The 62,873-nt window shown below is 31.6% G+C and overlaps 6 protein-coding genes across 7 annotated transcripts; 3 read left to right on the top strand and 3 right to left on the bottom strand.

Annotated features, from left to right (window-relative positions):
• Positions 1 to 4,187: 4,187 nt before the first annotated feature.
• Positions 4,188 to 7,581, bottom strand: LOC131853228 (probable dolichyl pyrophosphate Glc1Man9GlcNAc2 alpha-1,3-glucosyltransferase). The gene is made up of 8 exons (XM_059204067.1): positions 7,374 to 7,581; positions 7,011 to 7,283; positions 6,788 to 6,935; positions 6,466 to 6,708; positions 6,176 to 6,281; positions 5,893 to 6,091; positions 5,411 to 5,497; positions 4,188 to 4,683 (listed from the first exon to the last, which is right to left on the bottom strand). The coding sequence occupies exons 1-8, from the start codon at positions 7,430 to 7,432 to the stop codon at positions 4,206 to 4,208; spliced, it is 1,593 nt and encodes a 530-aa protein (XP_059060050.1). The 5' UTR covers positions 7,433 to 7,581; the 3' UTR covers positions 4,188 to 4,205.
• Positions 7,582 to 8,239: 658 nt separating this feature from the next.
• Positions 8,240 to 8,785, top strand: LOC131853318 (transmembrane protein 60). The gene has a single exon (XM_059204178.1). The coding sequence runs from the start codon at positions 8,378 to 8,380 to the stop codon at positions 8,783 to 8,785; it is 408 nt and encodes a 135-aa protein (XP_059060161.1). The 5' UTR covers positions 8,240 to 8,377.
• A 6-nt stretch (positions 8,786 to 8,791) lies between these two features.
• Positions 8,792 to 10,801, top strand: LOC131853317 (uncharacterized). Its single transcript, XM_059204177.1, has 3 exons — positions 8,792 to 9,237; positions 9,835 to 10,072; positions 10,524 to 10,801. Exons 1-3 carry the CDS (start codon positions 9,022 to 9,024, stop codon positions 10,715 to 10,717), a joined length of 648 nt encoding a protein of 215 aa, XP_059060160.1. The 5' UTR covers positions 8,792 to 9,021; the 3' UTR covers positions 10,718 to 10,801.
• Positions 10,802 to 10,984: 183 nt separating this feature from the next.
• On the bottom strand, positions 10,985 to 15,659 carry LOC131853315 (anaphase-promoting complex subunit 4). 2 transcript variants are annotated; one of them, XM_059204175.1, is made up of 6 exons: positions 15,200 to 15,659; positions 14,585 to 14,688; positions 14,081 to 14,272; positions 13,300 to 13,843; positions 12,385 to 12,584; positions 10,985 to 12,308 (listed from the first exon to the last, which is right to left on the bottom strand). In XM_059204175.1, exons 1-6 carry the CDS (start codon positions 15,306 to 15,308, stop codon positions 11,088 to 11,090), a joined length of 2,370 nt encoding a protein of 789 aa, XP_059060158.1. In that variant the 5' UTR covers positions 15,309 to 15,659; the 3' UTR covers positions 10,985 to 11,087. The 2 variants fall into 2 exon arrangements, with proteins under 2 accessions (XP_059060158.1, XP_059060159.1); XM_059204176.1 differs by having other exon boundaries at positions 15,466 to 15,659.
• Positions 15,660 to 17,525: 1,866 nt separating this feature from the next.
• LOC131853154 (COP9 signalosome complex subunit 3) lies at positions 17,526 to 33,013 on the top strand. The gene is made up of 11 exons (XM_059203976.1): positions 17,526 to 17,903; positions 28,459 to 28,892; positions 28,960 to 29,114; positions 29,559 to 29,655; positions 29,732 to 29,949; positions 30,113 to 30,310; positions 30,540 to 30,692; positions 31,337 to 31,468; positions 31,795 to 31,977; positions 32,157 to 32,233; positions 32,601 to 33,013. Exons 2-11 carry the CDS (start codon positions 28,838 to 28,840, stop codon positions 32,662 to 32,664), a joined length of 1,332 nt encoding a protein of 443 aa, XP_059059959.1. The 5' UTR covers positions 17,526 to 17,903; positions 28,459 to 28,837; the 3' UTR covers positions 32,665 to 33,013.
• LOC131853155 (uroporphyrinogen decarboxylase) lies at positions 32,255 to 36,168 on the bottom strand. The gene is made up of 7 exons (XM_059203977.1): positions 35,985 to 36,168; positions 35,214 to 35,501; positions 34,426 to 34,584; positions 34,025 to 34,168; positions 33,751 to 33,906; positions 33,069 to 33,236; positions 32,255 to 32,563 (listed from the first exon to the last, which is right to left on the bottom strand). Exons 1-7 carry the CDS (start codon positions 36,000 to 36,002, stop codon positions 32,420 to 32,422), a joined length of 1,077 nt encoding a protein of 358 aa, XP_059059960.1. The 5' UTR covers positions 36,003 to 36,168; the 3' UTR covers positions 32,255 to 32,419.
• Positions 36,169 to 62,873: the final 26,705 nt, after the last annotated feature.

Raw genomic sequence — 62,873 nt, 5'->3', positions numbered from 1 at the left:
AAGTTTACCCTTTTCTATGGTTATATAAACCATAGGCTATAAGGCTATATGATAAAAATAATGTTACCATATAATAAAACATTCCTGTCAGCTTGCAGACAGTTAAATCAAACAAGTGATTTTATTCCCGATTAATATCTAAAATACGTTTTATCAAAATCTGCAGAAAACTGATAGAAGTAAAATAATTATAAATATTTGTAGTATTTTGTATATTAATATTGTTAAAAATATATTCTGTATGTGTCGGTACATTTTACGGCCTATGGGCTAGCTACGAGTTATTGAGTAATAAAGGTCAACGCAGGGCTATATAGGCCAAGCAAGAAACCCCAGAAGGTCGCCAAACTTCATAATAACTCAAAGTAAACTCATCGCAACACATTTAGGATTAAAAGGAGGAGACCCTCGTGATGTCCCTTGGCATAACAATCAGTTTAAGTAAGAACATTACATAATTAATAGCATCATAGAAAACATACTTACCTTTTAATGTTTGAAACCGACCACATAGAAATAGGTAGTTATTCGTACATATAAGTATATTTACGTCTACTCTCGCTTTATCTGTTACTTTTCTCGGATTCCGAAAAACTGACAGAAATGCAGTAAATACAAATACCTACTCAAAATAGGGTGTGAACTACATATATAAAATGGTGTCGTCTATATACATGAACAGCATGCACCACATGTGACGCCCGTGATACCGCGTTGGCAATCCCAAGGACGAAGATGTGATGTCTTTGCCTTTTCACTACCTTTTCTCACCTTACAACCGAAACAACTTACAAAGCAAGATGCTTGGCGGCTAAACTGAATGAGATTGAGATACCCCCGCAGACGACTTTGTACAAAGTCTACCTACAATACAAAAGTTTAGATCTACATCTAAAGTTTTGAATTGCAAATGTAGACAAGGTCTTAACTTCAATTAACCGGTTAAAGCAAATACCAACATGAGAGTAGCAATTTGGTGCCAACACGTTCTGATAATCTAAAAGGCAATAGGTATCATCAAATAGTGACGCATCCGGTGGGAATTTCTAATTAACACATTGATAGCAGCACTGTTTATATTACTAGATAATATTATATTCTACTTGCTGCACGCAACTTTTAATGTACCAATATCTATAAGAATTATAAGAACGAACATATATATAATATTGTTATCTATAAAAATAAGACGAAGTCGTGGAGAACGTCTGTCTTACATCTTTCATTAAATACAAGTATTTCAGAATGCAATTCTATTTATCAAACCTTTAGCAACTTTTTTGCTCTACAACTAATGAACATCAAACCAACAAAATCTCCAAACGTTATAGTGTTCTCGAGTTTAAACACAGCAGAAAAAGTCAGCATCAGAGGTTTCAGGCATTCGAGTCATTTTAATACCAGGCAAGTACCATTCGTGGCACGTGGTATTAAAAAGAAAGAAGCATTGTTACAAATGGCATTCAATGAAATCAGAAGGCCCTGAACGTCAAATGAAGAAATGAAGTATAGCAATTGGCCGGGGGGCACGTACAGAGCGGGTATAATCCTTCGCCGGCGGTGTTCAATCTACTCCAGTCATAAACCGGTGTTCCGCGGACGTAAACTGTACTACGTGCCGTGGCGAAGTGAATTGAATAATACACGCTGCGTGATCAACGACCGCTGTGTACAACTGAACCTATTTTAGAATTTCAGTCTATATAGTTCAAAAAGAGATGGTCTAGCTTCGTTTACTTTAAGATAAAAGATAGCCCGTTTTTTATGAAGGGTAAACAAGCTAATGGTCCATCTGATGATAAGTAGAATCTTCTTCTATACACATAAATATTATAGTACTATGATATCACGTTTTTACTTAGAATAAATATACAGCATATTTACACTAACATATCCATCTACAAGCTAATGTTATTTCTGTTCAAATAAGTCTTATTTCACTAGACACAAATTAACATACCTACTAGAATATATACATATAGGTACGTACGTACGTGTTTTAATAAAGCAGTTAATAAAATGCTAAATCACAAATTTGAATGAACAACTCTTTCTACTCCATTTCACTCTTATTTTCAAACTTCCAATTCGCTGATTCCGGGGATTGAACTTTTACGAATAACTTTAGATGCTTGCCCATGTGTAAACGAGACATATATGTAGATATTTGAATACTTAACGTTTTGCTATAATTAAATACGTGTAAATAGAAACACATAACATTGGACGAGACATGTTTAATTTACCCTAGTTTGTGCCTACGCAAAGATGTGATGAATTTCAGCAAGACTTAATGGTAGGTATTTTTAATTTCATACATTTTCAGTCTAATAATCTTCATACCTTTGTTTTTAAGAAAAAGCCTACTGGAGGTTTTAGAAAGTTATGATGTTAGTATTGTGTCAATTAAGTAAATTCATATAAATTATACATTACTGGCATATATGTGGGTAGGTACATTGTTATTAACATTTTATGCTCCCAGTCAATATAATAAAGAATCAGTCTCGTAAAGAGTCTTGTCATTATGACATCGAAGTTAACAGTTGTGCACTATAATTTAATAGATACTATGTAGATATATATATATATATATATATATATAAATTCACCTACTACAATACAGGCAATACGCGATCTATTATGAAGGCGTCACGTCAATAAGGACAATTTGAAATTGGAGAATCAAGATGATTACCGCATCGTTATTACGTTAGTGACAATTTGAGGGAAGTTAGTGTTAATGTGACACTTCAAACCGCTTCCCTTGGCAAATCTGCGTGTAATAACCCGCGCCGCCCGCGTCCTTACTCTCAATGAATATTCATAGCGCGATCGACGTGCCTTCTCTTTATTCACTGTAAACACGTGTACGTGTCATTCCAAGCCTATCTTGTATTACGTATTCTATTTCTGTAGAAATTTAAGCTACATCTTAGATGTCTACCTGAAATCTAGAACCATCTAGAATGTTCTGCATTTAGAGATTGATCTATAATTGCGAAAGTGTAAATAAATCGCAAAAGGAATTGTAAGTCTAAGAGATTTATGGTTTACAGAATATGTTACGGTGTACTCTAGGGATCCGTGACGAGGGTGCATCGATTGGGTCAGTTCCATTTGGTTGTATATGCCCATGACACAACACATAAATTTTACGATTGCTACCTATTTATTCCAAATATTTAATGGCACCTAGTTATACACAACACTATATGACTAAGGTGTAATTCTTATTTAGCAGTATAGTGTAGGTTATAACTAAATACACTTTTTTTTATATAGGTATACTTAAAAAACTGCCAGTATGATGAAAAGAATATTACATTTGGTCGAAATTGTATCTCTATTGTGAACGTGAAGTAACTATGACATATATTATAAATCACATGAATGTGAATTTAGGAAAAGTTAATCGGAAATTAAGAGTTAATTAAGTGCTAGTAAAATTGAAGCGAAACAGCAGGACAAATTACTCCAACTACTGTACTTTTTTTTAAGGTTAATAATGAAGTGGTGACGCCTCCGAAGAAGGTATACGCTAGCGAGGCATCAGTGGAGAAGGATAAGATGACTATGAGGCCATATGGAGGTCAACCTCACATTAATCCACATTACTAACAATCCCCTTCACTTCCGATGGCAAAACAAGTTCGAAATGGGTGCAGGATTCGCGGTTTAAAGCAAGCACGTTCATAACAGATACAGAGTTCGGAAATCGTTCTGAAATAAAATATTTGTGCAAAAATGAGACAATGCTACGTTGGTTCTGTCATGCGAAAAGAATGTCTGATGAAGGAACGACGAAACTGATAATAAATTCAAACAAGCAAGGTTGCAGAAAAAATCTAACAATAAGAGTGGCACTAGACTCCTGCATCTACCGGCGGTTTCACTCGCATTTTAGCCTCTGTGTTGTTCTGATTTATAAGCTACATTTTGGTAAACCTTTATAGTAGTAAAGGTTCATCAAAATTCGTTCAGTAGTTTTTGCGTGAAAGAATAACAATCATCCAGCCGTCTATCCATCACTACTTACATACTTTGTCACTTCATATTTATAGATTATTTATTTCATTAGCGTAATATAGAATTGGTTCTTACTAACACCAATTTAGTAGACAACTATAATCGGTATAATATAATTTACCAAAAGCTACAACCGGTATTGAGGGAAAATAAATACAGTTTAAAATTGTAGTCATTTAATTTACTTTTTTTGCATATCCACTTAAATTTACTGAACCTACCATAGGAAGTCTACTAAGGTTGAATGTCAAGAAGTAGTAGTAATACGAAATAAAGAAATACAATACTCCTATACTACAATAGACAGATGTCAGCATTAGGGGCAAGAATGGTAAGGTTTTATCCAACCCCCAAGTTGTATGAAGAATATTTTCATAAAAACATAATATCAACAGACCATATATGTATAATGACTCTAAATGATTAAGCAAAGGCAGTCGCATAAATGCGCGACGCTTCCTACTTTTCGGCTTTTGAGGTATCTCATACAACAATGGAATGTTACCAAAGGCAATCGCAGTATGTGTCAATAACATAAATATTTTGATGGCCAATAAGTTCTTTGGATATAACAAAGGAAAAAGGGAGTAGTGCCCAACTGTAGATATAATGAGGAATAATTTTCCATCTACGGCGCCCAGTACTGACATAAAGCTGCAACAAATCACACGGAATTATAAATACATCGATATAAAAACAATGATAAATATGTTGCATTTAAACTAATAATTATGTTTATTGAATCAATTAAAACACATAACTACCTCAAAAAAAATGTATCTCTTATAAAATTAGCATTCAAAAACAATAATATGCAGTATTAGTGATTGATTGTGATGCCGATGATCGCGGATTCGAATCCTCGCGCACGGTTTAAATATTTGTATTTATGAGTATAATTGTCTGTATCGGTCTGGTTATTTTCTATGTATATTATATATGTATTTACAAAAAAATTGTACCTAAGTATTCATATCAGTTATCTAGCACCCATAACTTTTATAACCCATATTTTACAACTCATAACTCTTTATGTTATATTATTGGCTCACTACACGCTTTGGATTAAGTAAGTGTAAGTAAGTGTGGTGAGCACCTTATCTTAAATAAATAAATACCACAAGCTTTTCTTACATTGCGACTAAATCGCGCTATGTGAACTGTTCAAGGATATTATTATATTAGTCACTGTGATAATGAAAAAAAAACTTAGCTTAGTTTTGCATTTAAAGTATAGTTGGTTACATTCATAACATATTCTACCTAAGACCTACATAGAGCTCTAATAATTAATTAGTACCTCAATTAGTTTCTTAAATTGTACTAACTATAGTAAGTAGTAATAAAGAGGAATAGAAGTAGAAATAGAAGTATTACATACCTTAATGGTATTAAGATCATAAGTATTGCCTTTTCATGGACATGCCACCCAAACATAAAAGAACAAGTAGCACATACAATAAGACATCTGAAAATATAATATTTCATAAAGATTTAAATTGCAACATTGGTGATTATAGTTTATAGACTAACAATAAAATTAAAGAGATATAACAAAAATATATAAATTATATAGTCCAAACAATATTAATATAACTAGTAAATCTGGTTGAGAATTACAGTATACAACAAAATGTCTCAACTTCTTTAAAAGTCACCTGCCTTCTGTTTGATTATATCTTAAATTATGCAGCAGATTTTAATGCAGTTTTCAGAAATAGACAAAGTGATTCAAAAGGAAGATTTATATGTATAATATATATGCCAGGAGGGATTGCTAGTTTCATATAAACTATAAATCATTTAATCTAGTAACTATAAGAACTTCTACTTCTATATTCATATTTTATATTATAAACTAACCTTATAAAGCTCAGTGCTCTGTACCTCCTATCTGCACAAAGATACCATAGTTTAATTAGAGCAGGAAGTATTGAACCTCCAGCTAATATGAATGTCATCCATGGCTTTATACTGGGCAACACAATATGATCAAATTCTTGAACCAGTCCACCAGTCATAGAAGCTTGCACTTTTGGCACAGTTATTCCCAGTTTTGGTACTAAAAAAGGGGAGATAATGAACAATAAACATCTCATTACCAAATTTTAGTCTTTAGTTATACCTTAATTTACAATCTACTCACATATATGTTCTAGAACTTTATCACCAAAATTATACAGTGCCCAGAAATTTGGAGCCCAATATGCGTGACATAAACCTCTTTTGAATGGAAACAATCTTGATAGTAACTGTAAAATTAAACAAGAGTATACTTAAAATATATAGAAACTTTGTTTATATTTAAAAAAGATACAGGTGATATTAAATAATGTTTTTAACAAAAACGTATATTACTAATTATATTTTATTAGTAATTAGCAATAATAAGGACTTCTTTTATTTTAATTAAATTTCAGTGTGAATATTTCTTACCTGTGGCAAGTGTTCTATAAATGGTCCAAATGACAAAATAAAGACTGTAGTGACTGTAATAGCCAGTTTAAACAAATTTAAGACTGAAAATGAATACCATGGTGTATGAATGCCATCATCAGATGGAATTGTAAAACAATATGCCCTTAACAAATATACAGTATATACAGGGGCCATATAAATATATATGTGTTTCAAATTCAATAATACTGCAAACCAAATTGCAGATTGAATATAATTGCTCTGAAAAATAATTCATATTAAGTACATTATTATCCATTAAAATATATGTAATTATAACAATTAATAAATAACTGCTTACTGTTATAATGTTTGATATTGATAATAGCAGAAAACCATACAAAAACCCATTGTATTGAAAATGTATATGATCAACCATTAACAATCCTGGATTGGATATCAATAATATAAATACGAGAAGCTTCCCATTTCCTATTAGATTAGAGCAACTGAAATATACAAAATACTCTGTAATTTTTAATTGTAAGCATTTATACTAACTATTAAAATAAACAGCTACAAACCTTTTGACACCACATATATAAATTAAATCTAATACAATAACTGATAATCTTTGAAACCAAATTGTCATATCAGAAGCATAATTTAAACTGGTCACATTGAGCATTTTTGGGTCAAAATATTTAGCTACATGTGATAGCATATATTCCAACCAAGCAAAGAATGGGGGGTAATCTAAAGTCCATTCTGAAGTAGAATCATAATACCACTGATCTATAGATAAGTTGTGAGTAACCGCTAACCAATTTCTATGAACTTCAAAGTCAGTAGAACGGCTGCAACAGTAAAAGAAAATATGTTAAAAATATGTTATTCACTTAAAGAAAAGATAAGATAGTAAATTGGAATACAAAATGAACACTTACTACAATGGTACGAAGAATATTTTTATAGTTGTAACAAGTATAGCTATCTGCCATATCATGATGAATTAAATATATAAAACCTACAGTCTAATAGTGATCTAATATCAACTACCTAAATTCATTAGCCGGTACAATATATAAAACATAACCACAATCATAATAAAAATAAGGAAACATTTTCTAGGTTGCGAAGTCAAAAATGACATTCAGATTGAAGTAAAGTAATCAACCATAGAGTTCTATATTTTTACATATTTACTACCAAAATGTGAAAAATATAGATGAAGAAAAAAATATCATTGAGAAACGTTATCAACGTAATAGAACCCAAAACAATAACTGTCGGAATTTATGTCTTAACATCAATGCGTACTAATTTAAATAAATTACTTTACTTTATTTTACTTTACTTTTTTTTTTTTTTACTTTACTTTACTTTACTGTATTTTACGGTGTGCTTATGCTAAGCTTAATTTAAAATTTATTAAGGATAAAATGGGAGGCATGTTGTATCAACTATTAAAGAGCACGATGGAAGATCGCAGAAAGTGGAAGGAGCTCCACAAGAGCGTAGCTCTTAAATTATGAATGAATGATAGCAATATATATCATCTGGAAGGCTACTATGACCGAATAAGAAACAATCCTTACGCAGGGCAGTTCAATAGCAGTAAATTTTTGTAGTTTCGAATACTGAGTATGAAGTCCTAGATTCAATTAGTTTTCTTCATAAATATGTAATTATTAATTTGCAATAGTAATTTGTTTTAATTTCGGTTTTTCTTCAGCGCCTTTTTAATCAGAGACAACACTGCTGATCGCAAACTCCAGTCGAGTTTGTCCTCTCACTGTCAAGCAACAAACTGTCAATCAATTGTGCTTTTGAAGTTGTATAAATAATGTATCGTTAGATAAACATTTTTATTAATTTATAATTTACTCTTATTGTTATGAAAATAATACTAACAGTTTAATAGTAAGCTAAGTAGTCGCGGTTAATTAATATGGCTATATTACACAGGGCGCTATTTACCTGGTTCATTTTTCTAGTATTTTTGATATTATTATGCCTAAGGTTAGAATCAAGAACACATTGGAATTGGTTTATTGTTTTTATTCCAATGTGGGTTTATGATAGCATATTATTGATATATGTTCTATTTCATATGATTTCTCACTGTCGAAATGGCATTGAAATATTCCGAGGCACAATCAACAAGAGCGTGTGGTACATTGCAGCTATTGGATTAAAAATGGCTGCACAAATCATAATTTGTATAAAATTGGAATACACAAAAGTGAATCTACCCATCTATGTTGTTATGACGCCTATTTGGATGTTATTACCGGTTCTATGTGTAGAAGTTTTTATGCATCTATTAAAACACTCCAGTACTAGCAGTAGATATTAAATTCTATGTTATACAAACCTCAGCATAACAAAAAATAACGAAACTTCAATATCTCAACTACTATAGTAAACATGGTCAGGAAAGAACATGTGACTCCAATATTATAGATAATTTTAAACTTGGCACACACTCATTGACATATATTTATGTTTGCTCATGTCAAAATGTTCAGTGTCATGGTTGGGAAGTTATGATATAACTCCATCACAGTTACTGTGGATATTTAACCATCAAGAATGCCCATTTTGTCTGATAAAGTTGCTCAGATTAAAAACTCCGGGGTAACAAAGGTGTCTGCAGGAGACACAGCTGTTTTAACCTGTACCAGTAATGACTACAATCACAATTTTATGTTTTGGCTTTTTGATCAGACTAAAGTGATTGGACCTGGAAATGATTATGACAAAAGTAAATATACATATGAGGTATTGTCTGGGAACCTTAAAATTCATGTAAGTACTTTATTGACTATGCTTACTGCCACATCTTTGTCATGTTATTAATATTACTATAAATTTCATAATGACAAGGTGACATGATTGTAAATTAGTACATAATTATCATCATGGCTATCTAATCATTCATCATCCTATCATTACTCATCTAATCTATTCTGAAAAACTTACTTTGTATGACCATAAATTTGCAAGGATTACTCTCCTGTACTTGTGTAAATGTGTATTAAAGTAGTGTAAAATTAATATTACTGTATTGGTAAAAACTATATTGTTTGCAAATAAATGTTAACATATATAGTTATATCTTATTGTATTTATTAATGGTGTCCATAAAAAGCAATATACATGATATCACAGATCTGCTTAGCAATTTGTCTGCAGAAAATAAAAATGTCAATATATCCTTATTAATATCATGAAATTTAGTGTATGTTATTTTTTAAACTTGACCTTTATTCATTCAATATTGTTCTAGTAATTTAACATCGATTTTGCATTTGCATATTTGATGAGGATATTTTAAACTAGTTGATGCATCCTGGTATTGAGAAATGAAGTGAAGTAATATAATATTATATAATTTATTTCCAGAGTGTGACCCCAGATGAAGCTGGATATTATAAATGTGTCTCAAAAGATATCAGTGGATCAGGAGGGATTTCTGTGGGGGAAGTGGATTTGATAGTTGATGGTACAACATATTCTGCTTCCGAAGCTGTAAAATTAGTGGCTATGGTGGTTTCCATTATAGTAATCCTCGCTTGTGCCATCATTTATTTTCGGTTAAAAAAGGAATGGGGCAAATATGATGGTCGAACTGTTGTACCAGGTATTGACTTTATGTAATTTATGTAGCAGTTTTAAGTTACTACAATGCAAATGTAAATGTTAATACAAGTTATATACATGAATATTATTATGACCACCATATTGATATGTAATGCTCATAGATCCTCTAAATAAATATGTTAAATATTAATAATATGTATAAAGAACTGAGGTAAATTATATAACATAATTGATAATTGTTGTGTGGATGTTGGTTGTAACATAATGAAAATGGGAAACATGCTACCTGAAAACCTGAATAAAATAATATAAAACATTTGAGTGGTGGTAATAATGAATGCTACTGTTTATTGTTGCTTCACACATCAAATGAATTATGGCAACTTAAAAACTCCCAAAAAAGGCAAAAATTTTTATTTTTTTAAAAAAAATTCTAAAGCATTTAAATTATTTTTTAAAATCAATAATAAAACTGAAAATTTATTTTCCAGTGGATGATACAGATGATGGAGATGAAATATACAACAGAACAACCACTGCTATTAATCAACCCGTTGCTGGGCCCAGTAGGAACCCTTCATCAGAGCAACTCCTTTATGGTATAGATAACCAAGGTTTGGATACAGATTTCAATTCTGTATTTGAAAATATACAAATAAAATCTCCACAAAGAAGTTTGATATAGTTTAATGAATTTAACTCATACCAAATAACTAAATGCTATATTATATAGTGAAAATTTATAAATTCTTATAATTCTTCTTATAGTAAGAAGTAAATTTTCTGTGTTATATTAAAATATTTTAGTTTAAAATCTGTGATTAGTGTGATTATTTTCCAGATACAATTCTTTCCTTCCTTTGTATATTTACCAATAAGAATAAAACTGTGATTATTGTAGATAATTATGTAATATAGTTAGAATATGAATGTAATTTAGGTAGGTATTTAATAATTCAGCAATTTTGTACATTTTTGTTGTCAATATTGTTATGAAAACAAAAATAATGAAACAAAATTTATAATTGTATTTTATTCCACATGTTCACAATACATTAAAATGTAATATCATTCGTAGGGCGCCTATCGCTTGTATCTGGGCTAGTTACACTTGTATGTGCTGCATTTGGCTGTGGAGTTGTTTCTAATGTATCATCTTCCTCATCATCACCATCAACTTCCATCTCAAACACTTTAACTTTCCTAAAACTCTTAGATAAAACAACAGCAACTTTACGACCACCAGAAACTGCTATGCGACATCCATCCATTTTATCTAGCACTTTGTAAACATTTGGATCTAATAATGGTGAAATATTTTTAACAGACACTGTATCACTAAATATACATGACTTTGATTTAATGTTAAATTCACTAGAATTTTCCAATGTAATTTTAGAAGGTACTTGAATAAATATACTATTTTCTTCACTATTTGGATGTTGAACAAGAACTGATAAAAACTCAGGGGAATAATATTGTAAATCTAACACTATCATGCATTCTCCGTCTGTTGAGTCTCTGTTTCCAACCAACAAATTGGATGTAAAATGATATTTTGTTGCAATACCACTACACATTTTATCTTTTACATTAGTAGATATAAAATAGAGTCCATTATTTCTAGCCATACTGACTAATGCAACCATAAATCTTTCTTGTGTTTCATCATAAATTTGTGTAACCCTCAAGTTGTTACTAAGGTTCATATTTTCTTGTTCTTCATAACATTTAAGATTATATAAGAGAGTAAAATGTTTTCCCACATCTTTAGTAGTTACATCAAATACTTTATGAACAGCACTTTTTAAAAATATCTGTTGCTGTACGAGAGAAAACTTTCTAAACTCAGACATTGAAAAAATTATATCATTATCTTTTAGCAAACATGAATTATCCTTTAAAAATTTGTGCCAAGGATTATCTTCGTCATCTGGCAATATACTCAAATCTTGATCCTGCAAATACTGACCCAATCTCTCTAAATTAAATTTAACTGGTTTTTCAGATGCATTATCCTTATTTTCCATTTGTACATTATCAAAGTTGTACAAAAATTCTGCAATGTGACTGAGTTCCTGTTGTGTCATTTTGACTATTTCACTTGGAGTTTGTTCATTTAACAATCTTATTATCATAACATACAGCCACCTGAAGAATGATTTATAATTGCGCATTGAAATATCAATTACTTGTTGTAATTCTAAACATTTATTCAAAAAAGCACAACATGCTTTAATTGCTTCAGTCACAGCACTTTCTTCTAAACCCAATATCTAAAAACAATAAGATTTATTAAGTGTAGGTAAATAAAACAATTAGGAACAAAAGCAATATGAGAGTAAATATTACCTTATATCTATCTGGTATTCTTGTAAGCCCTCTGATTTCTGAGAGATAATAAGTTAAACTTTGTCCAACCACATTCAATTGTCTCAACACTAATTTCTGTATTGTTGAATAACTCAATTCCACAGAATTACCAGACTTCTTTAAAACCTTGGCTGTTAGTTCTCGGAGTAAAAACAGTTCTAGTTCATCTGATGGTACACCTAAAATAAAGAGAATAATTTAATTAAATTAAATATAGACAATTACTTAATATCATACAGAAGTCTGCACTGCAGCAAAATATATGGAATGCTCTGTGTCAACATATTGACTGTATTTTAATTATATATTAAGTTAAGGCTGAATTATTTATAATAATTCAGCCTTAACAAATTGAAAACATTTTAATAATCTTATTATTAATATTATAAATGGGAATGTTTATTAGTATGCATGGGGTTTGTTACACTTTCACGCAAAAACTACTAAACAGATTTTGATAAAACTTTACAGCAATATAGCTTATACATCAGAATAACATATAGGCTATAAATTTCACACGGGTGAAACCGCGGGCACAGGTCGTATACATAGAAATGAGGTAATGAAAAGTTAACAATAAGTAAACTATTATTTTATTAATAATTTAATTCAATTGGCATATTAAAAATATTCACATAATTATTTCCTTTTCATCCTTCCTCCCATTCTCTATGAAATATTTATCTTAGCTTTCTTTAGCTTATATATAGAGCTATATTTAACATGTTAGGAGAAAATGTCATCCTAAATCTTCCAGCGATTTTTATATTTATACTGATAAAGAAACTGTTAGCACATGTACTCAGGGCAGGGTTGAAAGACCCTGTTTATGTTGTTCAAGTTTTATTATATGTAAAGATTATTATTATAATATTGATTATTGTAAATACTAACCTAACATCAGCAATTCCAGCATGTCAGCTGAAACTCCACCTTCGGGGACTTTTGCTGCATAATAGGCCATTTTTGTATCCATTTCCAGCAATATATGCTCCCAAGCCTCAGTTATGGAAATCATAGTTTGATCAAGATATGATATCAACTCAACAACATGCCCATGTTTGTTAGCAACATGACAAATTTCTTCAGCATATGCTGATAACACACTTGTGTTGATAATGGAAAGATGTACAGTGTTTGTAATTCTGTCTAAGTAAACAACTTGCATTATACTGAAGTCATCTGATATACAAATATCTAAAATTTTGTATTCACCACAATCATCTTTAGTTAACTGTGACAAATTTATAATTCCATATGGGTATTTTCCAAATATACTCATGTAAATTAAACCTGAACTATAACCTACCATTAACATATTCAGTTGAGTTTGATCTTTAACCATTTCTTTAAAATCACTGATATTATCATCAGATCCAGGGCTTTTATATGCATTGCTAAGGGAGGGTAACCTTTGCAAATATATAGATGCATCATCCTAAAAAAAAATTGTGTTATTATTATTATTTTATACTCCTCAATGTTACTTATTGTATTAAGGTAATGTTACAGTATATTCCATTAGCTTATTAGTTATTTCTTGAGCTGAGATATTTACTCAATAATTATGTATATGGGTAAAATCCTTAAAATTTTTATTGTAGGTCTCTGTCATTGTCTAACATAAAACAAAAATTTTAGAATATTTAGTAAATGTAAAATTTTAACAACTTACATAAATATTGTAGGCAGATGAACTTTCTAAAGTGCCAGCCCGAGCAGCCCATGTTATACATGTAATTCCACTGTATTTGGAATCATCAAATTCTTCTGAACCCACATGGTCTAATTCATATTTATCGAGTATTTCCTTGTCTTCAATATCTACAATGTGGACACTACCTGAACTATAACCAATGGCTAAAACCTGCAAATTTTAAGAGAAATTCATTACAATGTATCTAACATACATAGTTGACACTTGGAATCTGTTTTTACATTTAAAAAGCAGTCAATTCTGACAGAGGTATTGAGAATTTGATACTTTATTAACTACTTGTTTATTTTATATTCAGCATATGAATTTATCAACATTCAACTTTTGAGCAGATTTGATGATGATGATGATACATACTTTCTGTTTCTTATTTACAATCCATAGAATATGATCTTAGTTTAGTACTATGTTGCAATTGTGGCATGTCCAGAGTTATTAATATTTGTTTATGTGATAAATTACCTTTCCGTCAGGTCTCCATGTCATTGCTTGAACAGTGATATTTTCTTTCGGTGGGGACAAGTTCCATACTTTCTGCCAATGAAGTCTATGTACTTGGACTTCACCTAAAACATAAATAATTCCTAAAATATTAATTTATCCCAACTTACAATATTTTTAGTAAAAATTATGTTATAAAATATTTGCAAAGTTAACTAAACTGAAGCAATTTATTTTTTTATTCCAATAATATAAATAGGTATAAAAAAATATTTAATTCCCTCCAAATCAAGTGTTTAGATACCATTCAATAATACCTCTTTGAACTAATATTTTCATTTTTGGTTTATTAGTATGTCATAATGGTTATGGTTTATGAAATAAAATTATGTAGGTTTTTCGGTTATAAGTCTTCAATTCAAAATATTTTGTAGGTCTGGACAAAAAAATAATTTATATAATAGACAACATGTTATATATTATTTAAAATAAAATACGTTGTTTTTGTAAAAATTATAATCAGCAGAAATTTATATATTTATATGAATTGTTGATTCTGTTTCTTTTCCTATTTCATTTAATGTAAGGAAATCAAAATAATACTACAGGACTTTAAAATAGATAAAGTAAATTTACCTTTAAAATTGCTTAAAGCTAATAAATCTAGCCTATTGCTCCACACCATAAGATCCACTTGATTGGCAACATGTCTCTCCCCTACTTGTCGCATACCACAGTGATACATTTTAAAAATACAATGAATGTATAATGTATAATTAAACAACTATTAGCGGCTAATATTTTGTCTAGTCTTTAATATTAAGTAGTAAGTATATTTAAGGTTAGATAGACATTATGTTCGTTGTCGGGAATGAAAATAGAAGTCAGAATGAAGTATGTACCAACGGATGACCCGGCGCGGGTATGTAGCAAAGAATATAGTAACTATGTGCAGATAACAGCTGACAGTGGTGTTTAAGACTCCTATAATCCTATATATTCATAATTAAACTTTCAAATTAAACTGATTAGCATATCCATTCAGTTTGCGATTTTAACAACAATTACTGTTATTTATTATTATATATTATTTGTTAAATAATATAGATAATATTTGCGACAGTTGACAGATATAAACAGATTATAACTATACACACTACACAGTGGACAGATAAAAACCGAGGGTTACCAATCGTAAAATGGACTAACATTAACTGCACGTAAGATTAATGATACTTAATTTTTTTATATAGATTGGTTTAACAAAGTTTCTGCAATTCACGTGGTTTCTTTTGGCGAATACACCATCGTTACCGCAAGCAGTTGAATCATTCCAAATAATTTCAATATCACCTTCAAAAGAATGTTTTAATGATGGCAACCCAGTCGAACGTAAGTCAGTGCTCAGTGATGCCAGATTGGGGGAATCCTCAAATGTGATCGGACCGACTGTTTACGTTATTAGTGTTGAATAAAACAAGAACTTAATATGTAGTTAGCACAACACATTAACTCTCAAATTTCTAAGAAAAAGAAAATTTACGAAATATAGTCGGTCTCACAGACATATTTATTTATTATTTGTACACTTGACATCAATGATTATAGACAAAATATTTAACAGCAATTTATAAACTATTATATTAACTATTTACAATTCTCAATAGAAAGTGGCCACTGAATTTACTTGGATAAGAGTATTTTGATTTTGTCCTTAGGATATTCAGTTCTGTTACTAGTTGGTAACCCTAACTGAATCTGACAGCTGAGTTGATCAGTTTTTGTACATTTATTTATTTACACAAATTGGTTTATACCACTTTTCGTGATATAGTTTTAATTGAAAAATATTGTACTGCTCTCTCAAAAATAATATGAGCAAGAGAAGTGAATTTTAACAAAAGAACAAGAAATATCTACTCAATATCCTGGTGCAAGTACCTAAATAAATGTTCATACAAATCTTATTGAGTAAAGTTACAAGGCTTGAAAATGTCAATGAATTCAAGTTCGTCCCCGTATTCAATACGAGAATTATTGGTAAATTCCTTAACACAACAGTTAAGTGAATATGAGCTGCTAAAATCTATGTATCCTGGAAATGATGACATTAAACTTACTGATAACAATGTTCTTAACGATATCAATAATTTTTTAGATAACAATTTGGAATATACACCACCGCATTTAGATTTTATTTTAAACTTACAATTGAATAATTTAAAATTAGAAATGTACATAAATTTGCCAAGCTTTTACCCTGAAGAAAAACCAGATGTATGTATTAGGTGCAATCAACTGAATCGTCACCAGGAAACACATTTAAATATGAAACTTGCAGACTACATAAATAATAATTATTCTGGAGAAGTGTGCTTGTACACTGCAATATCTTGGTTACAGGAACATATTGAAACATTTTGTGATAAAACAGAGGTTCAGTCTGATGATAACAGTGTTCAGGAATTGAAAAACATACACCAAAAATTTGTTAGACAATGGATATATTCGCATCATATTTACAATAAGAAGAAAAGAGAAGAAATAGTTAAAATGGCTAGAGATTTAAATTTGACTGGTTTCTGTGTTCCAGGGAAACCTGGGGTCATTTGTATTGAAGGAGCTGATACTGATTGCAAAGAATGGTGGAGAGTTATTAAATCAATGTGTTGGAAAAAAATTGTGATACGGAAAACAGAAATATTTGAACCATATGAACAAACTGACCAACAAAAGTTTAGTACATTTGAAGAAATATGTTTTAAAAATTCATCATCACGGTTTAACAAACATGCAGATATGAGTGGGCTATCCAGATATATGGAAGAATGTGGTCTGACGCAGGCGTTTCATGATGTGCTTGGACTATCTAATGACAGTTAATTAGATCAAATTATACTCAATTATTTAATTGTAATAAATCAAATTAATTGTTGTCTTTAAACATCTTTATCTTAAAAGAATCTAGAGGTGTATTACATTAAATAGAATTAATTGTTAGTTAAAATTATATCAAATTATTTTACTATTATTTTTTAGTTACTGGGTATAAAAGTTCTTTTAATATATGTTTATTGAATTAGCAACCCACATTTCTATTGATGTTCTTTGAAGAAAAGAGTTGTGTATATTTGTTTGTTCTATATGCTTTTACATCATAAGTCGGAGAGTAAATGAGACAGCTCCAATGTCAGTTTGGATATTTTAGGAGCAATAGCAACGATACGTTGTAGTAATATGAATTATAGATTTTCTGCCGACCTTGAAAATCCAGTACCTTGAACAAAGTTTGAGGGAAAAGCTATTCAGTGTAATGGCAACACTTATATTAAGCAAATAGGTGGTGGAAAGCGCGGGAACTTTGAGGCGGGAAATTCATTTTTTCTACAGTCTTTTGATATTAAAAAATTTATAGAGTTAATTAAATCCTAGCCCCGTTTTTGTGCGATAAAAATGGGTGCTGACAGTGGCGGCACCCAAAACAAAAAAGGGATGAGAAATTCTCCTGCTAAACCACCACCAAATAAAAGGAAGAAAGAAGCTACTTTACCACTACCACATGAAGAGGAAAATTCAGATAAAGATGAGGACCCTACATTTTATGCGCCTTATTTAAAACCTAATTATATAAGGAGTTATCAAGAAAATTCACCAAACACAACATTTACTGTATTTATACAAAGCATTAAAGAAGAGGTTAAATTTGGTAATAAAAGTCCAGTTTACTTAAATAATTTATTCAGTAGATATGTAAAAGGAGTCAAGGAATTGAGACGAGTAAATGCACTAAAATATGCCGTAATATTTGACAATGCAAAAAATGCAAATTCACTATTACGTGATTCAACCTTTTAAATGTTCAAGAATTAAAAGCATTCATCCCCGCATCGACAACTGAATGTACTGGTGTTGTAAAGTTTGTTCCCACTGATCTCAGTAACAAACATTTATTTAATAAATTATCTTCTCAACAGGAAATACTTTCAGTGAGGCGATTTATGAAACGGTCCGATAGTGGAATGATTCCACTTCAGACTGTCTCTATAACATTTGCAGGTAACACTTTGCCAGAATATGTAACGTACGAGCTATGTAAATTTAAAGTCGAACCATATATAAAACCTGTAATGCAATGTTATAAGTGCATGAAATTTGGACACACTACAAAGTTCTGTAAACGAGATATGGTTTGCTCAATTTGTACAGAAGGTCATAATTATAAAGAATGTACTAATGTTGAGAATCCTATCTGTGTAAATTGTAAAGGAAACCATACCGCAGTTTCCAGACTTTGTCCAGTTAAAATTCAAAAAATACTTGAAAATAAAGAAAAAATTATAAACAAAAACAGTACCCTAAGTTCACATTTTCCTAATCTGAACTCGAGTTTTGCTAAAGCAGCTCAAAGTTACACACCTAAGAGAAAAGAGAAAGATTTTATTTCAGAAGTTATCAATAACGATTTAATTTTAACAGCTTTAGTACAAACATTAACTTCCCTTTCAAAAAAAGACACTAACTTACCTGTTAATACTTCTACAATCAAAGAAGTATTTCTTAAAAACATCAATCTATAATGGATCAGAAGGTTATTATAGATTCCTTAAATATTGTACAACATAATATACAAAGTTTAAGACCAAAGCTTCCTTTAGTCAGAGAGTTAGTTGCTAAACATAATATTGACATCTTGATTTTAAATGAAACTTGGTTAAAAAATACAGATACAGTAAATATTAGAGGTTATAAAGTATATCGTTGGGATCACAATGTAAACAAAGGTCATGGCGGTGTTGCCGTCTTTTATAAAGAATTTTTAAAATGTTCTAATGTTACCACCCAATCAAATGATAAAATTCAAACTGTTGCAATTAAAGTTGAAATAAATTCTGGGTTCTTAAATATTTTAGGATGTTATTGTCCTCCTCGAAGAGGGCGATTCCCTGTTACATTATTAAAAAATATTATTCTTTCTCTTTCTTCTCCGGTATTAGTCATGGGTGATATGAATGCACATCACACTATATTTGGATGTCAAAGTAATCAAATTAGAGGAACACAGATCTACGACATGCTAGACGAGATAAATTTATGTGTTTTAAATACTGGTGAAAGTACCACATTAAATCGTCCGAATCAAGCCCCATCTGCTATTGATGTAGCTTTTGCTTCTCCTGTCATTGCTGGTTTATGCGATTGGTCTGTTTTGTCAGATGATACTTTGGGCAGCTATCATTTTCCAACTTTAGTTAATTTATACATAACACCACAAATTTATGAATATGTGGAACATTTATATATAAAAAAGTAGACTGGAGCTCTTATTCAGATTCATCTTATAAATGTCTAAATAATTTTGGTTCAATAACAAATCCTATATTAGCATACGAACAATTTTGCACAATAATTAATAATTTAAAAGTTGAATATATATCAGTTATTAAACCTAAGTCGAATTGTGTTAAAAGTCATATACCTGTACCCTGGTGGAATCAAAAATGCATCGAAGCTGTAAATAGAAGTAGATTTGCTTTGTATAATTATAAAAAATATCCTTCAATAGAAAATTATATTGTATACAAAAAAATTGATGCAGAAAAGAAACTAATTATTAAAGAACAAAAAAGAAGTAGTTGGATTGAATTATGTTCCAGTTTTAATAGACATACCAGTATAGGAAAAATTTGGAATTTTGTTAAAAGATTTAATCGTATAAGACGGAAAAATGTAGTAGGTGATGATTCTTGGGTAAATGATTTTTTAAATAAAGTTGCCACTAATAAAGAAACTGAAAACGTTGAAAATATAAATGGATATTTTAAAATGAATGATTTAAACACACATTTAATAAAACCATTTACCTTTGAAGAGTTTATTCTTGCTTTGAACAATAGAAAAGATACTACTCCGGGACTTGATGACATACCATATTTACTTATTAAAAATCTTCATGTTAATTGTAAAATGAAATTACTTGAAATATATAACAATTTATGGGAACATAATTTAATACCCGACTCTTGGAAAACTCTAGCAATTATACCTGTTTTAAAACCTGAAAAAGATCCGTCTTTAGCTGAATCATACAGACCGATTGCTTTGTCATCTTGTGTGGGAAAGATTTTTGAAAATATGGTTAAAAATAGATTAGAAATGTACGCAGAAACTAGAAATATTATACCTACATTACAATATGGTTTTTGTAAAGGAAAAAGTGCAATAGATAGTCTTCTAAAATTTACAGGTGATATTAAAAATGCTATGCTATGTAACTTACCTCTTATTAGTGTTTTTTTAGATGTACAAGGAGCATTTGACAATGTAGATCTATCAACTCTCGTTCAAATTCTTAATTCATACAACATACCAGGTAAATTTTCAGAATGGTTATTTAAATTATTTTATGGAAGAACAGTTTTTGTTCGATATAATAATAAGCTTTATGGTCTGAAATTAGCATTTAAAGGTGTAATGCAAGGCTCGACATTGTCTCCCCTCATATATTTACTATATACTGCGGAAATTCACCGATTTGTAAATTTGAAAAATGTAAATATATTGCAATATGCAGATGATATTGTTATGTATTCTTCTAGAGAAAATATTTTACAAATACAAATTGACCTAAATCTAAGACTTAGAGAACTGTACAAATATTATAAAACTAAATTGAAACTGGATATTAATCCCTATAAAAGTTCAGTTATGGTCTTTAATAGATGTAATTCTTTGTACAATCTAAATATTAATTATATAAACAATGTAAACATAAATATAGTCAATGAAAAAACATTTTTAGGAATAGTTTTTGATAGCAAAATGTCATTTTCATCTCATGTTACAAAAATATTGAATAAAATGGATAAAAGTGTCAATATTTTGAGATACTTAGCTGGTGTTAGTTGGGGTATGGATCCCAAGTTACTAAATATGTTGTATAAGTCCATTGTTAGAAGTCATTATGATTATGGTCTGTTTATTTATGGAAATTGCATAAACTATACTCAATTAAGAAAAATAGAGGTAGTACAAAATAAGGGTCTTAGAATCATAACAGGAGCAATGAAAAAACGTTAAACTTGGCGGGCGCGTTTTTTCTTTTGATTTAAATTTTATACATATTTTTCATTATTTAGTGATTGTGATACTGTATTTAGTTCTTTAATATATTATTTAGTTTGTTTATTGTAGTTAGTATAAATAGTTAGCTGTTTTATTGGTAAGTTTTTCGTTTTTTCATTTCTATGGACGATCCCCCCGACCCGGGGGGATTTGTCCCTCCGGCTTCTAACTATGTTACAATTTCATGCGAATCGGGTATGGAAACCGATACGTCTTGTTCAAACCGATCGATAAAACGCAGTCGGTTACAAAGATTTTGTAAAAGTTGTAATAAACGGAGAAGAAAAAATTCTTCAGATAAAATTACAGATTGCCACTGTACAGATGACATAAATGATGGCATTGAAATACAAAAACCTCTCACGGAAGTGATTTTCACTCCACAATCTGTAAATTTAGATCCCCCTCATCCATCCACATCTAAAGAAACAAATGAAAATAATAATATTTCTGAACCAGTAGCAAGGAAAATGTATGAACCCACAGACCATGCCCCATACTTAGTTCATGTAGTAAGACAAGAAAAGTCTCCAAATGACGGTACTACACTTCACCCTGTGACATTTGGTAAATTCCTCAAAAAACAGTATTTTAAAAACATTATTAATGGAAGTGTAAAACGCATTGGACGAAATAAAATTGCATTATCTTTCTCAGTTTACCATGATGCTAATACATTCATTAATCATAACAGTTTAAATGATTACAAATTACAGGCTTTTATACCAACATTTAATATTACACGTATGGGTCTGGTACGAGGTGTTCCGAGTGATTGGAGTCCAGATGAAATATTACAAAATATTTCTGTTCCTATCGGTTGTGGCAATATACTTAAAGTAAGACGGCTAAATTACAAAGTTGTTGTTGATGGCTCTCCCACTTGGAAACCTTCTCAGACAGTAGTAGTCACATTTGATGGTCAGGTACTACCAAAAAGAATATTCATGTGTTATAATGCATTACCAGTGGAATTATACACTTATCCAACTATACAATGTTTCAATTGCTGTCGTTATGGTCACACTAAAATTCAATGCAGGTCAAAGCCACGTTGTTTTAAATGTGGTCAAAATCATACAGGAGAAACATGTGATGTTGAAGATGCTTTTTGCTGTTTATGTTCAGGAAATCATTTTTCTACTAGCAAATCTTGTCCAGAATTCAATAGACAAAAACAAATAAAGTTATATATGGCTGAAAATTGTATTTCATATGCTGAGGCCTCAAAATTGCACCCTGCTGTTACAAAGTCTTTTGCTGAAGTCCTTTCCACGCCATCAGCACATGGAACATCATTCAGCACTTTAAAAAATATATCTGAATCAAAAACTTATAATGATACTGCTTTTAAACAATCTTATAAAAAAACCGTATTCTTAAAACCTAAATCTCCTCATCCATCCTATGTTGGGTATGATAAAGTTGCCCATGAGAATATTATAAAAGATTTTAATATGCCCTCCCCTTCTAATGGCTGTGCGCTTAACAGTCAGTATAAAAATGAAAGTCAATCTAATATTAAAGAAGTTATTATTTCATTAATCAACTTACTTGTAAGTTCTAATATAATACCGTCCCACGTTGCCCCATTTATAGAAATATTCAAAAATCTACTCCATAATGGATCAAGTAGTCCAATGGAATTGCAGAAGTGTACTTAGCAAAAAAAGTGATTTAATTCATTTAATCAATAAATATCAACAACCACTTGTTATTGCACTAACTGAAACTTGGCTTAAACCTGATTATAATTTCAAATTATCAGAATACTCTTGTATTCGAGATGATAGGCCAGATGGGTATGGTGGGGCTGCCTTACTCATCAATAAAGCTACTCATTTTTCTTCTATTTCTTTACCTCTTTTTGACAAAAACAATATTTCTATGGTTGCTGCTGTTGTCAGCGATATTTGTTTAGTCTCCCTTTATATACCTCGTCCTTCCTCTTCAATTATTGCATATTTAAATGAGTTATTTTCAATTCTTCCTAAACCTTTTTTAATTATGGGTGATTTCAATTGCCATCATCAAGCTTGGGGCAGCTCCTATTCTAATTACCATGGTGAGCAATTGTTAGGCCTTCTTGATTCCCATAATCTGTGTGTTTTAAATGACCCAGTACCTACTCGTATTACTGCTCCCACTGAAAGAAATAGTGCTGTAGATCTCTCTATTTGTTCTTCCAATTTATCTTCCTCTCTATCATGGTCTATCCTTTCATCTGCATATGGGAGTGACCATTTTCCTATTATCATTTCATTACCAATTCATAAAAAACATCCTCGAAAAAGAAATTATTTTTACAAACATAAGTTAAATAATAATAATAATTGGGATAAATTCCAAATTGGTGTACAAAATAAATTATCATCTCTCCCTCCTATTACTTCTGGTAATGGATCGGACTGTTCTGAAGCCCTCAGCAAAATTTTGATACAAGTCGCTGATGAAGTTTTTCCTGTAAACAAACATAATAATAATAAAATTCCTTCTCCACCTTGGTGGGACCATGAATGTACTACAGCTATTAAATCCAGGAAACTGGCAGAAAGATTATATTGTAATGATATGAGTTCAGAAAACTTCACCAATCTATCTGCCCTACTAGCCTCCACCCGGAAACTTTTAAAGAAAAAGAAGTCAGAAGGATGGAAACGTTTCTGTTCTTCTATTTCGCCTCATACTCATCCTTCCCTTGTATGGCGTAATATAAAAAGATACAGATCTGCTTTCCAAGATTCTCCTTTTTTTACATTATCAGAGACTACAGCTAACGAGTTTCTAGATCGTTTAGCACCACCCTACGTATCTCATATGGATCCCATAACGCGGCCACTTTCCACCAATAAAAATATAAACTCTTCAGCTCTTGACAGTCCTTTTACATTTACGGAACTTAAAACCGTTCTGTCTCATACGAAAGATTCATCTCCAGGAAATGACCACATTCCATATTCATTTTTAGCGAATATTAATGATGAATGTATGTTGTATTACCTTAATCTCATAAATTCAGTAATGTTAACTGGGAATATTCCGTCGTCATGGAAACATCACACGGTATTGCCAGTTAAAAAACCCAACAAACCTTCCGATGACAGTAGTTCATATCGTCCTATAGCTCTTTCCACAGTTCTTTTAAAAATTGCTGAAAATTTAGTAAAAACTCGTTTAGAGTGGTATGTCGAAAGTAAAAAACTATTAGCTGAAAGTCAGTATGGGTTTAGAAGGGGTAAAAGTACATTAGATGGAATCAGTCTGTTCGTTTCAGATATACGTTTGGCATTCTCTAAAAATCAGTCGGTAGTTTCAGTTTTCTTAGATATTAACTCTGCGTATGACAATGTCAATATTAACATATTATGGAAAAAGCTTTGCGATTTGAATGTTCCTCCCATACTTTCTAACTTTATTATTAATATTTTGACGGAAAGATCCATTAGCGTTATATTGTCTGATTCTAATATTTTGTCTCGAGTTGTATGGAAGGGTCTCCCGCAGGGATCACCACTCAGTCCTCTTTTATATAACATCTATACATACGACTTAGAGTCATATGTAAATCAAAACAGTGAGAAAGTCGTTGTACTTCAATATGCGGATGATTTATTGATGTATTTTATTGATCATTCTGTTCAAAAAGCGTGTTCTTTAATTTCCACTTCTTTAGAAAAATTAAAATTTTGGATGGATTGTAACGGTCTTGAATTGTCTGCGGCTAAGAGTGCAGTTGTTCTGTTTTCTAGAATGCGAGTTCCACCCCCTATAAATATCTGTTACAATAATCAGTGTATCCCAGTAAAGACAAAAATAAAATTTTTAGGCATAATTCTCGATTCTAAATTATCTGGTTTACCACATTGTGAATACGTTTCAGCTAAATGTGAACGACTTCTTAATATTCTAAGATGCCTTACGGGTGTGTGGTGGGGATCCCATCCATTTCAATTAAAACTAATATATAATGCTCTCATAAGGAGTGTTATGGATTATGGTACATTTATTTTGGAACCTGCTAATGCTACAGCCCTAAAAAAATTGGATAATATTCAAGCTAAAGCTCTAAGGATTATATTGGGCGCCATGAAATCTAGTCCCATTAATGCGATGCAAGTAGAATGTTGTGATCCTCCATTGTATTTAAGGCGTCAGTATTTATCTGATAAATTTTTATTTCGTATTTTACAGTTTTCTAATCATCCTCTGATCCCTAAATTGCAATCGCTCTCTGATCTTGTTTCTTCGTCATCCTATTGGTCTCATAAATCTCTACCTTGCTTAGTAAAAAGTTACAGAACTTTTACTGCCATCCGAGCTCCCACTCATCGATCTCCCTGTCTTCCATTATTTAGTTCAGCATATGAATCTTTAACTTTTACCCCTGATGTTCATTTTGATATTAACATAGAAAAAGAACATCCTAATGTAAATGCAATGTTTAATCAAGTAGTAAACTCTAAATGGGAAAGCCATCATCAAATTTATTGTGACGCATCGAAACACTCACATACAGGAAATGTTGGTGTAGGAATTTACCACTCACAATATCATATAATTCAGAAAATTAAATTTCCACCAGAGACCTCTGTTTTTACTGGTGAATGCTATGGAATTTTTAAAGCAGTAGAATATATTAAAATTTTTAATCTTAAGCAAACTGTTATATTTACGGACTCTAAAAGTGCTCTTCAAGCTCTAATTAAATGTCCATTCAAATCATCTAAACAGTATCCTCTAATTTTTGATATCCGAGATATGTTGAATAGCATTCGTCTCAAAGGACATATTGTATCTTTTGTTTGGATTCCGGGTCACTGTGGCATTCGGGGCAACGAAAAAGCAGATTTGCTTGCGAATGAAGCTATATTATCTGGAGATCTATTTCCTTATAAAAACTTTTGCCATGATCTGACTGCCTTGTCTAAGTCTTGTCTTCATGATTCATGGAGTCAAGATTGGACAATAAGTAGCAAAATTAAAGGGAAACAGTACTGTTTAGTCCAACCGTTTATAGCTCTTAAACCGTGGTTTTTCAAATTACATCTTGATAAAAGATCAACTAGTGTTTTGATTCGTATGCGAATTGGTCATGTTTGCAGCCCTGAACATTTAACAAAACTACGTATAAAAGACAATAATATCTGTGAATGTGGAGAAGATGTGGGTGATCTAAATCATATTGTGTTTTCCTGCTCCTCTTACGATCGTTCTTCATTTATAGAGACACTCATCTCATTAGAAATTCCTTTTCCTTCATCCTTTGTATGCCTATTAGCTCATCCTAATCCTATAATTTATAAATCTCTTGCGTCTTTTATTTCCCATAATAACATTAAACTTTAAAACCCATGATCACTAATTCCGAGTATATTCAAAATTTAACCCGTTCCTTTCCATTATCCCGTCTCGTTTCCTGTTTTTAGTGGCATAATAGGCAACACTAGCCTCTTGCCAAAGAAGAGAAAAAAAAAAAAAAAAAAAGGAGCAATGTGTTCGACTCCTATTAATTCTTTAGAAATTGAATCTGGCATTCCTCCAATTCATGTAAGACTTAATTATTTGATGGAAAAATATTATTTAAAAATTTTTGCAAATAATACACTGAGTAATATATTAAAAAATAATAAAATTATACAAATTGATAATGAACTATTAAATGAATTTGTTAATATGTATCAATGTGATAAATGGTCTTACGGTTCACTGGATGTTCAAACTACAAAACCTACAATAGTACAGGAGAGAGTGATGGATAATAATGAATTTATAATATACACCCAAACATATAAACCTGATTACAGAAAAATATTTACTGATGGATCGAAATCTGAAGACTCTACTAAAGCGGCATATTTTGACTCCTTTACTAAAACTGGACAATGCTATGTACTAGATCAACATTCATCGGTTTTCACTGCGGAAGCATATGCAATTTTTAAAGCTTTGAAATATGTACAAGACATAGAAAATTCAAGACGATTTCTAATAATAACGGATTCTCTAAGTGTATTGACATCCTTAGATAATTATAAAATAAGCTACAAAGATAATTTATACATTTACTTAATAAGAGAAATTTTATATGACATGAAATTGTACAAAGTTATAGAGTTCATGTGGGTTCCATCTCATGCTGGTATTACTGGAAATGAAGTTGTAGACAGAATGATGAAGATTAATGAACTGGATTGTCATTTGGATTTATCGCCAGTGCCAATAACTGACTACAATGCATTAATTAACAGAAGGATGTTTAGTAATTGGAATAGAAAATGGGCAGAAACCAAAATGATAAAAGGAAAATGGTATGCTGATATACAGAAAGAAATTTTTGGAAAACCATGGTATTTCAAATTACAAGAACCATCTAGAAGATACATTACAACGATTAATAGAATTCGTATGGGACATGGGCAGTTTCCGGCTCATTTGCATAGAATAAAATTGAGATCTTCTTCAAATTGTGACTACTGTACAGCAGAAAATGCCGATCTACAACATATTATAATGGAATGTCCAGCATTTGGTTTGCAGAGACTTATTTTGATAGATGGCTTAATAAGTTTATATAATAAAAAAGAAGTACCCCGCCTCTTGCTATCTATCCTACAAAATACAGAAAGTTATCCATTTTTATACGAGTTTATACACAATACAATAAGAACGCTATAGATTATAATGCTAAAGATATAGTTAAATGTAATTGTTTGGCTGAAAGGAGATTTCCAAGGCCGTAAAATACTTAATAAAAAAAAAAAAAAAGCAAATAGGTTTATTGGCACAACTGTTTTTGCTGAGAATGAATTATTATTACAATAATCGACTAATTATTGCTAACCGAGGTTAAGATCAATAGCTATAAGGTTTAGTTAATCGATTATTTAAAATATAATAATCGATTGAAAACAATACTTTCATTATCGATATTTTTTTGCATCTCTAGATGACATTGACTGGATGGGTGACAGTTGGAGGATGGGTAGTGATTTTTCAATAACCTGAAAAAAAGTATATTTATACAACTTAACAATTTAGATTATAAGATTATTACGATTATAACGGAGTTGAGTTGATATTTGAACATTTCCAATAAACAAACTCAAACGAAGAAGTGACTCTGGGGCCACAAAATATAATAAATTCATAAAAATGGCTTCTCCTCTTGAACAGTTTGTAAACAATGTTCGAACTTTGTCAGCGTCAGGTAAAAATGATTTTACATTTAAAATTTTTGAATTGAAACATATATTAATCCGTTTTTACATTTACAGGTAGTTTTCGTGAGTTATGTGATATAATTGGAAAATCCGATGAGGTCTTACAGCGTAACAGTGCCCACCTCAATACCGTTTTGGAGACACTTGATATTCAACAGCATTCATTAGGAGTTCTAGCTGTTTTAGTGGCGAAGTTCTCTCTGCCGCAGGTTTGTACTCAATTGTTATAATGGTTGAATGTGTAGTTGTTGTTCACCCACCTGGGTTAAAAATGATAGTTTGGGGGATGATTTCAATGGACAATAATAAGATAAGATTGTAGTTTATTTTGACCATCATGATGAATAAACTAGTAGTTTAGCAATGCGTTCTAGGCGCAATCACATGAATGGTGACCTGATGGACTACATGTCTAGAATTGAGGCTTTAATCACAATAAATAACAATTAGCTTTCCACTGGTTTAAACTTAATGACATTCAGGCTTACTTTGGCACTAAATGAAGGGATAAAAAATTAATTTAAGCAAGTTTGATAATGTGATGTTCATAGTGCTGTTCACATATCTGATTACAATAGTTACAACTTACCAGCTTTTTTGATATTACAACTACAAAAAAAAAATTAATTTACATTTAATTGTGAATATTTCAGGGCACAAATGATATTGATAGAACAATAATGTTCCAACAAGTTCAGGACTTCATAAACAATTGTAATGGCGAGCAAGTACGGTTTTCACCAGACTTATGTGAGTAAAAAAAACTTAACATTTTAGTATTTGTTTTGCATGTGAAATTTATATTACATTTTGTTTACATTTCCAGATGCCAATCTGTGCCATCTTTTGACTGACCATCTGGTAGAAATTAAACAACCCATCAGAGGAATAGAAATATTAAAAAAAGCTATTAGGAAAATACAATTGTTTGATTCTCAACTAACATCGATTCATGCAGATATCTGCCAGCTATGTCTACTCTCAAAATGTATGAAGCCAGCTATAGAATTTCTAGATACAGATGTTACAGGAATTGGATCTGAGGTAAAGCTAATACATTTGACTAGTTTTTTTAATTATGAGATCTTTATCTGTTTCTGTCTACAGAGTAACAAAATACAAATATTGTTTGCAATTATATTCCAAATGCTTCAAATATATTTATGAATGTAAATAAATGTTTGTTTAATTTATAAATTTTTTTTAGTTGGGTGGAAATAATGATTCTAAACATTTTCTTTTGTATTACTACTATGGAGGAATGATTTATACGGCCATGAAGAATTATGATAGAGCTTTGTACTTCTTTGAAGTTGTGGTAACTGTTCCTGCTATGGTGGTGTCACACATTATGCTAGAAGCTTATAAAAAGTATATTTTGGTGTCTTTCATTCTTCACGGAAAGGTAATTCATTTTATTTAATAAATTGATAAAAGCATTATATTAATCTATTAAGTTATAAGGAAAAAAAGAATATCTTTCTGAATTAAAGCAACAGGCTGGTTTAATGTTAATTACCAATCTCTTCCGAATGCTAAAACTGAATAAAAGTAACATATACTAGGAATAAATTCTAGGATTTCATGTAGAACATTTTAGAGTGACATACATCAACATATGTTTATCATTTCAGATTTTACCCATGCCCAAATATGTGTCCCAAGTAGTATGCCGATTTTTAAAACCGCTATCTGTTGCTTATCATGAACTGGCTACATCTCAGCATGCGGCTATAAAGCACAGAGAGTCTTTTGTCAGAGATAAGAATATGGGATTGGTTAATCAGGTAAGTGAATAAACTGGTAATATTTCTTATAAACCTTTACATTGGAGGGTAAAATAGTTCCTTACAAACATTCGCTACAGATGAGGATATCAATTTTTATATTGGACATTACATTGGCTACATGGCTGGTTGTACCCACACATCTAAAATACTAATGCATATAAAATTAGGAGAAACCATTTATACTTAAATTGCAACTCTTTGTAAACCTCAATACAGCTGATAAAAAATAAAAATGAAAAATAATATAATACTATAAATTTTAGTAAACAAAAATTCCAACTAAAGATTTCTGATAGTTCAGAAATATTTATTTGGACTCGTGTCAGGCGGTTCCCACAGTTGGTCGTGGGTCTTTTTTCAAATGGAAAGATATGTAATTTATCAATAGATTTATTTTGACTTTTATTTAATTACATTGACAGCAAAGATTATTAATTATTTTGCGCAAGCACACATAAAGATATGGTTTCATGTAATACTTTGGATTCATGCCAATAGCATATCTTTTATATAATATCGGTGTCATATCTCTAGCAGGAATTTTCGTACACTATATAAATAATCAAACAATTACGCTCATAAAGAAAAAAATGCTTTTTATAATATTTACTTTTAATGTAGGCCATGTATTTTATGTTTAGGTTTTGAGTTCTATGTATAAGAAGAATATTCAGCGGCTTACCAAGACATTTTTGACTCTTTCATTGAGTGATGTTGCATCTCGTGTACAATTGTCTGGTCCAGCTCAAGCAGAATCCTACATCCTCAACATGGTATGATATTAAATTTTATATTAATAACAAGTTACAATATGTGTTAGTAAGGTTCTGTACTAGTGACGAAGAGGCGGCATGATACTAATTTTGTGAAATTGCGACTTTTTATAAATAGTAATTTAGAAAACAAATATCATTCTAGGACTCACCAGCTCAAAATTTATTCATATTGACTTAGACTGATTATACAGCTTTTGCATATATTGCACTGATAATCCTTAGTAATCAGGGTCTAACTAACATTATTTTAAGTAAAATAATAATAAATGTAATTAAATATACTTTCTTTGTGTGAATAATTTTATTTCAACTCTTGTTTTTAGATTGAAGAAGGTGAAATATATGCAATGATCAATCAGAAAGATGGTATGGTTGTATTTCTGGATAGCCCTGAGAAATATGCCTCCCCTGAGACATTGTGTGTATTGGAACAACAAATGGCAGCCTGTACAAAACTACATCAGTATATTCAGGAGATGGATGAACAGATCCAAGTTAATCCACAGGTATGAATAATAATTCTTGATATTACAGAAGGTTGGCCAGATAATATTTACATAAATATCATGAGTAGAAATATTAACAATAATATTCAAAGTAATTCAAGTAAATTACTTTTTATATAATAATAAGTATATTAAATGATGATCATATGTTAAATATTTGTATTAATTTATTATTTCAGTATGTTAAGAAATCTGCTGGAAGCCATGATGAGGACATACCAGCCACGAGTCAGAATTCTAAAACAACGTATTCAATGTAATTTATTATTTTCATTAAAAATATGTATTAAGCTTCTGTATTTTTAAGCTTTTATAGGTCCATTAAAACATTGTACATAAATGAAATAATTTTTTATCAACCTTCCCAAATAAAGTTATATAATTCCATATTTAAAATTTACATTATAACAAGAATGAACATGTTTATAACAAATATTTAAGTCTATAACGCTTCATGTACAGCTTCTGTGAAAGCAGTCATGCTTTCTAATGGAGTCTGTGGTGTGATTCCATGACCTAAATTGGCTATGTATCTGTGTTTTCCAAACTTCTGAACCATGTTAATTGTTAGCTTTTTTATTTCTTCCTGCAAATAAAAAAACACGGAATACTATCTCTTACAGGCCCACGCAAAAGAGGAAGAATCCTAGAGGTATTTTTCATGATATTGAGATCATCATCGACTAATGGTTTATGTACCTTCATTTAGACCCCTGAGGCCGTGAATTCGTGAATTCGAATCTGAATCTGATACCAGAAAAACTTCGTATGTCAATTTACATTTCTGACTGCGGTTATGGAAACAATGATGAGAATGCTGAATTTATCTCGAAGACACTGTAGTATCGCCCCATGCCATGTTGGATTCGAATTGTGTATATTTGAATCCAATATTGCACAGGTGAAAATAGAGTGATGTTAATCAAGTGCCTAGTGTACAATACCTATGTCTACTCCAACTGGTCTATCAGTGAAGATCTAACTTATCCATACTATGTTGCTGACGCAATGGAGATATTTATCCTCTGAATAAAATCTTTCTTAGCATTATGATGCCAACTTATATTCACTTTTAGATATAGATTATTTACCGGAGTTTTATAAAGGTCCTGAGGATCTAGGTTGCCTTGTAATGTGATATTTTCGCCAACAATTTCTCTTGCCTTCTTGGGGTCCACTGTCCAATCCAATCCAAGAGTTTCATAACCAAATTGAGCCTGTATGTCTAAAGAATGTCCAGCGCCTTTAGCAAAAAGTGTCTGTAACAATAATTAGAAAATTAGGAAAGGTACCGAGTTTGAATGTTATTTATTCTCACATTAAATATGGTACTTTATATCTATCTGTATCTATCTAAAAACAGGAAAAGTCGCCTGTAAATCAGTCGCTTTCAATATAGTTAATGCAACCTAGAAAATACAGTTTCATGCTCATAATTTTTTTCCAGTCACATTAATATTTATATATAATTATATTTTGGAATGAAATATAATCGGAAATATCGAATTGTGAAAAAAGTACTGTATATAAAGCATACGTAATTTTGAGAATCGTATCTTTAGAGGTATTGACACAAATATTTGTATTCATGAGTATGATTGTTTGTATCATAATTTGATTGATGTGAAAAAAAAAGTTATAATTATGTATTAGTATAAGTTCTCTAGTAAGTACCTATAACACAAGCTTTAGCTAGCTTAACTTGGGTCTAGATGGCGCTGTTTGAATTGACCTGAGATTATTATTATTACTATAGATAAAGAAAGGTAATACCATAGGAACTTGTTGTAATTTTTTCTCATCAAGTTTATTTCGAACACCATCCCTGATATTTTTTAAATAAGTCGCTGATACTTCTGCAAATTGGTCCCTTGTTAGGTGATCTGCGCTGGATTCAAATACTTGCAATAATTGTGCTCCACTGGCAACCTACTTTCCAATAAAGGTGTAAGCATGAGATATAAATTCACAATATAATGCCACAAACATGATATACATTTTTTTAAATATGATTAAAGTTGTAAGGACTACAGTTAGTACATTTTACCTGCATTACTAAATAGTCTATTATTACACGTGTCAAAAGACTGAGTAAATTATGTACATCTTTTGGATACTTTTCTAACCATTCCTTTGTTTTAGACATAGTTTTGCTTCCACCACCTTCAATCATATAACCCATCAGAGTGAACTGCAAAAGAAAAAATATATAGTATGGATACTAATTCACTCCTTCACTATCAGTCCAGATCAGCTCTATTCTCTTGGTGGCATCCATTATTTCTCCAGGGCAAAAAGTAATATTTCACCAAAAACTATAAAATGACAACTGTATATACTAAGTATTTGTAATATAGCTAGGAAGAGTGAGAGTTCACTATGATGTCAAGCCAAATGAGGAGAGAACAATAAGAAAACATATTTTATAAATATGAGGCATTAACTTACAGGAGCTCCAGTAAAACCAATTAGTGGTACTTGGCCATCAATTTTATGTCTAGTCAAATTGATAGCATCACCAACATACAGCAACCTGGATACTGCCCCTTCTTCTTGTAACTGATTTATTTCTGAGGGGTCATTCAGTGGTTTGGGAAATACTGGACCCTGGAATTATTGACATAAATGATGGGTATTATGTTTATAGATTTTGTTATATTATACATTACATATATTACAAATATATATTAGATAAGATTAATCAAAATATTATCAACAATTAAAGATTATTAATCATGATCAAAGATCAACAATCTAATACTAAGCACAAAATAAATGAACATAAGAAATGTTTAAATAATAGACACTTAACATTATGGTGAGAATTGTTTCATGAGGAAAGGACAAGTGAGTCATAATTCAATGTACATTGTAAGTGTATAGTTTCATAATAATATTATTATGTCTGAAAGACTCCTTGAAAGAAATGTGTCATTAATATATAGGTATACCTTGTTTACTGTTGCTATATGACTGAACTAAGATTATAATTAAATTAATACTCCAGTACATACATAATAATAAATAATAAGAAAAATATTTATAAAATTGTGATTTGAGTATGAATTTGTAAGTAAATTAGATTCTTTTCTTAATACATGATAATGTGAGACAATCTGTAAAAATATTTTAGATTATTTAGTCAGTATTATTTGTATTATTATTTCTGTTATTACGAATATGTGTCTTTATTAATATATTGTATCTTTAAAATAATGGTATTGGCATCTACTTACAACTCCAGCATGCATTTCAACTGTCATGCCTAAAGCCTGTGGTATTACAAGAATATCACTGAATATAATGGATGCATCAAGGTGTTTATATCTTCTCAGTGGCTGCAATGTCACCTCACATGCCAATTCAGGTGTTCGGCAGACAGTGAAGAAATCATGTTTAGCTCGAACCTCCTGAAATTCAGGCAAGTATCTGCCAGCTTGCCGCATCACCCAAACAGGAACTTTGTCCACTTCTTTTCCAAGTGCTGCTCGTAATAATCTATCATTTTTTAATTCAGGAAAGTTCTGGAAGAATAATTTGAAAAGTTATTATAAAATGATACAACAATAACTACTTTTTTTTATTAAAACTAATATCATTTAGAGTGTTAAATGTGATCAATATAATGTTCAGTTAAAAAAAATTAAGTTTTACATAATTATTAAAAAAAATAAGTGTTATATAGTAACAAACATTCACATTTACTCCTAAATAAATTAGCATTTAGTATTTATACTGGCAGGCATTTTTATAAAAAAAATACTATTTACATATAAATGCTTATATTGAATGGATTATTAATATCATTATAACGTTTAACATATCTTGTATAGCATTTGAATAATAGAAATCAATTATTATTTGTGTCATAATACTTAACATAATTGTAGATATAATCTGTTTCATAATGTAATTAGTACAACTCTCCCACATACATAACTGACTGATTAATGTAGAACACATTCTACAATGATATGTAAAAAGTAATAATTTTCATATAATATTACCTTATCTTTTAAGTTCATATTAGCAGTATTGTTTATTTTTTTTATTTTAAATCTTTTACCAATTACTATTTATAAAGATCTTTATAACAAGTATATTTCTTTAATAACAAAATGAGTACTACCGGTTTTTAATAAATTATATAAACTAATTAATGATAAAAATTTAATATATAAAACAACAAAATAATCATATATTTTGAAATAGAATTAATAATAAAATACAGTATTTAGGAATTTATAGCACACACAATGATATAAATACAAATAAAAATAGTTTAAAACTTTAAAATAGGTTCTTAATACTGTCAATGTCAATAACGTTGCTGTCATATTTGACTTTGACAACAGAAGCGGTGGAACATTCGACAATTTAGTGAATGGCAACTTTTGTAGAATTACACCAAGTAGAATTTAATCAACTGTGATTAGATCCTCGTATTGCTTTATCTCTGATTCGGTTACGAGATTTCTTTGGTATGAGGTACAAGAACATCATCTGAGAGATATTGACTTAGTTTATAAGTTAAAGTATGACTACAGAAAGAAGATGCTGCTAATGTGTCAGAAATCCAAGATTAATATCTTGACCTAACTTCATGCTCATCTTATCATCCTACACTGGTTCCCCGCCAACGTAAACCGCTAGGGCAGGCGATTGCACTAGTCTATTATCATCCATTAAAAAAGCATAGTGGCTAATTCCTGGTGAATACCTCACGATGCATGGATTATTGGTCTGATTTTATGGTTTAGCATCCACTGGTGGCTTGCCAGCGTATGCCATTACATTTTAATTATCGTTTATATAAAAAATCTGACTTCTCATTTTTCTTGCTACTTTGTCGCATTATTTTTATGAGAGTCTCATACATATTATTCTCGTAATGACTACTACATTAGTCTCATAATGAGACTAAAGTAGGTAGTAGATATATGTCTATATTTTTCGTTAGGCTTGATAGGAGACAATATAAATGTCGATATTAAGTAATTTATCAGAATAAATATGTAGCTATATCACTACTACATTAATATGATTTATTTATCAATGTGATCTATTGTAACATGGCTAAAGTTATTTTGCTGAAACTGCAACTAAGTAAATAAGATTTAGGATCTTTGTGTGTTAATCTAATAAAAATAGAAAACATGCGGTATGGGAAGTTTTAAATACACAAAGTTTGCGAGAGGTTTCATCTACCTGCTCGCGCTTCTATCAAAACTTTAAAAAAATTAAATTGAGAGGGGTTCACATTTTTTTATGTAAGAATGCAAGCGACACAAGGCGACCTTTCTTATTATGGCATTTTTTGTATCAAACCTTTATTCTACTTTCCTATAAAGTTTATTTGCTGATAAAGAAAAGTGATGTAGCTTGTTTTGGATCAAACACTTTTATAACAGGGATTTTAATCTCATAAAATTAGATTACGTTTTTCTTATGAAATATGTAGGTAAATTAGGCGTAGTTTAATGCTTGATATATAAATGGTAGGTAATGGTACCTAATTTATTAAATGTACATTACCTACTCACAGGCATATCTGAATATTCCTTATGTATTAGTATGCATAATAAGCTTAACGAATTAATCAGAAAATAAGTTAAAATAAATTTTACTTAAAAACAAGCATCGAATCAAAAATCAAGTTGCGTCGCTGTTCTCTGCAGTTGCATAGTATTGCAGGTGACTCGGTGTGGGTCACAGCCACAGGTGCTGTTGTGACTTGTGCATTCTTTGTGCAAAGCCGTGGGACCGCCAGCTATAGATATGTTTACTCATATGTGGCATAAATATGAAAGACTCATAATTTTTATATTTAAAATTTACTAATTTAAATATACCAGTTATTAATGGAATTATGGGCGCCATTTTTTATAAGTATACCTAAATGGTGACGAGTCACCTGATGGCAAGTTATCTATATAAATGAATATCTACAATATTACTGTTACTAGTAGGTAATGTAGGTAGGTACCTACTCCGATGTACACAAAGCAATATGATTAATTCTTGGTAGGTAAATTTGCTAGGACTAGCTAATTAGTTTGATATCGTAGTTAGTCATTCAGCTATCTCTTGCCGCATAGAACAAATAGGGTAATTAATTAAATATTCGCAATTCAAATAATTCAAGACAGACATTGAAAGGAATTGGTCCAATTGGCGTTGGTGGTGAATATAAACTGCAGCAGTTTGAGTATTAGTCTCAATGGCCAATTTATAGTCTTTCTTTAATGTAACTACCTAATACCCACTTATGACATGTTCATATTTCGGAGATCGTACATTAAGGTTAGAAAGAAAGAAACAAGCCTACCGCGTTGACTCACCGCCAAATTTGGTTGTTTATCGATTTTTTCTATTACCGGAGATCTAATCAGAAATTTCAATACTTAGACTGTTTTGTTATAAACCACTAGGATATAGCAACTAAGAAGGACTCTTACAGATTCATTTGTCAATAAATACAATGCAGTATTATTTTGCTGTGTGTCTGTCTGTAACAGTGTCAATGTTTATGTCGAATTGAGATTAAGGATACGAAAAAAGCAATAAATCTTACAGGTTTGTAATTATAAGACTTCCGAGTTAACATTAGTCAATCCTAATAATATTGTGGGAATCTGTTATTCGAAGAACAAAAGAAAAAACAACAAAAAGTAACAAAAGATTACACGCAATAATTTAGTAGGTCCCGTTATACCGAAAAAAGTTCTATTTTGTAGCAAAAAAATATAATGGCTCGCGTATCTGCGATTTCTTTTTTGTAAGATATCCTTTTTTACTTGCAATACTTTATCAAAGTTCACTGGGCGCTGTAGGGAAGATTTGAAACAGAAATAAGATATTGAAGTGTTATTTAACGTAGCTTAAAATATTACTATTATATATTACTTATTATTATAGGTACTATTGTAGATTAGAAATATTTTCATGAATTACCAAACGAACTTGAAATGATTATTTTGGATTCAGCAATATCATCTAAAATATTTATTATTTTCATTCTATAGACATATGTTTGTTGTTAAGATTTCCCTGACTTATTGTAGACAGTAGATACAATAATTAAGTATATTTCAGAGGAGAAGCTACTTACCTGAAATATACACCTCTAGGTAGTCTAGTTTAGTGCTCATTCTCCTACAAATTTTACTATATTATAACGCGTAGTAGCGTAATTTAAGTATTCATTCAGATTTCTCGATGTATAGTTAAGTATGAAAACAATTGATCATAGAGCTCCTAAAAATTTAGAAGTTGTTTAGGATAGGAGCTCTACGACCATTATTCTCACTTATGTATGTCATGCTTTTATAACTTTAGCTCTTTTTTATGTTATTATATTATTTTTAATAAAATAATTTCGCATACATAAGATTGATTATATCTACTTACTTACTCATAAATATTAGGTGTGTACTTGTGATGTCTTTTAATTAACATGCATAAGTATGACGAATAATAAATATATGCACATTGGAATCTACCGAATCAATGACCTGTGACCAGATTCTGTTCGTGAGATAGTTTCGTCTGGAACACCTAACCCTGGTCTCCAACTTTATAAACTTGCGGCACGAACATTTACTTAACAATTTTCTATTTGCGATAAAATTTTGATATAGGTACATTTCAATGTAATGCAATTATAAATAAATATGAAACTTTGAACTCTATAGGAGTTCAAAGTTTCATATTTATTTATTCATTTCATTTCATATTATAAATAAATATGAAACTTTGAACTCCTATATACAAAGTGTCGTTTAGAGTAGCAATCACTTCTATTAGCAACTATACAAAGAAATAAATTCAGACCAATATAAACAGAAACAGAAAAACATATCCATAAAAATATATGTATAAAAAAGTAAACAAGCTCATGAATACAAATGTATGTAAATATGCAAATGTGGGGATTGCATCCGCGATCATTGGAAAATTAACTAGTTCGCAAACCGCTATATCACCGATTGCGACAATTGAGACCATTGACCACTAACTAAAAATGTGATGGGAATTAAGTGTATGAAATATTATAAAGTAATATTGATAGCTTTTTTAAAGCTTTTTATTCTTGAGAGACAGCGACATAGGGCTATTAGTTAATTGGTTTGCTTTAAAATTTCTACGTTAATTAGCAGGATGTTTGCAAATATTTCTTATTTGAATATATTCAAATATATCTGATTAGTGGCTAATTGGCGGAGTTCCTTAGAGAGTTCTATTTTGTAAAGACCAATCTATTTTTCCAAATGGACACAACTTTATAATTTTGATTATAAGTTTTTAATTGCTCAAATCCGAAGACCTCCTAAATAAATTTAATTGCCTTATTAATTGCTCCATCAGCTATATCTTCGGTATTTTGTAATACGAGCATTTCGACCTTAACTCACTTAAATCTACTTCAGTTTTAATTATCATAGCTTAAAGCTATACTTATTTTTTTTATAGGTAACTACTTTTTATCTAATATATAAAACTATAATGCTTCTGATTCTGAAGATTCTGAAGTCTGAGAATTGTTCGTTGGCATTTTTATACCTTTTTGACCCAAAATAACATATGCGTAAGCAAACTAGTATTGTTGTAATATATAAACGATTTAGTTACAATTGCATGAATGTGTGAATATATAATAGGTACCTACCATATTACCTAAATATGTAATTTCTCTAATTGTTTATTCCTGCTCCGTCTACATAAAATGCATTGTTTTGATGTTGGAACAAGTTTAGATATTTGGACACTTATCTGGTACTATCCCGCAAGGGATCGGGGGTAAAATATATTAATAAAAATAAATATTAACATGTTATCTCTCAAAAACGTGTTTAATTAATTTATAATATATAATATTTTTAAATTAATATTTTTTATATACTCCGATGTTGGCAAACAAGCATGCAGCCATCTGACGGTCAATGGTAACCGTAGCCTATGAACTCCTGAAACACCGAGGGTGTCGTGGGTGTTGCAAAAAACAAGCTTATTATTATTCGGCATGTAGAGTAGCTACATGCCGAATAATAATAGCTTGTTTTTTTAAATATAGATATCTTCATTTCATCGTCATATTATAGTAAAGTTTATCTCAAGAGACATTTACATTTACAACAAAGTATTATCATAGATTGTTGTAAATGAAAACAGTAATATCAGATTTACTTTGCAAGTTCGATAATAGAATATAAACTACAGCGTAGAAATGATCACTAGTAGAGTCTCCATGGTAAAGAGAGTGGCATTGCTGGTCGCAGCAATAGCGAACAATTGCCGCTAATACAGGCTCAATTTATTTACGAGGCAGTCGCTAGGGGCGCTCAGGCACAGATGTGCTATGCAGTAGACAGTTATTACTTCAGTTATATCAATACTAACATTAAATTATAGATAATAATATACATATACGTGGTCTAGATCTTAATGAAATTTGCCATGAATATAGCTTGTCACAGGACACATATAGGCTATCTCAAAAAACAAATGTTGCGAAATAAAGCTACAGATATTACCAATCTTAACTTTTATATTCTCGTATTTTGAAAATATTCAGTTTTATCTTTTCAGAGATCTAAACAAAGGTGGTACAATTTTAAAATCACTGTTTGTATATTAGCTAGTTACATGATTATGGTGTATCGATTACGTTACTGCACCGTCAAATATTATGCATGTTCTATTCATGTTAATATCTAATATTGAATCTAATATATGTCCTATGTCTGATATATGTCCTAATCACACATCATATCATTATTCTAATTTGCTCATCAATCAGTAAAAGTCAATGATACATCGGATTTTTATTTTCTATAACCCAGATACCAATTTATCATAATATCTATGTATAACATTTAGTTTCATTTTAGACATGAAATAATGTATTGTGGCCTGAGGATTAACAACACTTCATGAGTCTTGTAGGTCGGCACATATCTAAATGCTATATGACCTCAGGTACAGATTCCGGTAGTAATAATGCATCGTCATAACTAACCAAGTACAATGTGTACTGAAAAATTATAAGACAATAAAATAAGGTTACAATATAATTATATTTACAGCCTATATAGATTCCTATATGTTTGCGGAAGTAATACCGATGTCCTCTCCAAGGTTTTCCCTATCCGTGTACAGGAGGAGGACATTGACTCAAGCAGTGTAAACAATTTCTTATCTCTGGCTTGCTGCATCGCTGTCGCCGACAAGGCGACTCGCTTGCAGCTTTTATCGGGCCCAAAATTGTTTTTTATACTTACATATTTTAAACGAAGAAATTATGATATAGTATCGCTTATTATTACCTAACAGATGATGGCACCTATAGGTAATTTTGTTCTGTATTGACAATAGTAGAATGAATCACATAGGTATGTTTCATAACTATGCAATAAGAATAATCATTCTTCTTTTAATTTAAGATTAAATATCTATAATAATTTACTTTTACTGTGTTAATACAGTAAAATTCTTAAACACTAACATTTAAGCGAACTATGGTACTATATAAAGGGAAAACCTCAATTTGTTTAAGCAGTTGTGATTATCGCGGTTAAATGCATAGATAAAAATTCCAACAATATAGTTTTGGTAGATTCCAAAACAATATTGATAGAATTTCTATTACCTCTTAAGATTTTCATAAAGTCCCACAATAATAGTTTATTTTTTCATATATTTTAATGTTCTATCTATCTAGCTATATAATTTATGAGGTATATGGATAGTTAAATAAAAGAAATAGGTCAAGTATACCCTTAGGTGCAAAATTAAATAGTAACTTTAATCTTGATCGTAAAAAGTGAGTAAGTTATAGAAGCAGGTTGAGGAGCCTCGTAAATGTAAAGTTAACGTATATTTTATGCGGAAGCATGGTTTTCGGACACCGATTGTGATCTAGTAGCAAGTTGGCCCAGAGTGGGTGCGTACTAGATATATGCGTAGTAGATGTAAGTAATTTAGAAAGTTTTTTGCCGCTACGGGCAGCTGCTACTAATCCAATGTGCATTGTGCAGTTGGGGTTGCTTCAGTTAATTGACGAGTCATGACCACTACGATAGTTTGGTAAAAAAGATTGAGACTGATAGAACTATTCAAAATAAATATTAAGTAGAGGTACTTATTTATGATATCAAAAACTTATTTAAATATAGGCTAATTACAAGGTAAATTTGAATTCACAAATATATTGTCCTACTGTCTGAAAGAAAGCTTAGTTCATAGGAATGATATCCGAAATAGGTATGTCACATTTGGAGCGTCCTCTGCACTCGCTCCCTTTTTTCTCCGACTGTAAAGATCAACTAAGACCAACAGTATTAGAATAGTCAGAAAAAAGTACAGCATAGCAGATTATACTATGTAATATCCATAAGGATTCTTCATGTTTTTACCTAACATTTGCTAGTTAGCATTGGCGTGTATACAATATGTACTACACCTTTTGGTAATTAATTCATTCGTAAATAATGTCCTCAAAACGTATGTTTACCAATATTCTGTCGAATACTTATAAAATGAAAATAATTATAAAACCTATAAAGTAATGTAATGTACTATAAAACCTATGTATTGTAACTAACACTTGATTGTTCCGGTCGTACAGATATAAATTAATTAAATTATGCGGGTTACTACTCTCGTTATCCAATAAGTAGAGTTTTTACACAAGACAGTTCGGCTCAAATACTATATCTGTGGCTTTTCATTTAGATAGGTAGACGTTATAATATTAACCTATGAAATAATACTTACTCTATTTTTATTATTTCTAATGTTATGTAAATGTGTGAATGATAACTGAAGTAAATACTTCCTTTCGATAGGATTATACCTATATTCTTATTCTCACATTTACCTACATATCTACTACACAAAGGAATATTATTAAACTTCAACAACCTTGCATAGTCCTATTAAAAAGCAGATGAGAGCACGTCGCTAATCTATGATACCTAACTAATAAGTGACTATCCTAATACAAGTTTCCATATGATTATACAAAAAGTTTCAATAATATTCACCTAATTAATTTTCAAAGTAGTGCTCATTTGATTCACAAAATTTCTGGAATAAAATTGATTGTGCGGAGGTGAAACGTTGTTTTGTGGCGACAAGCGAGAGGCGGGTAGCGCGGTGGTGCGCGGCTTCGCGTAGGCGCGCCGACCGCGGCCACGTTGGATGCATCGCGCGTTATTTTTTACATTTTTTGCCGCTCTACCCTTGCTTCGTTCGCTTATGTACGCCGCACCGCAATCTTTTATTTTCATCTCCCGCGCACGACTTGCATGCAGGTAAATAAAATGACCCTCCTTTTTCTTATTGCTTTCGCTATAGGAGGAATTTTTGTGACCGCCTTCATTTCTGTACTGAGTTAGCTTAAAGTTTTCTTATAGTTGTACGAAATAGTAGTGATAAGTTTATGGGATGAATTTATTTATACATACATTGAACAATATAATTAATAATTAGGTATTATTATTACACATATTGGAAGATTCTTCTAAGATTCTAATTAGTACAATTAGGTAAAAAATATTGATTAGTTTGAAAGCCTTGCATAATTTTTTTTGTACCCGCTAATGAAATAGAGAAATTTAAACACTAATATAATTGAGACAATTTTAGCAATTTATTTTTAGAAAGTTTTGTTTTTAATATACAATTAACACACTGTACTCTGTACCTACCTAAATAATTACTTATTTCCATCTGTATTAATTAATGAAAATCGTAAACTATTCCTTACCTACATGTTATAGTTAGTTTGTTTGTATTTGTCGTATAAGTGTCGTGGTGATAAATTTAAGTCTTAAATAGATACCTGTCATTCTCTTAGTCATCATCTCGAAGTATGTCATAATAATAATGGCATGCATTCAAATACCTGATTATTGTAGGTACCTACAATTCACAAACAAATCCCGACAGCAACCGGCGAGCCACGACTCACCTAAAAAACTATATAGTCAAATATCCTTAGTCGGTCGGTCGGCGTGAACTCACTACTTGCAATTGTCTACAACACGTTCAAACGAAATGTGCTCCTATAAGAATATCGAAGTCGCGGTAAGAAAGCCGGTAGTGTGCAACAGGCCTGGAATTTGGGTTCGGGGTGAATACCCTCAAGCCGGTAAAAACTATTTTCAAGGTTAACCCAGCTCTAGGAGGGGAGCGTCGCGGCTAGCGAGGAGCAGGGCGAATTCGGCGCGCTGCGGGCCCGGGACGCGGGACGCGGGACGCGACGCGCCGAAATGCTGATAGCCCTCCTCCAGCGGCCGCCGCGCCCTTGTTGTTGTCTATCGTGCATTGCGCATGATTGCAGTTGCATTTGATATGATAAGCGCGATAACGTTAGTACATATATAAACATGCGTGTGGTTATGAACTTGCTGCGTATAGTTACGTAAGCGTATACTTCATATTAGTTCAATCTTTTAGTCCTTTTTTATTAACGTCGTCGTTAAATTAACGCACCTACCTAGAAATTATGCTATTAATTCAATCAAGAAATAATGTAACATTTATAGATATTTACATTACTTACTTATTAGATATCTTAATACCTTTATCTACAAATAAGTATGACTAGAAATTTATGTGCCGACAATTTGTCTTCTTGGAAAGTTTTATTTATCATATCCTAATAATCTTATAAATAAATAGTAAAAGCAATTGATTGAATATTGATATGTTTGTTACTAAATAATGCGCAGGCAATAATTCGGTTGGTTATAGCATATCACTATTAAAGGACATACACCGGGTCATAGCTACTTATATTTAAAGAAAATACGTTTAACTAGGTGGCATCGTCTTAATTAGTAGATAAACGCAGTGAAAAGGCACTGGATGTATTGTGACCAAGCGGCAGAGGTAGCAGCCTGCCGAGTGGTGGTCGTGGGTTGTAATCGCGGGTTGAATATCGCCCGCTATCGCTCCCCTTCGTGTAATTCGCCATTAGTCGCCGTTTGCACTCGGCTTTTTACCTTAATGAGCTTCCCCATCGCCTCCTCGTAACACGTACACGCAACGCATTTTTGTGCAGCAAGTCAAATCCCTAAAACAGGAAAATTGCCGAAATAAACAAGAAACATACCTAATTATATTACGTGACTTTTTACCGATTTTCTGTTATAGAAGGTTTCTAGAGTGAGGACATAAAAGGTGAAATAACTTAATGATGAATTAGTTGCTATTATTAGATCAATTTTTAATATACGTGGAACGGTAGGTAGGTGATAGTCTTCGATTACATACAAAAAGAGAGCCACAACCCTAATGCGTTGATATTCCAGAAGACAAGAATATTATGCCTCTGTACCATATTTTTAATTAATTTTACTACCATATATCACCCACCATATGAAACATGGGTTCCAATGAAGCTACTTGTATTAATAGATGAGACAGAGGTACTCACGCAGACGACTTTGTACAAAGTCTACTTCTGGTAAATAATTGATGATTTTTTTTATATATGACTTAGATATGACGGCCAATAGGAGTCAGTGGAAGAGAATGTCTTGCTTCGCCAAATCTATACTTATATTATAAGGAGATACAGTTTGTGAGGTTGTATGGGGTAAATATCTGAGGATCTACTGAACCGATATAAATAATTGAGAATCCTTCCTCATATATTGAAGAAGGATATATAACACGCTACACCTAATAAGAGCGGAGCTGCAATGAAGAATGTAGCAAGAACGGAGGAAATCTGACGCATACGAAGAAGGTAAGCTATTGTATTAATAGCCAATAATGTTTGCCAGACAACAACGTTTTAAAATATTGCAGTTGTCTGCCAAACTGTTTTATTGTTGATATAAAAGTTGTTCGCATTAGCATGTATCGTAGCAAAGGGGCGGGGGCAGCGAATTAATATCCTGTAAATAATATCCATGGGGGTGCATACTTCCTCGGTGACAGTCTTCCGACATCCGGTGAACAGGTCACCCTACTTTTATGCAAACTAAAATAACGTATAATAAACACAACAAATAAAATTAAATACAGGTATAAAATGAAGATATAAAATGGAGAGAATGTTTTAATGAGATCATTTAAAATAATCTTCTTGTAAGTGCGAAATTATTGAATTATTCGTAACCTTCTCTACATTATTATGCCATAATAACTTACTGTTCAGTATTGAAGAGTACTCGTATTCTTGCTAAAATAAGTACAGACTAAAAAAGCTGGAAAAGTTAAAAGCTGCAGTGTAATTCAAAATGGCGATATCCTAAATTATAAATGTATTGCATGTAAAGGAAAAAGGATAGTGGGTAATCCATACCAATAATTCGATATTCGAATATTAATTATATTTGGCTTAAATATAGATTGTTTTACGAGAACAAACGTTGACTGCTTTTATCTGAAGTCGCTGTTAACAACTAGTATTTATACAGAAATATTACAAATTTTCTTTTGTCTATTCTACTAACTTCCAATATTCCCGCTCCTTGGTTGGTATCAATGGGTTACGGAGAGTTTTTGCTGTCATTTAACCGGGAGAACAGGTTGCCAACCACCTGTCGGGAATCCGAGATCATCTCACCGTGTGACGGACTATGAGATTAGTATTTTAAGTTATCGTATACATTTGTATTTCATATTTCCATACTAATACTAAATACGAAATACTAAAAGCAGTCATGCTGCATAGCAGCATGACTGCTTCGTCTTAGTCTTCGTCTTCGTCTTAGTCAGCGTCTTATCGTAGCTTTTTAGGATTAAACGAACGCATGGCATTAATGTTTGACATAATTATTGATTTCAAGGCTGTCCTTGAAACATAGACTATTTTTTTATATAAAAATTAATCTCGTAAGGTTAACCTTTTCCAAGTTTATGTAGACGAAATCGCGGATATCAACTAGTTATTTTAAAGTACAATACGTTATGCATGAAAAAAATACAAATGGCTTAATTTATTTCATTCACAGCAATTGTTACTTATTATTTTAGAAACAGAATATGCGAATTATACCATACGTATTACTACATATAGTACCAGAAAATAATTCTAGAAAATAAAAGCTGTGTTGAAATTACTTATAACCTACTTTCTAGATTAGAACACGTAAACAGTAAGTGCATGTACCTACATATATAATGTAAGCATATATCTATGTATTTTTTATGTAACATCCAAACGGAGACCAATTGACCGCTCTAAAGATTGACCCTTGGAAAGTCTATCCATCAGTAGCTAAGTAGGTAGACAAGAGTACTGTAATAATCCTTTGGTTTTCAATATATGAGTTAATCGAAGATCAGAAGTTGGACTGAAGGTGTTTTGGGCGAAAGGCAAAATTCTTAATTCAGGTTCGCGGCACACACAACAATTAAGTGGCTAGTGGCAGGATAGTGCGTGCAGTGGGTGCGTGCGATAGCGATCACCCGTGCCCCTCGTCCGGGCCCCCGCCGCCCCGAGAGCCCCGCACTCCTCCAAAACAACATTCTCAGTATTTGTGAGCAGGAGGGTTTTTTGCGCGAAGCCCAAGGGTGGCAGAGCGCAATCGCCTGCCAACGCACAAAAAACACTATTAAATAACTCAACATTAAACGCACCGTGGGGCGGATTCGTGATCGCGATACAGCCGAATTATAATACGCTTTAATTAACGTCAGCGACAAAAGCGTAAGTAGTTAAACTTAAGTGTTTGCTACGTCTAAGCTATTGTTGTGTCATGCGGCGAAGTGAAGATAATAGGCACAGGTACAGGGATATTCTTGAAAACGTAGTGATTATTTGCTCAGTCTATTGCAGGGACTGCCATTGAACCTAATGATGTATACTCGATTGCCAAAAGAAATAGCCGATTTATTAATATAGAAGAACTTAAAAGTCATTTTATTAAAATAATCCATTTTATCACATTAATCAAAATTAATGAATATATGAAAGTCAAATTTAAATTTATATAGGAATCTTAATATTTTTTTTAACTGACGAGTTAAATGTAACCTATTTTATGGCATAGCAAATAAATAAATCTGAAATCTATTATTCTACAAGATGCAAGTTAGATTACGTTAACAATTAATATTGATAGTTGTGAATCACCTATTTAAAAAATCTTTTTATAACATTGAGAATACTAGATAAGAAAATACTAGTTATTTCTATACTATCCTAGTATCAGGTTAAGTTAACTGAGTTCGCCTCTGTAGTAAACGCTCGAGCTCAGAATATGTTAAAAAAATTGATAAAAAAGCGCACTGCATACACACAGACAACAAGATATCCCGCCAACTCGTCTGCGATTTACCTACCTAGTTAAACAATATCGAAATGTAAATAAAATACTGACCCCAAACCGGTCGCACGGTACCTGTGACCTTACTACCTTCCCTCTACAATCGGCAACTGTGGTGGCGGAATACATTTCATCGCATTTCTATATAGGTATATGTTTATAAAAATAAATATAATGGTTTTAAAAATATATATTATTAAAGTTAAATAAAGAATAGTCTGTATCATTAACAATTATAGGAAAGGATTTAATTTTACGCATCTATCTTCAAAGATATGTTATATTAGAGCAGAATTGGGCAATACCGTGATAGAAAGTAAATTATATTAATTAAGTATAGGTAATGGTCCTGTTGAAGATGTCAATTACCTACGAAAGCCCTAAAGTATATTTACTTTTGCGGGCCTTTGAATGAGGATCAAGATCAAGATCGAGCACATGTTGAGAAATTTGAGTGCAGTGAAATTCAAGCTACCCTAGCTCATCTGCATATGCGAAATATGTAATTTTAGTAAAGTATCACACAATTACACTAATTTGTATAACCATATGTAGGTAATATATAAATATGATGATGGCATTGGTTCTGAATTTTTCAAAACTCTCTTTTAAATAATAAAACCAAAAAGAGTAGATAAGTAGCCTACACCTTGTCATTGATCAAATTAGTGTATTCTCATGATGTAAATTCATTGAAAGCTTGTATTTATATCTTCTAAATAAGAGACGCTACGGATGAAAAGGGAATATGGTAAAACGAAGTAATTTAAGGAACATGTACAAATTTTAATAATGATTAGTAGCATCCCCAGTTGCTGATGGATGAAGGTTACTTTATCATAAGACATGGCCCTTGTAAGAATTTCCTACAAGAGCTTAGCTGAATGACATTAAATGATGTAGAAAAAATAGTTTGCGATACCTATATACGATGTTTATTACGATTTATATTACGAACTTTAGTACGTGCGTTCAGTTTTTCTAGTAAAGGTTCAAGATGATACTACTTCACAATGAGCATAAGTAAATATGTATGATAGTTTGAAATTAAATATAGGGAGAGGTCCCCGAGAACCGGACACTTAAGGTATAACAAAAATAAAAAAAATCGTGTTACAGATTAATTTGTTTATTTCTCTTTAATAAGTTATTTGCTATATAACTAATCAATACAGATATATCATCAGTCTCAAATGTTACTTAAAATATACTAGATAATAAAGAATAATAAACTTAGAAAAATGGACGTTTTCAAAAAGGTCCCCTAAAGGCGGACAGCCTTTTCGTTCATTTTAAACTTAAACATTATTTAACAAACAATTGGTAACAATACAATATCTATTATATCATTTTTTTTCAGAAATATCTTGTAAATTGTTGAAAAATCGTTCAACTTGAGGCCTATTAAAAGCAACAGCTCTCATTAGACTTGTTGACTCAGGTCTTCTCAAGCTAAGATCTGTTATTATATGGCCTTTGACGAAATCATACTAAACATGTTTAACAGCACTTTTCTTGGCCATATTGAAGCGACGTGTCAGTTTTAATTGCTCCGCAAGGTCGAAAGCCAATTTAAGAAATTCTTTTCTAGTTAAAGGCATGCACCTATTTGACATATCCACCACGTGCGCAATTACAGCTTCTTCGTACTCCTCAGTAGGTTAAATCTACCTTTCTTGAGTGATAATATTATTTCTCCTCCTTGTTTTATTTTTTTAATATAATCAAATAGCGCACTTTTTGGCACATTGTAGAATACAGAAGACTTTCTCAGGGATATTTTTTAGACATCACTTTATGAATGGCCTTTTTCAATATTGAATGTTTGAGGTTCTTCTCACATCTCGGTTTGGGTTTACCCATGTTGAATCTAAAAACATAAAAACAAATAATAAATTAAACAAAAACTAACTTGCTCTAAAACTGTCCGGTGTTAGGGGACTTTAAGAGTGTCCGAACTTAGGGACCCTTAGATACATACAAGAAAAATTCTATTTAACATTGTGAGTTATGAATCACACAAAAACGCATGATTTATATTAAATTAGTACCGTAGCAATAATAATTATTAAGAATGATTAAAATTCCATACTTTAAATACTGTTTACAGACTACATATTATTAGTTGAAACAAAATTTTTACTCACCTCAAAATTTAAACCACGCTCCGCGACGAACAAGTCAGCACTGGCTATTGACACTCCCCGCATTTCACTTGAGAGAAGCTTGCTTATCACTGCATAAGCAACCAATTGGCGCACTTGTTCGTACAGATTCAAGTTATGTCCGGCTTTAGGAGCCGTCCGGGCTTAGGGGACTTCCCCTAATTATTGTATTAGTGTATGAATGATCAGCAATTGTCTTACTGGTTCAAAACGTAAAATTAATTTTCCCAAATCATGAAATCTTTGACGTTCGATTGAAATTTAGCACCCGAGGGTACAAAGTGACAAATTATAGAATTTACATTGAAATATAGATAATCTAGCAAGATGGCGAACTTTATATTAAATGAAATAATTCAACTGCATTTAAATTTCGCGCGTTGGTTCCCCCTCATGGATGTTGGTGAGTGATGCTTATCAACGTTGAATCTTGTAGCCTGAAAGTAAGCACAATGCATTTATCAATCTATTTTTAAAGAGAACAACTTGGTTATTTTTTAAATAAAATACTCAGTAGGTAAAGTCAATATTTTCCTATAAGAAAATTGTACTTTAGAAATTCTCAGATTCGCAGAAAAAGTTAGGGCTCAGTTACTATAGAAATACTTATACAATACTTACAATACCGTTTAGCTGAAAATGAGTCACTATTTCTGTAAAAATAAAGAAACGCTGTATCCGATACTATTATTGCCACATACCTATTCAATTTTATCGATAGCACGTGTCGAGAGCTAAGCTTTTCATGCGTTTAAAAAATAATTTTAACATTAATTTTATGATGTTTGTACACCTTTCGCGGCTTTAACCCTAATGTTTATTATAAAGAAAACAACAATTATGTCTGTATGCAACCAAGAAATTATTTACTACATAAGCATGGTGTAAAATTTGAAGTGGGATCTATTTTGGATCTGGTAGCATTATTGGTTTTGCCTTCTGGTAGGTCCGGGCTGACGATGTGTTTGATGATCATCTGCTTAGGATTATTTATTTACATTCACAAGATTAGAAAATGAGCGTTTCTGTTGCACTGCGCCAGATGAAAAGAGCTGCAATTGATACAGTACATACTGTGATAATAAAGTAATAACTTTAAAAACAAAACTTGCTTTGATTTGTAAAATCAAAAGACAATGTCCTATGCAGTGGTATGTATCTACCTAACTTACTCTCTTTTGGAACTATGAGAACAAAGAGGACCGATTTAATAAAAAAAAGAGCAAGGACATTGTTTACATGCATTAAATTTGCTTAATGTAATGTACTTAATTTTAAATGAGAATTAAACTGTAGGTAACGATTGAATTTGGTTTTTCAGATTTAGAAAGTAATTAATTATTATCTGTAGTACTGTTTTGGAAATCACATAAATAGATTTGTCAGAGAATGTTGTTTTAGTAAATGAATTTTAATGATTTTGTGAAACCAAAGCATAATTATCTTAAAAGTGGAATTCTTTCATCGGTTGAAAACAAGCCGTGTCAACTGTAATGGTTCCGAGTTCATTAATCACTCAACTATGGGAGTGTTTCAGAAAAAAATCGCAAATATTGTTTACTTTACACTCGGAAATTTAATATGGTGGATAGTTACCTAGATTAGTTTCATTCCTTATTACGTTTCATGTTCGGATTTTGGTAATATATTAGGAGAAGCAGTGAAATGACCTATAATTCATTGTTTGTGATGACTATTAAATTTTAAATAAAAAATGTTTTCTTAGTTTTTGTATTTATGTACTTGTAAAAACCAGTTATTAGTGTAGGTTATGATCCTACTCCTAACTGTTGAAATTTTAGGACCATTCAATCTATAGGTTAGCCAAGAACATCGTCTTTAATTGATATTGAAGATACCTAGGTATACCCAAGGTACCTAGGTAATATTTACTGCGCTCGCTATTAGTTTATGAACAATTATAGATGGAAATTGCATGTTCATTCACAATATTATAGTATATATGATATTATTGAATTACTTATTATTTACTTTATATTATATTTATGATCTTGGCTGTGTAATTAATTGGCAGCATACGTTACTTTAATTGTATTTCGAACTGAAATATATAATGATGTATTTACTATCTCTTAACTATTATTTAGTACCTAAACTACAGTAATTTTCTTAGAATATGACTATTCTCATAATTAATGCTCAAAAACTAATAATGTCTGTAGTAAAAATAATGATAAAAGAATTTGAATAAAATTTCGAATACGGATGCAGTGTACTCTGTCCTTTATTCATTTTTAATGCAGCGAACTTGTCAGTGTCACTACAATGGGACATGTCACGTGTCCATTGCATATGGATAATAGTCATTTGCAGTTAACATTCATGCTGTAATATATTAGTACATGACATCGACTACTATAGGTACATAACATTATTTGTGTAATATTTTTTTGTAAGAAAGATGATGTAATGGTCTTTGCTAACTATACACAATGGTCTCCAACAGTCAAAAATATAAGATGATGATAGATGTTAAAATGAGAAAAAGTCTAACTAAGTCAACTGGCCTAGTTGGAGAATTCATCAAGCATTAACCGTGCATTACAAACAGCAATACAATTGTCGTATACGAGTACAATTTACTTATATATCAGTAAAACACGTTGTGTCGATAAATTCGTATCTATAATTACCCGATATTGTTGGGGAACTCACATGATTTTTCTCTTTTCTAGTCATTTGTTTGTAGTGAACTATTACCTAAATTATGTATAAATTTGACTACACATACGACTACAATTAAATAGAATGTGATTATCTGTGGTCAAAACCAAAAATTTATTTTAACTGCTCTGGAAACACTTCGTTGAAAATTTTTTATATCTGTGCAAAAATATTTAACAATTGCTTTCCGAATGCTACTCTATCCATGGTTCTACTTTAAGTCTCAAAAGTATAGTTTTAGGGTTTTTGGGTGTATATTGTCGATGTGAAGAAGTATTATAATAATCAGTTGTCCATCATATTTTGACAAGCGGTCATGTAGGTCAAGTAGAGCATATAGGTGTCATCAACATCTGTTTGGGCATATATTTACGGAAGATTCATAAGTAACTGGGATAGAAGCCAATTTTTCACTCTGATAAGCTTCTTGTCTTAAATATAATATATTGGCTAGGTGTATATTGCTTATATTGTAATAATGAAATTTATTGTTATTAGAATTCTGATGTATGGAGATTAGCGTCACTCATATCCTATTTTTATAAAAGCTTAAAACATGTAATAGTTTTAAGGTAAATTACGATTAAGTAGGTGAGTTATGAGTAAAATTTGTGCAAATAAACACAAAGTTATTAACGTTATCATGATCAATGTTCGTGTTAGTCGTTTCGTGTATTCAGAGCAACGGCTCGTACATTATTTCGCAACGTGAGTGACCTTTCGTGCGGTGGCCGGGCGAATCGCGCGAAAATATCGATTATTTTTATCTTATCGGCGTCTATCGCTGGCATGTCGCAGCGAGCAGCACGAATGTAAGGGAATCAACACACGCATCGCCGCCGATTGCCACCTAATGCCGGCAATCTGTATACAATGCCTGCTTGGGTCTGAAGGGTGCCAGCCAAACAACGCGCATGCTCAGTTTAGCACGCAGCATTGGACGCCAGTAACTCCGCCTCCGGGCGATTGTTGCCAATTCTTGAAGCACTTCCACATGCAAATTTAATGGTATCCGACAACCTTGATGTCTTGATAGGTATTTACGTAAAATTGGATAAACTAAGAAACTCAATAACTTTCTTATCGAGTTTCTTAGTTTATCCAATTTTTACTTACTTGATCTGTCAAATTTATGTACAAAATCAACATTTATGTCCCATTAGATAAATATAAAAGTAGTTAGTATTAATTATGCAAACCTCTAGCTTTCGCATTTCACAAAATACGAATGAATTGTTTATGTTATGAATTGCTTATGTATTCATAGGCATGTGAAAGCAGTTATTTAAACTTGTTTACCGCACAATCCACCTGCTATATAATCCGCGTTGTTTCGCAACTGAGCTGGTATCTGTGTCATTGCGTTGGAGCAGTACGAATGGATTGGTTGCTTGCGAGTGGGAGAGAGACGAACATCTAGGACCGGATTCTGCGAGAGGACGGTGGGGCATGCTATATACCTACTCGCGTTATCTGTTCGCGAATATACTTGCGCAATGTACAAGGGGGAAAATAAGTTTCTACATGACTTCATAAATGATGATATCTGAAAGGGACGAACTACGAAAATGGTACTGGAATAGGTTACAGATTAAATTTTATTAGATACTTTATGATTGTTACGATAATTGTTAGTAGTGGACTAATAGAATTGTTATAAAGTAACTACTAAAATTCGATGAAAAACAAATGATTAAATTACGCGTTGAACATTGTAAATGGCGGAAGAAATTTATAAATTTGAGACCTATGGGCGAAGCTAGCCGAAGGAAAATGAGTGTCTCTACCTTGGACCGTGCCAAGACATGTGTTACAAATAAATTTGTTTACTTGTGTTGCGTCTATAAGACTGATTTCAATACCTACCGGATAAGAAATTGAGCAATCGGTTAATTTATAATCTTCGTAGTTTGACAGGATACGCTATCGATATCTATACGGTTATGAATTGGCTGAAATTATGTCAATAGAGTACTTTGATAGAGATTTGAGATACCTGCCTACTGCCTGTATGCACACTGCCTTTTATTATATGAGGTAATAATTATACAGATATGTAGGCATAGTGTTTTTTTAGTAGCATAGATCATCTACCAAAGTGATTAGGTAGGCAAATAATTTACTCTTAGAAATAAATATTAGACCTAAAACTGATAAGCAATTTTTTCTTTTATTATTATTACTACATTGAATATAACATATGTAATATTAATTTAAGATTATCTACTGGTAAAAAATTTAAACGTTACACAATATTTCTAGATATATCTCCTCAAAAAGAAATCTTAAGCTTATCTAAAGAAAGCTTTAATTGTTGTACATAATCAAAATTCGTTAGAGACAATAATGATAAAAAATATTTTCTTTTGTTGACGTACCTACTTGAGGTAAAAACTTGTATTAGGTAGGTACTGTAGGAATGGACCTACATTCGTATGCGTCTGATAACAGTGGTACCGTTATTCGTGAAACCGCAATCCACGATGGCGACGTGCGACGGCGAGCTGATTACGAAACCCGCGGAACAGAAGCCGCTGGATTCGCGCTCCATTACCGCGCCTGCTGCCCGCGCGCCGTCAGTATGGCGGCCACGCACGTCCACCGTGTCAATGGCCTCCACGCCGAGCTTGCGCAACTCCACGCGCGAATCTCAACAGCAAAACAAAGTCTTCGATGCGTCTGTGTGCGTTCATGTAGAGCAATCTATTCCAATGTTTCTGCGCTAGTTCCATGCCGCTTGTGTGTGTAATTTCGGTAGTATGGGTGAAGGGCTCCTACTTTGGAAGCGGTCGACCGGCAATGCTGATTAATTTAATGTTAAATGGCTGCTATGAATTTTCCTCAATTAAAATGTTGAAGGATTTTAGGTTATGTCTGTTACGAAAACAAAATTTCAACTTATATTTGATGTATGTTAATGCTGTAGGCAACGCTATCAGTTACCTAGAGTTGTAAACAGGTATATATGTATATCTATATATATATATCACATTAAATGTGTAATAAGTAGGTATAATGGCAATTGTATGGTATTAGTGGCTGATAATTCAATTGCGGATCAAGCAGATGACTAAAATAGGTCAAGATAAGTGATAAAGTGACACGTGTTTAGCAATGAGGTATACTTATCTATAGTTAGTTATGTGGTATACCGTTAAGAATGGTTGATATTTATCTGACGTCGAGTTTGGTCCAGAATGCGTCAACACAGATGTCAGTAGCGTAGCCTTGGCACACTGGACACCCACTCTGAACCTTGGGTTCGCTCTTTCAGTCCACTGACAATTGACAATAATTTGAAATGCCCAAAAATAGGAGAATACATTATTGTCTACCTTAAGCAAGTAGAGGGACATTTTTATTTAGAAGATGTTTTGAAATGTGTTTAAGATTTTCCTTATATTTTACTTAAGGACTTATAGATTCATCATCAAACATTATGTAGATATAACGTGAGATATGGTAGTAAAATTAGTGATGCCTCACTAAAGATGCTTAGGTACACCTTATGCCGCAGGAGTGATAGAGTATTTATGAGTGTATTTATAATATTTGTTATAACCGATGTAACTATTTCTGTATATATGCAACTGTTGAAACTAATCAATAACTCTTCAGTATGTTGATATCTAAATTTAAAAGTATGTAAAATAGAAATATTGGCGTAAAACTTTTTTGCAATATAGTTAGAATGTAAAATAATATTTTTTTATGGAATATAATTGAATAGCTATTTATATATAAATGCAGTTTAATTAATTGATAAATGACTGCATAAACTTATATTCATTGAATATTTGGCATTACACTGATAATAATGTAACTCCGTTTGAAAATACGCGCATGTCCGTCTCAGAATTTCCAAAATTAGGTATACCTACAAGATTTCTATTAGACTGATTCGATAACTCATAATCTACTAAAGTAGACGTGGAATATGGATGTAGTTATAGGTATTCGAAATACGAAAGTACTAAATCTAACACCAACAGTAGGCACAAAAAATACGTTTACCTTTTTTTATGTAAACGGAATGGCACACATGCTGACGGTTTCATGATTTCTTGTTCTAATATATAATTGGAATAAGATTTCAAAGGTCGCTAGTAGGATTTATTGTGATAAACTGTTACCAAAACTAAATTAATAATAGAGGCTACGGATGCTAGGCCATTGAGATGGATACGTTTATATTATAAATTGCTTTACACAACAAACAAAATTGAAATAAAAGGTAGGTAAAGATAAGTCAAGGAAACTTCATGAAAATAATAACACACACAGCTACATGGGTTTACTATGCGCAATAGCAGTAGTTGTATGCGCAGCGCAATGACTATGTTGTGCTACGGAGCTACGTTAGCTACGATATTGCCGTTATTAAGAGTAGCGGCGCTGCGGAGCGCGTTATCACAAAAATAGGTCAGCGGAATTTGCACGTGTTAGTGGACCGCATTCTTTTTACATTGTTTAATAACTAAGTACTTGCTTGTCAGAGGATATATAGCATATTGTACACTCTTTGTATTTTATGCATGTATAATTTTAACAGTTTTGTAAATTTTAGTATTATACTCTGGTAAAGCTCATATTACGTATTGATCATACATATATATATACATATATAGTTCGTATAAATAACTGAATTTTAACTACGAAAAATAAGGCATTGAGATAATCATATCATCGATAGTCCTTGCTATTTTTTGAATTGTCTGTGGTTACATTTTGATAACAATTTTATTAGTTGGATTATACTATTCCAATGTAATATTCTTATTTTTATTAATCTATTATCACGCTTGATAAATAGTTCATTAACCTTCACAATATTACAGGATCTAAGATTTTTAACGGTTAGTTCGAGTTATTTTGGAATTTGCCATAATTCTTTCATTTGTATTAGATCTGAAAGAGATAAATTACTTTTATTTTATCATGTGGGTTATTAACTGTAGGGATTTAGGATATTTGAAAATATATTAACGTTTCTAATCTGGAACCTGATTGTAGAGTTCAGGTTGCTTTAACGTGACAGAAACATTTAGATAGAGTAACGTTGTGCAAGGATAATAATTAATTGTTTTAAAGTATTAACCAATAGGTTTTTAAGTATTTCCTTGTGTGTTACCTTCGCTATTCATATTATTTATTGTGCATGCGAATCGGAAGTGTTATGGAGAGGTCGCCGCGCGCACTATGCCGACCGGACGCAGTCCGCTGCGAGCGGCGAGGTGCGCCCGCACCAGCAGTGGTGCCAGGATGGGAATCTTCACCCCAAATATATGGGATTTTTTTTGTTGTTTCAACATTCGAGTAATTATTGGAGAATTTAAAAAGACAAAAAAAGGAATTATGGAGCCTAAATATTAACAAAAGCTCCAACAATATAAAAAGAGATCATTAAGATCCGGAACCTATTGAGTAATAATAAAATAATAATAAAAACAAAATAAGAACTATTTATAGAACACGCAGTAAAAAAGGTGCCGCGACCTCATCCAAGTGCCAAGAAGAAACAAGTACTACAAAATTATATTATGGAACGTTCACGTACTATTTATTACTTTTTCTGGGAGTTTTCTACAAAGCCTGAAATTTGGGGGGAAAAACAAAACGTCATCTGGCAACACTGTGACTGGCACTGCTACACGTGTAAGTCTTGCGCAACGAGACCTTGCGCTCGCGAATAATATCGAATGTTACCAACCAGAATAACGTGGACATGGTTTGGTTAATAAATTTATGGGACATGGCCGGCCTCGAAAATGTTTAAGTATTTATTTGACTTTGGCGTCTTCAGGTTCACATGGGCGTTACTAAATGCCAATCAGTAGATTGACGTGACACTAATTTTAAATCAAAATATAATTTAATTTTAAATTACCATTAAAATAAGAATATTATTGAATACAACTTGTATTTTTATTTTCATCTCATATTTAGGGTATATTAGATAATACTTAGACATTTATAGATGTTTATGGTATTGGTACGGTATGTTAGATCTACAACACAATTTATTTCCTAAATGACTAAACATCATTTGGTTATTGTGTTCAGAATAATACATCCTGAACATTATATTCTTTTGCAAATAATTAAGAAACACCAAACTTCTATCTCAAACCGAGGATTGGGATACTTAGTGGTGTCTATTCACCACATATTAACTGTATGATACCTATAATACGTACATTTTAACTTAATATAAATTATCCGTATCTTAGTATTATAATTAATATTTATACAATAAAAAATAATGTTCTATACCAAAAGATCTGTTTTCATATATAATTTTAACAGCGTCTCATTTAAAATATTGCTGTTTAAATATACTGCTGCTAGGTATACTGTAAGTGGTATTTTAAATTTTAACTTTCAAACTTGCATTTTTTCAAATAAATTACTTGTCAAAAGTTGTTTTTGAGGTGTTGCGATGGAGGCTAATCAAAGGGCCTCGCCGATGGCAGTTTAAGGTCTCGACCTTCTTCTTACTAGCCCACGAACATTAGCATTGACAACGGCCCTTATGCAAATCGTCTTTGTGCGTGCTTGCTTCCACTACCGGTACATAAGAGGCACAAGGGCCTTCTTACAATTATCGTAAACGTATAACATACTCAGTCTCAAATGGACCTTCAATTTGTATGCTTCTTGGATCGTGACTATCAGCTGTATAAATATAATTTCCTGGTATTTTGATAAGGGGAAAATACTTCGTTGCTATTCTGAATAACGCATTATTTTTCCTCGCTTCATGAGTCTGTTTTCAATTGTGAATTTAGATAGATTACTGTATTTGATAGATAGATATCTGAGATAGATTAATTGCTTAATAATTTGCTTAATAAAAGTTTATTAATGTTTTTTTAAAATTTGAAATATCTAACTAATTCTTAGTGGTTGCTTACTTAAAATAAATCTACGTTCTAAATTTCAGCATTTGTCTAGATTTGGTATTTTATATTAGTCTATGTTCTTACCCAGGAAAGCCATTTGCTTTATATAGATTTGTACTTTAAAACGCATTTGTTGTGTTTGTATATTGATTATGTGTACTCATACTTATAGTACAGCTTCGTCATCCCACTGGCCTTAACAATTTGCTGATGACGTTATATGCGGTGTGAAAAATTATACCTATATATAAGTTTTTGTTATTTATTCAAGGTGTTCTGACTGGTACCGACTCAGCTATTAATACCGATTATAACCAAAAATAATAACTGCTGGTTGAAATAAGAGCATTTTAATTATTTGCAAATTGTATATTTATAAAGCTAATCGATTTGGGAGAAGTTATATTAAAATCACGCATAAATTTATTGGCCTATAATATAATGTGATGGATAAATAAGATATATCAAAGCTGTTTTGTACATATAAATCATTTTAGTTTAATAATTTTTTAGATACTAAAATTCTTTTCTATTTTATGTATTTATGTATGGCTTATGGATAGGGGGTTTATCTTGCCGATAAAAAAGGTACACATTCACAAATAGAGTACAACTGTACCTATTTATCTAAAACCTTCCAAATGGTGATTTACCTTGAACTCGTATAGAATTCCCTTATTTACCATTCCGAAAAACCAAAGTCACTTTCCAGCTTACCTATAGTGGGGACTTATGGACACATACTTAAAGAAGGAGGAATATTGTCTGTAGCATAATTACTGGTCAGCTCAGCTAATGTGCAAGATATTGGTATAAGGTTTATATCCAGCAGTGGTTCGATACAGTAAAGTCAAGTTAAAGTAGAGTATTTAGTTTCTTTTGGTCAACTGTGCCTAAGTATATTATATTAAAATGCACCTCACTTGCAGATTATGAAATTACCTATTTATAAATATTACAATAAAAATAGACGATATTCTAACATTTGTGCACTTATTTTTTTTTTATTTTGCTAATCAGAATAAATTTCAAAATACACTTTATTCAATTCAATTTTGTAACCATCAATACTTTTTTGTGTAATTAATGTATTGCACAAAATAGCTTGCTTATAATCTACATTTTGGTATTACTGTTATTGCTCTACATGTTCTCATGAAACTATGACAAATCACCGCTCATAATATTAGCGGATGTGTATGAGGACACTTCATAATATATATTTTTATTTTTAGCAGGTATGTGAGCGCAAATTAATATAGTCAAAGTACCGACGCAAGAGGCAGGCGGTTCAAGGCAAGCCCTGCAAAGGGCCGCGTCAGCGTCACGCGCCGTCATGCCATTGACCCACTTATATTGTACCTAACGACTGGCGTGTGCGCAGTACAGTCGCTGCTGAAAGCCCTTTATGTCATCGCTCTGTCACGTATACATTGCCAATCTGAAACGTAATACATAAATAAATAAATAACACTGGACAACTAACACAGCGCCATCTAGTCCCACGGTAAGCAGAGTTGCTATGGGTAGTAGACAACTGATATAAATACTTTTTTTTTGTAAATACATACATAGGAAATACTCAGATTGCCCAGACCAATGCAAATAATCATATTCATACAAATGCTGCGTGCATGCATTGTATCGTATTAGAAAGCAACTCCGAGACCATGGGGAGTACAGCGGTGAGCTAAACCGCTAGACCACCGTAATACTCTCACGAATGTTGTATCAATAGAAGTAACCAAAACAGTGACCTTGTCAACTGAAGTAACGTATAGATCCTTTGAAGCGTCGACATTTCGCTGGGTTTATTTGATTGTATATTTTCCGTATGGCAAGAAGAGAACCCACCG

Source organism: Achroia grisella, unplaced genomic scaffold (assembly GCF_030625045.1).
Source record: "Achroia grisella isolate CSIRO2021 unplaced genomic scaffold, CSIRO_AGI_Agris_v1 utg900, whole genome shotgun sequence".
Classification (NCBI taxonomy): Eukaryota; Metazoa; Arthropoda; class Insecta; order Lepidoptera; family Pyralidae; genus Achroia; species Achroia grisella.
The sequence above is the reverse complement of the archived record's forward strand: the minus strand, read 5'-3'. Positions and strand labels throughout refer to the sequence as shown.

What these genes read in the sequence shown, in the direction of transcription:
- LOC131853318 (XM_059204178.1), top strand. Translation starts at nt 8,378, where the DNA reads ATGGCTATATTACACAGGGCGCTATTTACCTGGTTCATTTTTCTAGTA.
- LOC131853155 (XM_059203977.1), bottom strand. An exon ending in TTGGTTTTACTGGAGCTCCT is followed by an intron (nt 34,169 to 34,425) that starts GTAAGTTAATGC and finishes TTTCTTTTGCAG; the next exon opens with TTCACTCTGATGGGTTATAT. An exon ending in TAGACTATTTAGTAATGCAG is followed by an intron (nt 33,907 to 34,024) that starts GTAAAATGTACT and finishes ATTGGAAAGTAG; the next exon opens with GTTGCCAGTGGAGCACAATT.
- LOC131853315 (XM_059204175.1), bottom strand. Translation starts at nt 15,308, where the DNA reads ATGTATCACTGTGGTATGCGACAAGTAGGGGAGAGACATGTTGCCAAT. An exon ending in GCTGGAATTGCTGATGTTAG is followed by an intron (nt 12,585 to 13,299) that starts GTTAGTATTTAC and finishes TCTTTATTTTAG; the next exon opens with GTGTACCATCAGATGAACTA. An exon ending in GAATACCAGATAGATATAAG is followed by an intron (nt 12,309 to 12,384) that starts GTAATATTTACT and finishes TATTGTTTTTAG; the next exon opens with ATATTGGGTTTAGAAGAAAG.
- LOC131853228 (XM_059204067.1), bottom strand. Translation starts at nt 7,432, where the DNA reads ATGATATGGCAGATAGCTATACTTGTTACAACTATAAAAATATTCTTC. An exon ending in TATATATGTGGTGTCAAAAG is followed by an intron (nt 6,936 to 7,010) that starts GTTTGTAGCTGT and finishes TGTATATTTCAG; the next exon opens with TTGCTCTAATCTAATAGGAA. An exon ending in TAAAGTTCTAGAACATATAT is followed by an intron (nt 6,092 to 6,175) that starts GTGAGTAGATTG and finishes CCCCTTTTTTAG; the next exon opens with TACCAAAACTGGGAATAACT.
- LOC131853317 (XM_059204177.1), top strand. Translation starts at nt 9,022, where the DNA reads ATGCCCATTTTGTCTGATAAAGTTGCTCAGATTAAAAACTCCGGGGTA. An exon ending in CTGGGAACCTTAAAATTCAT is followed by an intron (nt 9,238 to 9,834) that starts GTAAGTACTTTA and finishes ATTTATTTCCAG; the next exon opens with AGTGTGACCCCAGATGAAGC. An exon ending in TGGTCGAACTGTTGTACCAG is followed by an intron (nt 10,073 to 10,523) that starts GTATTGACTTTA and finishes TTTATTTTCCAG; the next exon opens with TGGATGATACAGATGATGGA.
- LOC131853154 (XM_059203976.1), top strand. Translation starts at nt 28,838, where the DNA reads ATGGCTTCTCCTCTTGAACAGTTTGTAAACAATGTTCGAACTTTGTCA. An exon ending in ACGGTTTTCACCAGACTTAT is followed by an intron (nt 29,656 to 29,731) that starts GTGAGTAAAAAA and finishes TTACATTTCCAG; the next exon opens with ATGCCAATCTGTGCCATCTT. An exon ending in CTTTCATTCTTCACGGAAAG is followed by an intron (nt 30,311 to 30,539) that starts GTAATTCATTTT and finishes TTATCATTTCAG; the next exon opens with ATTTTACCCATGCCCAAATA.